The following is a 71,004-nucleotide window of genomic DNA, read 5'->3' as shown; positions in this document are numbered from 1 at the left end:
CCCAAACGTGCCCTCCAAAATGACATCTGCCAAGTGGGCTCTGGAGTTTGTCTTCCTGTGCAGAAGTGCCACCTTACCGACCCAACTTGCCTGTGGCCTGACCAGGGATTACACCTCCCAAATTTCCAGACGGTCAAGGATTTCTCCCAGACCAAAGCTGCACCTTTCTCCAAACCTGGCTGCCATTTGAGTGCCAAACGTGCCCTCCAAAATGACATCTGGCAAGTTGGGAATTGACTTTATCTTCCTGTGCAAAAGTGCCACCTTACAGAGCCAACTTGCCTGTGGCCTGACCAGGGATGTTACACACAAAAATTCCAGATGGTCAAGGATTTCTCCCAGACCAAAGCTGCCCCTTTCTCCAAACCTGGCTGCCATTGGAGTGCCAAACGTGGCCACCAAAATGACATCTGCCAAGTTGGGTCTTCACTTCGGCTTCCTGCGCAAAAGTGCCACCATACAGAGCCAACTTGCCTGTGGCCGGACCAGGGATTTTACACACAAAAATGCCAGATGGTCAAGGATTTCTCCCAGACCAAAGCTGCCCCTTTCTCCAAACCTGGCTGCCATTTGAGTGCCAAACGTGCCCTCCAAAATGACATCTGCCAAGTGGGCGCTGGACTTCTTCTTCCTGTGCAAAAGTGCCACCTTACAGAGCCAACTTGCCTGTGGCCTGACCAGGGATTTCACACACAAAAATTCCAGATGGTCGAGGATTTCTCCCAGACCAAAGATGCCCCTTTCTCCAAACCTGGCTGCCATTTGAGTGCCAAACGTGCCCTCCAAAATGACATCTGTCAAGTCGGCTCTGGACTTTTTCTTCCTGTGTAAAAGTGCCACCATACAGATCAAACTTGCCTGCGATCTGACCGGGGATTTTACACACAAAAATTCCAGATGGTCGAGGATTTCTCCCAGACCAAAGCTGCCCCTTTCTCCAAACCTGGCTGCCATTTGAGTGCCAAACGTGCCCTCCAAAATGACATCTGCCAAGTTGGGAATTGACTTTATCTTCCTGTGCAAAAGTGCCACCTTACAGGGCCAACTTGCCTGTGGCTTGTCCAGGGATGTTACACACAAAAATTCCAGATGGTCGAGGATTTCTGCCAGTCCAAAGCTGCCACTTTCTCCAAACCTGGCTGCCATTTGAGAGCCAAACGTGCCCTCCAAAATGACATCGAGCAATTTGGGTCTTGACTTTGTCTTCCTGTGCAAAAGTGCCACCTTACAGAGCCAACTTGCCTGTGGCCTGACCAGGGATTTTACACACAAAAATTCCAGATGGTCGAGGATTTCTCCCAGACCAAAGCTGCCCCTTTCTCCAAACCTGGCTGCCATTGGAGTGCCAAACGTGCCCTCCAAAATGACATCTGGCATGTGGGGTCTGTGTCTTCCTGTGCAAAAGTGACACCTTACAGAGACAACTTGCCTGTGCCATGACCGGATATTTTACACACAAAAATTCCAGATGGTCGAGGATTTCTGCCAGTCCAAAGCTACCACTTTCTCCAAACCTTGCTGCCATTGGAGTGCCAAACGTGCCCTCCAAAATGACATCGAGCAATTTGGGTCTTGACTTTGTCTTCCTGTGCAAAAGTGCCACCATACAGAGCCAACTTGCCTGTGGCCTGACCAGGGATTTGACACACAAAAATTCCAGATGGTCGAGAATTTCTCCCAGACCAAAGCTCCCCGTTCCTCCAAACCTGGCTGCCATTGGAGTGCCAAACGTGCCCTCCAAAATGACAGCTACCAAGTGGGCTCTGGACTTTTTCTTCCTGTGAAAATTGCCACCTTACAGAGCCAACTTGCCTGTGGCCTGACCGGGAATTTTACACACAAAAATTCCAGATGGTCGAGGATTTCTCCCAGACCAAAGCTGCCCCTTTCTCCACACATGGCTGCCATTTGAGTGCCAAACGTGCCCTCCAAAATGACATCTGCTAAGTGGGCGCTGGACTTTTCCTTCCTGTGCAAAAGTGCCACCTTACAGAGCCAACTTGCCTGTGGCCTGACCGGGGATTTTACACACAAAAATTCCAGATGGTCGGGGATTTCTCCCAGACCAAAGATGCCTCTTTCTCCACACCTGGCTGCCCCTGCCGAGGCAGCCCGTGTGCCCACGGGAGAACATCTCTCCCTGCAGAATCTCAATTCCTTTCAGAGCCTCAGCAGTGGCCTCTGCAAGTTCTTTTCCCTCAGGAAAGGCTGCACATCCCTGCCTTCAGCACACCTCCAGTGGGAGCCACCTGTGAGAAAGCTTTCCATCCCTTCTGCACTTCCAGCTGGCTCCCTGAACAACTCCCACCTTCATCCAAGTAAAAAAAAAAACCAAAAAACCAAAAAACCTTCCTCCCAGCCTAACCTTTGATTTTAAGGCATCTCTGGAGGGTAGTGCTTGGGATCTGATATGTGTGAGGGCAGATTGCCTTGGCTTTAATGCTGCTGCTGCTGCATGGATGATGGCCTCAGGCTGGAAGGGAAGGGATTGGGGGTGGCCGGGACAGACCCGGCAGCTGCGTGGGAGCTCTGGGAGGTGGGAACGGGGAATTGCTGTCCGAGCCCCTCTGCAAGCGGCCCGTGCTGCCATCAGCAGGAAATGCCAGCTGTTCCCGGCGGTGCTTTTGGGCTGTCAGTGGTCTCTGTCCGGGCTGAAGCATCTCCAGGTACCTGTTCAGAGCAGCCCCCGGCCCAGGATCCGCAGGCAGCCCTCGAGCCGCGTCCGTGCCGGCGCTGGCCGGGCGCCCCGGCGCCCTTCCCCAGGGTGTGTGCTCGGCACAGGCAGGACACTGCAGGCACAGCCCAAGGACGAGAGGTGCCGGTTCCCTTTCAGGTCCCTCCTGGCCTCCTCCTGCCCCGAGTTCCCTGACAGCTGGGACACACAGAAACACCAAGGAACGTTGCTGGCAGCGAGCAGGAGACACAGAGGCCTCTGTACAGCTCTGGGCCAGAAAAGCAGCCCCAGCTTCAGCAGCTGCCATCGTTTTGGCCTGGCAATACTCACCTGCAGGAACTGTTCTATTTACTTGAGAGTCAGATTTTAGGATGCCTCTCAACTCCAGTATATCCTCAATATATCCCGTGATCTGGAAGTAAAGGGGAAAATTCTCAGCTGAATTTTAATAAAGGAAGTTTTACCATTACGGACCCTTTTTTTTTTTTTTTTTTTTTTTTTTTTTTTTTTGCGTTGCAAAGCAAGGGGGAGGGGAAGCATCTCACCTGGCAGGTGTTGGAGAAGCAGCCCGAGTGGAACCGGGCCGGGCCCCCGCCGAGCAGCTCCTCCCACCCACGGTGATCCAGCCCCTCTCGTTCCACAGGGGTGCGGCCGGTGGGAGCCCCACGGCTGGGCGGACACGGGGAAGGGGGATCCAGGAGCTGCTCTCCTCCGGGGGCTCCGCACACCTGCGGGATGAGGACACCGGGAGCGGCGGGACTTGGGGTTGCCGGGGTGGCACGGCGTTCCCCGTGCCCCGGCCGGTTCCAGCCGCGCTCCGGCGTCTGCACCGGGAGATTCCGCCGCCGTTCTCCCGGGCACGGTTACCGGCAGAGCCCCGGCTCCCTGCGGCCGCAGCGGGATCACGGCCCGAGTCCCACGGCCGCTGCGGCCGGAGCAGGAGCGGCAGCGCCGGGCTCGGCCCCGGCGCCCGTCCCGGGGCGGCTCCTGCTGCCCGCGGCGATCCCGATGCCGATGCCGGTCCTGCGATCCGCACCCGGCCAGCCCAGGGAGAGGCGGCACCGCTCGGAACCCCCAGCGGACCCCGACAAGACCCAGAGCCGAGCCCTGGCCCCCCCCCAGCCCGAGCACGTCGGGCTCCGCGCAGCGCCGGGAGCGGCCCCTGGGTTGGGATCGGCGCAGCGCTCCGAGCGATGATCCCACCGCATCCCGAGAGGAACATCCGCGTACGGAGCGGGGCGGGAGCGGCTCGGCCGCAATTGAAGGGCGCGGGCGGGGCGGGGCCCCGGGGGGGGGCGGCACCTGCCCAGGTGTGCGGGGCCCCAGAGCGCCTGCGCGGGGCGGGGCTGAGGGGATTTAAACCGCGGGGAGAGGCCGGCGGAGCCATTTGCTCCTCGGCGCTCGGGAGGGGAGGTGCTGCCCGAGCCGGGCTCTACAGCTCTTTTCCTTTGTGTTTCTTTTCTTTATTACTTCTTTTTCTCTGTATTTCTTCTTTCTCCCCTCCCTTCCTCCCCTCCCCTACCCCCCTCCTCCCTCCCCCCCCCCTACCCCCCCCCTCCCTCTCCCCCCTAGCCCTCCCCTCCCTCCCCCCCGGCCCGGCTCCCCCCATCCCGGTACCCCTCATGCCCCTACTCGCCCTACCCTACCCCCAAGTTGTCCCGCTCTTCCTTCCACCCTTGCTTCCCCTCAATCCTGGCTCCCGCTGCCCCCTCTCCGTTTCCCCTCTCCCCCAGTCTACCGCCGCCCCATTCTCTCCCACCTTCCTTCAATCCTCCGCCTCCTTCGTCCACTCTCCCGTTCCTACCACTCCATCTTCCCCTCTCCCTGCTGCCCTGCACACCCCGACACCCTCACCTGCCCTCTCCCCTTGGCTCACCCACCCCGACCAGCCCCTCTGCCCCCCTATTCCTACCCTCCATCCCCCCTTTCCCTCTGTCTTTTCCCCCGCAGCCGCGGGGTTCGGGGTGCCGGATAATAAAGCCCGGAGGGCCGGAGCCGGCGCCCCTCCCTTGAGTCCCCCAAAAGGGCCGGAGCCGCAGAGAGCGGCTCCCCCCAGCAGATTCCAACACTGCCCTACACTGCCGGGGTTCCGGTTTTCCCTACATCACACTGGGGGGGGGGGGTGGGGGTGCGGGCTGGGGGTCGGGGTGGGCCCCCTCCTCAGGAGGGGGTGCTGGGATGGGTTGGGGGGTGTTTGGGATGGACCCCCTCGATAGGAGGGGGTCCTGGGGGGAGGGCGGGTTAGGGTGGGGGGCGGGGGGTGGGAGGGGTCCCCTCCGGAGGAGGGGCCCCTGGGGAGGGGCGGGGGTGGGAGGGGTCCCCTCCGGAGGGGGGGGTCCGGGGTGGGAGGGGCTTGGGGGGGGTTCGCCTCCCCCGACCCCTCCCATCCCGGACCCTCCCCTCGGGACGGGATCTGCTCCCCGGACCCTCCCCAGGGGCCCCTCCTCCGGACGGGACCCCCGGGGGGCGGGGGGAGGGAGGGAGGGTGGGTGGGGGGTCGTGTCTGGTGTGTTATTTTTTTTCTTTTAAATGTGTGTTCACACTGCAGAGTGACGTGACGTCCCCACCTGTTCCCCCCCAACCCACCCCTCCCCCCGGGGGTCCCGTCCGGAGGAGGGGGACCTGGGGAGGGTCCGGGGAGCGGATCCCGTCCAGAGGGGAGGGTCCGGGATGGGAGGGGTCGGGGGAGGCGAACCCCCCCCAGCCCCTCCCACCCCGGACCCCCCCCAGGGGCCCCTCCTCCGGAGGGGACCCCTCCCACCCCCGCCCCCCCCCAGGGGCCCCTCCTCCGGAGGGGACCCCTCCCACCCCCCGCCCCCCACCCTAACCCGCCCTCCCCCCAGGACCCCCTCCTGTCGAGGGGGTCCATCCCAAACACCCCCCAACCCCATCCCAGCACCCCCTCCTGAGGAGGGGGCCCACCCCAACCCCCAGCCCGCACCCCCACCCCACCCCCCCCAGTGTGATGTAGGGAAAACCGGAACCCCGGCAGTGTAGGGCAGTGTTGGAATCTGCTGGGGGGAGCCGCTCTCTGCGGCTCCGGCCCTTTTGGGGGACTCAAGGGAGGGGCGCCGGCTCCGGCCCTCCGGGCTTTATTATCCGGCACCCCGAACCCCGCGGCTGCGGGGGAAAAGACAGAGGGAAAGGGGGGATGGAGGGTAGGAATAGGGGGGCAGAGGGGCTGGTCGGGGTGGGTGAGCCAAGGGGAGAGGGCAGGTGAGGGTGTCGGGGTGTGCAGGGCAGCAGGGAGAGGGGAAGATGGAGTGGTAGGAACGGGAGAGTGGACGAAGGAGGCGGAGGATTGAAGGAAGGTGGGAGAGAATGGGGCGGCGGTAGACTGGGGGAGAGGGGAAACGGAGAGGGGGCAGCGGGAGCCAGGATTGAGGGGAAGCAAGGGTGGAAGGAAGAGCGGGACAACTTGGGGGTAGGGTAGGGCGAGTAGGGGCATGAGGGGTACCGGGATGGGGGGAGCCGGGCCGGGGGGGAGGGAGGGGAGGGCTAGGGGGGAGAGGGAGGGGGGGGGTAGGGGGGGGGAGGGAGGAGGGGGGTAGGGGAGGGGAGGAAGGGAGGGGAGAAAGAAGAAATACAGAGAAAAAGAAGTAATAAAGAAAAGAAACACAAAGGAAAAGAGCTGTAGAGCCCGGCTCGGGCAGCACCTCCCCTCCCGAGCGCCGAGGAGCAAATGGCTCCGCCGGCCTCTCCCCGCGGTTTAAATCCCCTCAGCCCCGCCCCGCGCAGGCGCTCTGGGGCCCCGCACACCTGGGCAGGTGCCGCCCCCCCCCGGGGCCCCGCCCCGCCCGCGCCCTTCAATTGCGGCCGAGCCGCTCCCGCCCCGCTCCGTACGCGGATGTTCCTCTCGGGATGCGGTGGGATCATCGCTCGGAGCGCTGCGCCGATCCCAACCCAGGGGCCGCTCCCGGCGCTGCGCGGAGCCCGACGTGCTCGGGCTGGGGGGGGGCCAGGGCTCGGCTCTGGGTCTTGTCGGGGTCCGCTGGGGGTTCCGAGCGGTGCCGCCTCTCCCTGGGCTGGCCGGGTGCGGATCGCAGGACCGGCATCGGCATCGGGATCGCCGCGGGCAGCAGGAGCCGCCCCGGGACGGGCGCCGGGGCCGAGCCCGGCGCTGCCGCTCCTGCTCCGGCCGCAGCGGCCGTGGGACTCGGGCCGTGATCCCGCTGCGGCCGCAGGGAGCCGGGGCTCTGCCGGTAACCGTGCCCGGGAGAACGGCGGCGGAATCTCCCGGTGCAGACGCCGGAGCGCGGCTGGAACCGGCCGGGGCACGGGGAACGCCGTGCCACCCCGGCAACCCCAAGTCCCGCCGCTCCCGGTGTCCTCATCCCGCAGGTGTGCGGAGCCCCCGGAGGAGAGCAGCTCCTGGATCCCCCTTCCCCGTGTCCGCCCAGCCGTGGGGCTCCCACCGGCCGCACCCCTGTGGAACGAGAGGGGCTGGATCACCGTGGGTGGGAGGAGCTGCTCGGCGGGGGCCCGGCCCGGTTCCACTCGGGCTGCTTCTCCAACACCTGCCAGGTGAGATGCTTCCCCTCCCCCTTGCTTTGCAACGCAAAAAAAAAAAAAAAAAAAAAAAAAAAAGGGCTCTGTAATGGTAAAACTTCCTTTATTAAAATTCAGCTGAGAATTTTCCCCTTTACTTCCAGATCACGGGATATATTGAGGATATACTGGAGTTGAGAGGCATCCTAAAATCTGACTCTCAAGTAAATAGAACAGTTCCTGCAGGTGAGTATTGCCAGGCCAAAACGATGGCAGCTGCTGAAGCTGGGGCTGCTTTTCTGGCCCAGAGCTGTACAGAGGCCTCTGTGTCTCCTGCTCGCTGCCAGCAACGTTCCTTGGTGTTTCTGTGTGTCCCAGCTGTCAGGGAACTCGGGGCAGGAGGAGGCCAGGAGGGACCTGAAAGGGAACCGGCACCTCTCGTCCTTGGGCTGTGCCTGCAGTGTCCTGCCTGTGCCGAGCACACACCCTGGGGAAGGGCGCCGGGGCGCCCGGCCAGCGCCGGCACGGACGCGGCTCGAGGGCTGCCTGCAGATCCTGGGCCGGGGGCTGCTCTGAACAGGTACCTGGAGATGCTTCAGCCCGGACAGAGACCACTGACAGCCCAAAAGCACCGCCGGGAACAGCTGGCATTTCCTGCTGATGGCAGCACGGGCCGCTTGCAGAGGGGCTCGGACAGCAATTCCCCGTTCCCACCTCCCAGAGCTCCCACGCAGCTGCCGGGTCTGTCCCGGCCACCCCCAATCCCTTCCCTTCCAGCCTGAGGCCATCATCCATGCAGCAGCAGCAGCAGCATTAAAGCCAAGGCAATCTGCCCTCACACATATCAGATCCCAAGCACTACCCTCCAGAGATGCCTTAAAATCAAAGGTTTGGCTGGGATGAAGGTTTTTTTTGTTTTTTTTTTGGATGAAGGTGGGAGTTGTTCAGGGAGCCAGCTGGAAGTGCAGAAGGGATGGAAAGCTTTCTCACAGGTGGCTCCCACTGGAGGTGTGCTGAAGGCAGGGATGTGCAGCCTTTCCTGAGGGAAAAGAACTTGCAGAGGCCACTGCTGAGGCTCTGAAAGGAACTGAGATTCTGCAGGGAGAGATGTTCTCCCGTGGGCACACGGGCTGCCTCGGCATGGGCTGCGAATGCTTCTGGCCTCTGCCTTCTCCTGCTTGAAAATCTCACCTGGAGCCTGAGCTCAAGGGGGGGTCAAATCAGCTGAATTCCAGGCAACCCTGTCAAGTGCCCCCAAGGGACATGGGTGGGGTTGGGATGAGGGTTTTAAACGGGAAATTCTTTGGCATACACACCTGTCCCTGTCCCGATGCTGCTGAGCTTCCTTGGAAGCTCTGCTGGTTTCTTGGCACAGCTGGCGTTCAAGGGGCAGCTCTGCCTGGGCATGGCCACACTCCATGAAGCACTGGGAGGTTATGGCAGTGGGAATTGAGCAGGGAATTTGGGGCTATGGGATCACTGTCAGCTTTGCTAGCTCCCATCAGTTAGCCCCAAATCTGGGCACTGCACAAAGAACAATGTTCGTGCTCCCCTGTCGGCTCAAGCCCCTGGGCTGGGAAGTTTTGGGAGTCAAATGTATGGAATTATACAAGTCACAGCAACTGGCATCACCCACGGGGAGAATCCAAGTCCCAAACAATTCCTCCACAATCCACTCTGGGGGATAACAGCCTGTGCCTGCCAGGAGCTCTGACTCTGCTTTTCCTACCAGCTCCTGAGCAGTATCAGGGCCACCATGAGGGCTTCAAAATCCAGATAAACCCCAAATCTCACACAATGACTAATCCGAATAAAGAATTGCATTACTCAAAACTGTTATGAATTCTGTGACAACACTGTAATGGACTGCCAGGAACCTCATTAATGCTCTTGTTCTCATTTTTTTTTAATATTTACAGAAGCTGCAAAATGAAACATTAAAACTTATAAACAAGTCAGAGGACAAGCAGGGCTGCCTTTGGATCGCCCTTCACCTCTGCTCCCACTTTGTGCAAACACAGCTTGGGCCGAGGACTGCGAACTCATTATTGCCTCAGCCTCTCCCTCCAAAAGATCCCCTCCCTCTTTCCCTGCAGGTGAACTCCGATCCACTCCTCACCTGCACTGCTCATCCAAGTGTCCATTCTGTGACCCCAGCGAGGTCCCTTTGCCTTTCTCCTGCCCCTCTCCAGCCCCAGGCCGCTCCCCTGCTCGCTTTCTCCCGTGGGCCTCATCCCACACGGAACCTCTCCTCCCTTCCTCGCCGGCTGCTGCCAGGGAAGGAGGACACGCAGAGTCCCGAGGGCTCAGCCCTGCCTGCTAGCCCTGGAGAGCCCTGGCTGCGCTCCCCAGGGCCCTCGCAGAAATTTCCCAGAGAAATTCTCTGCCGGGCTCCCTTCACCTCCCTCGGCAATCCCCTCAGAAATGCCTCCTCGCTCCCCTGGACATCCCCTCGGCATTTTCCTACACAAACACCTCTCGTGTCCCCTCTCAATGACCCCGGGCTTTGCGGCTCCATCCACGGCACGACCCGTGCCCGCTGCTCGTGCTTCACCCGACCACAATCAAGAGCAAATGTTGGCTGGGCTTTCAGAACTGGAAAGGACTTGCAAGCAAAAGAAATCACCTTTTTTCCTTCTTTCTCCTGCTGGACTTGCCTCTGGGGATGCGTGCTGAGCTCTCGCTGCAGGGGACTGTCAGGCCTGAATGGCTGGGAGTTCGTCCTCTTCTCCCTGGGCAAGCAGAAATTGGCATTCATTACACCACAGAAATGCTTTCTGAAACCTTTCCCCTCCCCTGTCCTTTGCTGCTACATTTCCTCTCTCTGCCTTGGAACTGACAGCTGTATCCCTGATGTCATTTCCCCTGCCTGATTTCTGTGCAGCTCCAAGCTGGGACAAACTGGGATAACTTAAAGGGGACAGAGGTGAGACTGTCAGCTGGATTTTTCTCCAATTTCTAATTACACCAAAACCTCCTCCAATTCCCCAGTGAGAAGAGCACAAACTCACAGCCATTCTGGGCTGGCAGTCACTGAGGGAAATGTGACACAGTATCAATAAATAAGTGACCTTTCCCGGGAGCAGCCATCACCCCAGTCCTCCAGCCTCGGCGAGCTGCTGCAGTCAATGGACCCAACTTCCAAGGCTTAACCTACATTTCTGTCAGCTCTCGTTCGAAAGCTCCCGCACAGTAAATCACACGACAGAATTTTAAAATGGCACCAAGAATAACAGAGCCCAGGCCAAACCCAACCACCCCCATCGCTGCTCCACCCCGCTCTTGGCAGAAACAGTCGTATCCTTTAGAAATCCTCTCCTTCCCCTGCTACTCAGTCCTTCGCTGCCCATCCCCACAGAGGATTTACTCCACCTTTGGCTCCCCACAGCACCTCTCTCCCCAGCACAAATCCCACTTGGCACAGACACAGACGGAGCAGACCTAAGGCAAGGGATCCAGCAGCAGCTGCGATTCCGAGCTCCCCGTTCCCCGCACGGCTCATCCATCCAAGCACTCCTGGCAATCTCACCTCAGCCCGGACTCTCTGTTCCTCAGAGGCAAACACGGCCTGATGGGGCACGGCTCTGGCACCCCATTTCCTCCGGCTGCTGCCGACCTGGAAAGCCACAGGGAAACGCAGTCCCCCGGAACCTCACGTCCCTGGATACCAGCAGAGCCGCAGTTTCACCCAGATCCCAGATTCCATAGACACTTCATCCCAGCGGGGAGGAAAAGGGGAACCCTGCGGGGGCAGGACCGGGAGCCCTCCAGTGCAGAGCCCTGGTGCTGAAGCCTCTTGGCTCTGGCTCCTCAAACAGCACAGCTTTTGGCAAAGATGGGAGGAGTGGAACCATTTCTCCGGTCCTGGAAGAGAAGAAGAGGAAAAGAAAATGAAGTCCCCTGCAGAAGTCAAAGGATCCCAGCTTTCACACTTCTGCTGCGGACTGCTCGCTGTGGGGCTGCATCCGAGACAGGCGACGGCTGCAGTACCGCGCTGTGCCCACAAGGCGGCAGCACTGCCGCCGAGCTCAGCCCGGGGCTGCGGCCCTTTGGGGACGGGCAGACAGACAGACAGACAGACAGACAAGGGATGGGGTGGGGGGGGGATGAAACAACGAGATCCATCCCTTCAGGAAATCCCCCCGAATGAATGCACCAAAATAAACCCCAGCCAAAACTAAAGAAAGCCTTCTTCTAACGAAATGAAAACAAACAAAAATTTTTCATGTATTCTACGGCCACCCCTCCCTAGGAATGTCCTGGCACCCGTGGGTCCCTCTGGGGGAGGGCACCCAGCACGGCCCCCCCCCCCCCCCCCCCCATTCCCCACTCCCCTGCTCCTGCCCCACAGCGTGGCTCCCTCTGCCGGGGACCTCGGGCTGCCCCGAAACACATCGGAGCCCCCCGAGTCTCCACCCCGTCCCCCCCTCAGCCTTCTTTCCTCACCCCCAAAATGAAGGCACAGAACCGCTCCAGCTGCCCTGGACGGCAGCACGGCCCTTGATGGGAACCCTTCCCACGGGTCCATGCCCCCAAAAAGGGACCCTGCTGGCACAAGGAAAGGGGTGGGGGGCAGCCCCCAGGAGGGCTAAAGTTCCTCCCCAGCCCCGCAGACACAGAGGACACGAGGCAGAGAGTGGCAGCAGAGAGGACACAGGAAAGAAAATGAAGATCGGGGTGCAGGATGAAATGGAGGAAAAAAAAATAGAAAACAAAACCACAAAAAAGGGATGCTAGATGGGCAGCACGAGAGAGGGATTAAAAAAGAACAGGGGCAGCGAAGGGGACACAAGGATCCCGGGGGAAACAATGGCACGGGGAGCACCACAGAGCCACAGGGAACAGAACGGGAACACGAGTGAGGCACGGAGAAGGACAGACAAAAAGACGGAGTCCCAAACACACAGCAAGGACGCAGGGACACAGAGACAAAAAGGGAAACCAGGACCGGGAGACAGGAATCGACCACGCCACGTGCTCGGGAGGGTAAAGACGGGCACGGAGCGGCACGGGGACGGGGACAGAAAAGGCACGGCCAGCAGGACAGAGGCTCACCAAGAGAGCGTGCAGTCAGGGAGCAGCACTGGGCAGCAGTCAGACTGGGCAGGGCTCCTCTAGGACAAAAATATTTACAGTTAGAAGCCATTCCCTCCCTGGCATCTCATTTCTATTGAACCTCCCCAGAAGTGACTTCCTATCACGAGCAATGTGCAGTCCTGGCTTCTCCCCGCCCAGGATTTGGACAGGGGACCTGGGCACAGCACCCACTAGTGAGTCAGTGGAACACATCCCAGGTGACACTTCAAGGGATCTCCTTCTGGCACTGCATGTTTGCAGATCTGGGCTGGCACGTTCAACTCCCCTCATGGCTACATTCAAGAACAACTGACCACATTTGGCAGAGAATTCCCAAGAAAACTCACGTGCCATCAGTGAGCAGAAAATCCTTCGGGGTTTAGTTCCATCTCTCACCTGCTCCCAGTGGAGGGAAGATGGGCTTTAGTCACACATCACAGCAGCAGTGATGGAGCGGGGCTTTTTTATTCTAAAATGTAATGAAAGGTAATACAAATAAACCAGGTCTGACAGAAATGCCTTTTAAAGCCATTAAAGCTTTTTAAAGCCAAGGAGACCATCACCATGCCCGAGTTCAGTCTCCTATTCCTACTGGTTTTGGTATCAGCAAATCCATCAGGCTCTTTTCAGAACTAGTGCTTCATATCAACTAAACCTCTGGCTCCTCTTTATTTGCACTTACAGCCCCTTGCAGGAAGCTCTGCAGCCTTTTGTCCCCCATCCTGCATTGGAGAGAGGAGGGATATTAGTGACACACGCATGCACAAACAATCCTTCTGGCTCTTCAAAAAGTTCAAATCGCCTGTAATAAAATTGATACCAAGTAATATTGAGTCTCAGGCTGTTCAAGAAAAGGGAAAGTGGAGCTTTCATGTCCCACTGAGTGCTGCTGAATAAAATCTTCCCCGTGAGTTTGCACACAGTAATAACATTTTTTTGACCAAACCAAAGTAAGAATTTTCTGACCAAACAACTTAGGTCTGTGTGAGCACACTTTTTCCTTTTATGCTGATGGGAACAGAGCTCCTCTCTCTCATCTGAGTGCTGCTGAATAAAACGTACACCTAGGAAGAACGCAGGTGGGGAGAGATGAAAGAGTCAACTTGTTCCAAAGTACATCTAGCAGCACATAGGACAGAAGCACACACTACTGAAACATTGTATCCAGAACCACAGGAACAGCGGGCTCGGAATTCTCAGCAGCTGCTCCCTTTGGCTACTTCAAGGGCTTTCCCAGGCAGGGAACCCAGCCGGGGCTCCCGGCTGGAAGGGGCACCTTTGCCACAAAATGCCATGGAAACTCGCTCCAAACCAGCGCTGCAGCTGCTGCCGCATGCAGAGGACACCGGGCTGCTGCCAGCTGCAAGGAGGGGGAGCTGGAATTGTGCCTGGGAATTCTCCCGTGCCCGCTCTCCCCCCCCGCCCCGTCCTTCCGCCCCTCTCACCTCTCCGGCAGAGAGAGCAGCTGCCTCCTCCTGCGGGCTGCTCCCGGCTGCGGGCAGGGCGATGGCTCCGGGAGCTGGGCGACCGCTCTTCCTTCGTCGATGCTTTCCCCGGGCGGGAGCGGACCCGGGCGGCGCGGAGAGGAGCGGCGGGACGGGAGTCGCTCTCCGCGACGGCGGCCGGGGAAGGACCCCGGCAGAGAGAGGGGCGGAGCCGCCGCTGCCTGTCGGCGCCCGCCGGGCTCCCGCGCGTCCGCGGCGCCGCTGAGCCCACAGACCGTGTGGGCACGATGGGAAACGCCGCGCAAAATCGCGCCGGGGCAGGGTGGGGGGGGGGGGTGATCGGCGTCGGCGTCGCGGGCAGGCAATGCAGTAGACACCCCGTGAGGGGTCCTCTTTTTCCCCGCCCCTTTTTGGCCGCCCTATGTAGAAGGTCGGGCGAGTGACGGTTGAATCGCCATCTTGGGAAGGTCGAGACGCAATTTCCGCCCTTCCCTGCCGCCATCTTTGATACTGGCAGAAGCCATTTCCGGTGCCTCCGCCATCTTTGTTCAGGGAGGCGAATAAGAAGGCCCCCTACATTGGCGATTCTTGAACTCGCCTGCCTGAATCCGGCCTCGAAACCGATCCCGCGTTCTCGGCGCGATTTTCCGTCGCCTTTTACGCGGCGCGGACGGGCGCGGACTGGTCAGCGGTGCTGGAAATGGCTCGTGGAACAGGCGGCGGGAGAGCGCGCGATCGGCGCCGGAGGTCGGATTCAGGCAGGTGACTTCAATAGACACCATTATCTGGGGCTTTACAGTTACCACGACAACGCTGACAACGCCACCGGAAGTGGCTTCTTCCAGGAACAAAGATGGCGCCAGGAAGGGCGGAAATTGCAGCGTGCCACTCCCAAGATGGCGACCCGGCCATCACTCACCCGACCTTCTACACAGGACGGCAAAGAAAGGGCGGGAAAAGAAGGACACACCCCCCCCACCTCCCACCCCCTTCCAGCGTATCTCTGCCGGGGTCCTATTGCGTCCGCCGTCCCGAGCGTCGCATCGGTCCCAGTGGAACGGCATCGTCACATTGGGCCATCCGCCATCTTGAGAAGGTCGCACGCCCCCACCGCCCTCCCTCAGCAGCGCCGAGGAGGAGCCGGTCGCCGCTTCGGGGCACGGCTGCAGTACCGCGCTGTGTCCACAAGGCGGCAGCACTGCCCGGGCTCCGGCTCCGGGCACGGCTGCAGTACCGATCTCTTACCACAAGGCGGCAGCACTGCGGCCGAGCTCAGCCCGGGGCTGCGGCTCTTTGGGGACACGGGGGACACAGAGAGAGAGACAGACACACAGACAGAGAGACACACAGACAGAGAGACAGACACACACACTGAGAGACACACAGAGAGACACACAGACAGAGAGACAGACACACACACTGAGAGACAGACACACAGACAGAGAGACACACAGACAGAGAGACAGACACACACAGACAGAGAGACAGAGAGACACACAGACAGAGAGACAGACACACACAGACAGAGAGACAGAGAGACACACAGACAGAGAGACAGAGAGACACACAGACAGAGAGACAGACACACACAGACAGAGAGACAGAGAGACACACAGACAGAGAGACAGAGAGACACACAGACAGAGAGACAGACACACACAGACAGAGAGACACACAGACAGACTGAGAGACAGACAGAGAGACACACAGAGAGACAGACAGAGACACACAGAGAGACAGACAGAGACACACAGAGAGACAGACAGAGACACACAGAGCGACAGACACAGAGACAGACAGACAGACACACACACACACAGGCAGAGAGAGAAGGGGCCAAGAAACATCGAGGTCCCTCCCAACAAAAAATGCCGCTAAACGAATGCTCCAAAGAAACCCCGACCAAAACTAAAAAAAAAATCCCGGCCATGAACAGATAGAAAACCCCCAAACCCTTTAGATATATATAATAAAATAAATCTGTTTGCTAATATTTCCTTTCTATACATAATCTTGACGTATTTTTACATACTCAATTTAATGTATATTATAACATAGCTACAATATTATTTTTTTATATTTTTTTCATATATATTTATATTCCTAATATTAATTTGTATTTTATATATATATACACACACATTTATATATATTTTCATAGTTTTATCCTATTTATTGTAAAGCCCTGCCTCAAACAAAATAGAAACAAAACCCCCTTTATTTAAAGCTATATTCAAATATATTTTTGTATTTTTATTTTTCATACTTATGTGTAACTTATGTATCTATATTATGTATATGTCATAAAACGCTATTAGAAAATATGCAATGGTAGGTATATTAAATACTACATATATATTTCTATTTATTTCTATTTCATATTTATATCTATACTTGCACATATTTATATTTGCATCTATAAGAATTTGTCTGTATATATATCTATGCATAAATATATAAATTTATTATTATAATATCAATAATATCAACGATATAAATATTATATTATCCATAAAACATATGTTAATATTGTTTAGTATTGTAAATATATTTATGAGTAAATTTGATACATAAATATATTACTGTCTATTTGGATATTTATATTTTTGTTCATATTATGTATAAACAGCCCCACCTCTAACCAAATAAAACCAGTGCAACGTTGATTTTAAACTATTTTTAATTTTTTTATATATTTCTGTTCTCATATTGATAAGTTATATTTATACATTATATTTTCATTATTTATATTCTATACTATATATTTGATATAAATTTGTTACTTACCTTTGTTTGCATTTTCTATTGATACAAATATATTTCTGTTTTTCTATTCTTTATGTTTTGTATTTATTCTTTAGGTATTTGTATTCCTCACCCCCAAAATGAAGGCACAGAACCGCTCCAGCTGCCCTGGACGGCAGCACGGCCCTTGATGGGAACCCTTCCCACGGGTCCATGCCCCCAAAAAGGGACCCTGCTGGCACAAGGAAAGGGGTGGGGGGCAGCCCCCAGGAGGGCTAAAGTTCCTCCCCAGCCCCGCTGACACAGAGGACACGAGGCAGAAAGAGAGAGTGGCAGCAGAGAGGACACCGGAAGAAAATGAAGATCGGGGTGCAGGATGAAATGGAAAAAATTAAAAAAGAAAGCGAAACCCAAAACAACGGCCAGCAGGGCAGAGGCTGCCCAAGAGAGGGTACAGCAAGGGAGCAGCACTGGGCAGCAGGTGCACACAGGTACGGGCACAGGGACAAAAACACAGACACGGTGCAGGACTAAGGGAAAAGGAGAGGAAGAAAGAAGGCAGGATAAAGACACAGGCAGGCAGGGAGACAAAAAGCAGGACAGAACAGGGAGAGGGACTGAGCGACATTTAGTTAATAAATATTAAGGATTTATCTCTTGAAAGAAAAAGGAGAACAAGAGAGAGTGAAGAAATGAAAGGGAATGAGAGGGGGAGCACACAGGGCAAAAAAGGAGCACAAAAGACACACTGGACTGGGAGAAGGGGTGGGAAGTTGGATGCAAGGCTGGAAGAAGAACAGGAACAAACCCCAGGACTAATTATTACAGAGCGTGGCTGGCGAACGTGTCAACAACCAGCAGCTCAAACAGAACAGGTCACGCTCACGGCTCGGCCCGGGACTCATCAATGAACATCTGGCTCTGGGCAGGGCCATAAAGCCCCTGATGGAACACCAGGTGAAAGCTGAAGGGTTGATGTGCTCCAGCTCTGGTCCTGCTCAGCCCCAGTCCCAGCCCGTGCTGCCAGTGAGCACCCTGAACCTCTTCTCAGCTGGTTTCTGCACAGCCAAACTCCTTCAAGTTCCTTCCAGCTCCATCTGCTCCTGGCACTGGGAGAAGTGAGAAGTGCTTAGCACAGCACAATGAATAGAACGCTCTCATTTTCAGAAGACACAGCTGGACAGACAGCAGCACTGCTTCGAGCCAGTTTGGGCACACCTTTCCCTTTTTGCAATCTGAGCTTTATTTTTGTGTCACGCCTGAAATTCTGAGTTCCTTAGTACTCTGCCCCGGTCCTTCCCTCTCCTCTCAACGCTGCTCTAGAATGATGAAAATTATACAATTTGTCACCAAAAAGAATTGCGTTGCACGTATCAGGCAAATGCTTTTATTCCTGGTCTGCTGGGGGAGGGGGGGAAACCCACAAAGGATGTGGTCATCCATTAGTGAATTAAATTTAGACTGAGAATTAAAAATATAACCCCACGTGAAAAGACAGTACTAATTTCTGGGGGAAAAATCCAGAGTCATCCTGCAGCTGTAAAAATCAGAACAACAGCCTCTGTTACACGTTGCTGTTGCTCATCATTCCTCCCAGGTGTGGCACAACTGGCTTCATACTTTTTGTTCCAGGCTTTCAAACGTGCACGCAAACTGTCAGGGTCCAGTGGAGAATTGCTGGCACCAACCTCACTGCCAGCTGGTATGCAGCTCTCTGCTTCCTCATCTCAGGAGTGCTTCTCTGCCTGTGCTGTTCTTAAAAATAGACACACATTAAAATATGAAATAACTTGTGTTCTGTGTTAAAAACACTACTGTCAGCTCTGTTTGTCAGCCTGTTTTTGACCTCAGAGCTCTTGGTTTGCATACAAATATCACAACCCCTGCTCCTTTACCCTAAGGGCCACTTCGTGCTGTCAGCTAACAGTGACATTCAGTATAATCTCTTAGAACTGCTTTCAGAAATGCAGAGTTTAATGAAAACTGTTTTCATTAAAACGTCGGCAGTGCTTATCCTGTAGCCTTTCAGAAAATGAAAATGCATCCGAGTTGCATAACAACTGTGAAATGCAGTATTATCATTTTCTAATACATACCACAGTTTGTTTTGCAAGGTGATTTGTGATTTCCTTTGCATCCAAAATCACACTCGATGGTAGGGAGGACACTTCTGCAGCTTTTAGTCCTGAACATACAAGACACAAATCAGGATTCCCTGAATGTAATTTTTATCCTTACCTTCCATTTTACGCCTTCCAGTATTACCTTTGCCTGTTTTTCTAAGGGGTAAAGATTTGATCTTTATTACAATAATTTTGGTATCTTTTCCTCTTTCTGTGGTATTTTGTTTGTTTGGTTGGTTTTTAGGGGTTTTTTGACTTTTTGATTGTTTGTTTTGGATTTTTTTTTTTTTTGTTAATAAACAGTAAGGTTCAGAGAGTTAAAGACTAAAATGTCTACTTTGGTTTGATGCTGTCTCCTAAATACACCCCGACATCAAGTTACTGCTGGCAATTCTGTAAATGGGTAGAATGAGACATATTAGGGGGCTAAAAGGGGAAAAAAATACGGCACCATGGTGTCAACATCTTTCTCGGTTCAGCTTTTTAATTTGGCAGAAAATACAGAGCCTTTGCTAACTGCACTCTCAATTATATCCAGACGTCCACTGGACATGGATGTCATTTCCCAGCTTCTTTGTCGCCAACAGCCAAACTTCCAGATACTTGGGGTAAGAAAGAGATGTGAATATTTTTTCCTGCCCTAACACGATTTTTTTCAACTTTTCCTTTGACTGGAAAGTACCCCTGGAAAGTCTGCGGTTCATTGGGTGGTTTAATACTGCAGGTTTGAAAATGAAAAGGTCTCATGAAGAGCCCTTGCACCCTTCCCTAGAGTGTGACTTTTCTCAAGTAAGGTGAAGCCAAGACACCAGCACTGAGTTCCTGAAGGTCTCCTGTTCTCAGAGATGACTCTCTAGACACCCAGTTCTTCAGAGGCAGTGGTGGTGTAGCATCTAAAACTGAGCTTGTGCAGCCAAAATTAAACAAACTTATTCTGAAATGCTGACCAAGAAAACCTTAAAGTCCTGTTACCTGAAGCTTAACTGGAATCATTTCTAGTCTTTGGTTACCAGAAGCTTGCAAAAGTCACGTGCAGCTGATTTCCTCCTGATGAAATGCTATCTAAATCAAGGAAACAACATCCAAATCTAGCGTTTGGAAACATGCAGATTTCTTGCAACGTTTGCCATTCACTCTTTCCTTTATTGACCCATACTTCATCAGCTGTACAATCTACACTATTACTTATTCTAAAGTTAAAGGAGAAATTCATCCACTTTACAGAGAGCACTGATGCTTTTGTAGACCCTCTCAAAATTGTCTTAGCCTAATATACTGCAAAATTCCTCTCTTTTTTAAAAAAACCTTGATGCCTTTTGCTGATGAAAAAGGGCCGACCTGCTGTTATCCAGTGATACCACTGCTTATGGCAGACGCATCGTGAGGTCTCTCCAGAACAGACATTCACTTCTGCAAGCACAGATTAAATCAACTCCAGCAGCCTGTGCTCAGAATGACTCCGCTCATTCAAACAGACACGAATCAAGGATACACCGACAGCAGGAAGATTGTTTTTTCACTGCAAAATATCATGTTAAGTCCTTCATACTACCCAAAACTGCTCTCTCTCTACGTAGTTACTTGAAGAAACACACCCTGATTTGGAACAAATTCTACATCCGCAGGTCTCTGCATCTCTCTCTTTGAGAGAGGCACAAACTCAAGAGAAACCTGTCATCAGAAAAAATACTGTTGGATGCCTAAAGACAGAAATAACACCTTGTGTAACTTTTGCCAACCCTAAGTCCCAGGGGAACCCGTTACCACAGTTCTTTTCCTCTGTGCATCCTTTAGAAAATGTGCAAGTGTAAGCAATTTCCTCCTTATTTCCAGCACTGCTTCTCACACGCTGCACTTCAGCACAACTGGGATATAAAGCATCTCTATGACGTAGTTCCAGGAAATGTGTAGCAAACTCTGTAAATGCCTCAGTAAGGAAACAAGAAAGCAAATTTATTTTGGCAGTGACCCAGACATAAAGAGTAATAAATGAGGAAAACTGAATCATCTCACGGATGTCCAGGTTTTCCTCCAAAGCACTGAAAAGCTAAACGAAAGCAAATGAAAATCCCTAAGGGATGAGTTCTACCATTGGCAAGTACATATTCTCCAACTCTCCCTCTCATTTCTCAACGGAAGGAACACATTATCAGAAACAAAAGAAAACCCAGATGCTTACAAAATCTGACCAGTGTCAGGAAAGACTGTCAAATGGTTGCTGAATTCACTCAAGGTATTCTTTATCAAAAGTGCAAGTGACAGAAAGTATCTGAGCTTTTCAAACCAAAACACCCACAGAATAAACTCTGAGGAGAAACAAACACCTGCACACTCCAAAGCTTTGGAACAGCCACCTGAGCTTGATGGCATAACTAGCAATAGAGGTGAAACCTGCAGTCCATCTAAAATGATCTTCCACTTTTCTAAACAAGTTTCTAGCCTCTCTGACCAGTTCCTAAGCTGCGTGGTGGTTACTACCAGGCAGCCACCAGGGAAAGAGGTTCACCTTTAACGTTCAGGCACAAAGCAAAACTCCAACTAAACTAAACAGGCAAAGCTAAACAGACTGGGTTATTTTCTTTCTAGGCAGTTACGAGCTTGCGAGCAAGCTGGAAAGAGAGGGTGAGCAGGGTACGGGTTTTAGATGAGCCAGAGGTTGTTTTCTCCACAGTAGCTCGTGTTGTGCTGGTTTGGGTTTGTGACCAAGCCAGGACTGACAACTCCCCCGTGTTTCAGGCACTGCAGAGCAGCGTTTGCACAGCGCCGAGGGCTGTTCTCACCCTGCTGCTCCTCACCTGCCCCACCAGCGAGCAGCCCGGGGGTGTTCCTGGAGCTGGGAGGGGACCCAGCCAGGATGGCCGGGCCAAACTGACCCGGGCATGTCCCACACCATACTGCACCACCACACCACAAACCGGGAGCAAGGAGGAGGGAGGAGGGTCGCTCGGCCTGCCTGGGAACAGGCACTGTGAGGAAACGCCCGGACATCTGCCTGCCCTGGGAAGCGGGGAATGAAGTCCTCGCTCTGCTCCTGCACACGGCTTTCCTTCACTCACCGAACTCAGCCCACGAGTTCTCCTGCTTTCACCTTGCTCATCTCTGCCCCGTCTCACTGTGGGGAGCAGGTGAGCACCCGGCTGGTGTTTAGCAGCAGCCTGGGGTTAAATCACAGCAGCCAGTGAACAGAACTGCAGCTTATGTCAGCACCTCATTCCTCTAGCACCGTAATTCTTACTGTCCACTGGTTATGAAAAATACCATAGTCACCCAAGAAACCTTTGCAAAAAAAACCAACAAACCTGCTAAATTCTGAGAAAAAACTGCAGTTACTGCTTTCAGGATGACAAAACAACTCTAAGCCTTACATTTCTCTCAAAACGGAATTGCCTTTAAGTTCAACAGATATTCACAGGCAGCACAACAAATGCCAAAACCTTCTTGGGCACTGGTACCTCTGCCAAGCTCTTCCATAATGATAAGTGGCATATCATTAGCATTTTGTATGATGTACGTTAAATATTCAAAATATTTAAATATTTAATATGAAAAATATTCAAAGGGATATAAGTCCTACAAATGTGTATTTTTTAAAAAGGAATTTTTCATGTTATTCAGATGGAACATAATGCTGATTTTTTTTTTTTTTTAAATCTCTCGAGATACAGCAATTTTACCTCTTCAGAGCCTTCAAACACCTGTCAATTCTAAACAAGCCAAGACCCAAACTACAGCACTCTTCCACTGAACATATCACTTACCCTCAGGATGGGATCAGCTCGTGAGAGGAAACTGAGAGAGCTTAGGCCCCCACAAATGATAATGTAAAGTCTAAGCAAACCCAAACATGTTGAAAGTACTGTCCAACAAAGCACTGACTTTTACTCACGCTGGAACATCTTTCTATCTAAGAGACCCCTGGTTTCCTGTGGTTTATCATAAAAGAGATGAAGGCTCAAGTTTGGATTGTTTTTCAAAGTACACTCTTTCGGTGGAAATACACCAGTACAATTTCTATTAGTTTAACAGTAACAATGGGCCTTGGACCTGGATAACTGTATTGCATCCCTCTTTCATTTCCTTCACGAATCTTGATGCATTTGTTTCCATACCATCATCCATACCTATTCTGGTAAAAAGCTGCTCTGCAATTCGAAAAGAACAAGACTCTGCTGGGACATAAGGACCTACAAAGCAAGTAAAATACAAGTTTGTCTCATCACTGTGACATCTGCCCGAATACTGGGAACAAAAATTACTTTTCCTCTTGGCTTTTGTGCACAGCAGAGAATGCATCTTACTTGATAAAGTCTTTATGTACTACCATTAATTTATAGTAGGATAATTAAAGAAGCTTATCCCTGGAACTTGTAAGACATCATATGCCTGAAGCTGTTTATGCATCTGAAGGCACGCAGAAAAAACAATCAGCTCTAGGATTGTTTCACATTTCTGTGGCCACTGATTTACTAATCCCAAAAAACATTAAGTTTCCCAAAATCAAGATTATGTTGCCTTTATCAGACCTCAAAGCATGGTGATTTTACCCAGCAGGAAAGAACAGGAACCTTTTGCCAAAAAGTTCACACCCTGCTTTATTCGCATTAAACTCACGTCTTTGGGAGTCATTCCTCAACAACTTGCAGTTATCGGGGACTGAACCCACAGATGCACGATGGATACATTTTATTCTCCACTGCTAAGGAGCTTCCTTGTACAGAGCTGGGTCTCTGACTTGTGCTACCAGACTTCAAAGAAAAAAGTAATGAGGAATTCCTGAATATAGGAATGGGTCTGTTGGACTTTACAGCTAGTTGGTTTGCTTTTCTAACTTTAGTACTAGAACCCTGCAGTATTTGTTACTACTTTTATTTGAAGCGGTTGATCATTTCTCTATTCATCGCACCTGTCTGGAAGCATGTTTCTCTATGTAATTTAGGGATGCTCAAGGTCACGTGTTCCTTTGGCATGACTCACACACGTGTCCGTCTGACCAGCACGCTTACACGGGTGAGGACACTCACTACCAATGCAGCCTAAGGTGCTACACTGGGTTTTGGTGCTCCAAAGAACTAGGGAACGCAACTCTGCTTCTCTGAAGGTGGGCTGGGAAGGCTTCAGGAGACACAAATGGGGCCCCAGAAGTTTCCAGGGGCAGATCAAAAACCTTACAGTTGCCTCTGTCAGCAACACAAGAGCTGGCAAATTACCTGTTAGCATTTTAGTTAGACATAATGTTACTCTGGAAGCTAAATCGTTCAACTTGATAAATATTTTAACCAGGAAAAAAAAAAACAACAACAAAAACGTGCTGCACAAGAGGATTAATCTCGGCCACTCTAACTCACCAGCCTGTGCCATCATTTGGCAGAGAGCAATCTGTTTCAGGCAGGTCGATTTTCCTCTCACATTCGGTCCTGTAGTAATGACAAAACTGTTGCCCTCTGTCAGGTACGTGTTGTCAGACACAGGTTTTTCCAGAGCTATCTTTTCAAGAATGGGATGCCATCCCTGCTTGAATGCTAAAGCATCACTAAGTTCTGGACCTATTAAATGAGAAAAAAAGATGTAAAACACTGAGGAGTTAGTGTGGGAACCTTTACATTAATAAACGAGTATGTCTTGAAATAAAGTTGATTCTTCTGGAGCAGAACTCTTGGGAAGAATTACCGGCTGCTTTCAGGTACAGATTCTGATTGCCATGCAAGCCTTCATGATTTATACTACAAAATATATGATTTGTGATACGTATGATTTACACTACAAAAAATAAAACCCATACCTAAAACTCTGTTTAGAAATTAATGTTCCGTGACTTTGTTCCCTAGTAAGTAGGGCTGGACTCCAGTAATAAAGAACGCAAAGAGCTGAAGCATTTTTATAAAGGACAAGGGCTGTGGACCTCTGTTACTTCTACATTTGTACCCTGTATTTGCATGGTGAACAAGAAAGTGGCATTCCTTCTATTTTTGCTGTATCTTACCATCTTGATTATTTGGCAATGTACCGTGCCTACAAAGATCCACCGGATGCTGTAACTATCTCTACGGATTTCTGTCAGGATACAGTCCAAACACACAATCCTGGACAAGGGGCAGTAATTCAAACCCAACATTTAGGGCAGGGCTCAGGCTGCAGCACAAAGTCAGTGCAGACAAATGATCCACGGGAACCGTGGGACTTTCTGCTCCTCCTGCGCTGACATTTATGGCTGAGCAGTTCAGAACAAGAGCTGAGCAGACAGAGGACAGGAGAATCAACACCAAGCAAAAAACCCTGTGCTTGGCAGCGGCGCGGCATCTCGGTCCAGGCTGTTGGTTTCTTCTCCCTTTCTTCACTGCAATTCACCTGGCACGGAGACTTCTCAATCCATCCAGTGAGACACATTTCCCTAAACAGACCTTCCGCACAAATGGGAAGTACAGAAAAGCTCCCTGCCACATTCAGAAAGCCTTCAACAAAGCACTTGGAAAAGCAAGGGTGGTGTGGGATTGCCTGGAGTGCCAGGGGACTGAAGCGAAGGTGGGAAAGCCACACATGGCGAGCAGCTGCCACTGCTTCTCTCTCCGGCCACTACAGCAAGCCCAGCTTGCCCGGAATTTCACGCTCAGCGTCTCTTAAAAGCCCAACAGATGAACAAAGGGGTACCCCAACATCTCCTTCCTTCGTACTTTAGGCAGCGCAGACCCACCGGGAGGAACTGGAATCCGAGGGCAGATCAAACATAGGATTCCTGCTTGCCACTCTCTCCATCTTTTCTCCAGCTTAGCCCTAGGCTGGGAAACAAAAGACAACAAACCTTTCAAAAACATCCTTGAGGCGTCTTGAGGATGCCCAGGCCCGGCAGATAGCCCTTCCCACCAGCCTCTTGGCCCTTTCCCAATCTGAGGAACTGTGCAAAAACACACCCAGAGCCAAGGTGGACAGCCTGGGAAGCTTTCTGCACACCAAGCACCATAGCCCTGAGCACCGGGAGCCTCAAGATGCTCTGGATACAATTCCCAGCCTCAGCGAACCCTGGGGAGTGAAACTCAGCAGAGGAAAAGAGGAACCCCGTCTCCCTCTGTGATAACTGATAAAAGATTCGTGTCAATCACAAAAGCATTCGGGTTTGTATAAACCACAATACTCAGGTCTGAAATGAAGCATGGACATTAGACAGAGAAAAATATATATGATCAAATAATTTTGTTTAAATTCCCCTGCTATGAATATTGTGGTTTTTAGTAAATTGTATCTGATACCACTTTGTACAACAGGGGTTTCCCACGGCCTGAAAGATATTGCAAAATCATATTTCCTGCCTTTGTACAATCAATTGCAGCCTGCAAGATTTTGCAATACCAAATTTCCTGCCTTGGTGCAATCAGTCGCAACTTATCTGTTAAGACAAGACCCCCCAGGTCTACTGTTCCTTATTTACCAAGACCAGAGGACAAACTGTCCGGAGACTACAAGGAAAACCATCCCATAAAAAGGAGCTGCAAACCAAGGTTCCATGGAGCGTGGAGTGGGCGGGGACCCCTCACCTTCCCCAGCGCTGTGTGCTCCCTCTAGATCAAATAAAGCAATCTAAATCTTTGCTACATATCGAGACTTTGTTTCTCATTTATAACAGGTGGGCTTTCAGAACTGCAAATGACTGGAAATGAGATCGGTACTGCAGCCGTGCCCCGAACCAGCGGCCGGCTCCTCCTCGCCGCTCCTGGTGGGGGCGGTGGGGGCGGTCCGCGAGTGCCGTGCGGGGGAATGGAGCGAGGGGCGGGAGCGATGGGGGCGAAAGGCGGTGTGTGTAAAGAGAGGGCAGGGGTGGGGGCGAGTTCGGGGTGCCAAGGGACGCGCTGGCTGTGGAGGATGCCAGCGGCCGTGCCCGGTTTCGGCTGGGGGGGGGGCGGCGGAGGCGCAGGCGCGGCGTGGCACGGACCGGGGGCAGCGCGCGGGCGAGTGGGGTCGGAACAGGGCTGTCCCGCCGCCCCTGCCCCTCTCAAGATGGCGGCAGCGCCGGCGCGGCGCGTCCCGGCAGGGTCGGTCTTGCGCCACGCCCAAGATGGCGACGGCAGCGGCATAACACCCCGGGCGAGAGAGGGAGGTGTGCCTGTCGCTGCCCGACGCCCGGCTCGCCCCCACCGCCCGCGTGCTAGCGCCGGAATACCGCGCAGAGAGCGCGGGATCGGTCGGCATCGTGTTCAGGCAGCGGACTTGGAAAGAATCCATTGTGAGGGGCGGGGGCCCTGCAGGGTGCCACAACCAATATGGCAGGCTGCCGGAAGTGGCTTCGGTCACAACAAAGAGGGCGGGGAAGAAGGGCGGAACTCGCGCCATGCCACTCCCATAATGGCAGCTCGGCAACCGCTCGACCGACCTTCTAAAGATGGCGGCAGAAAGGGCGGGAAAGCAGGGACTTTGTTTCGTTTACTTGGCTGCGTGCCCGCGACCCCGAGGCCGATGCCGGTCCCCCGGCGCGGGTTTTCCGCGGAGTTTCCAATCGTGCCGACACGGGCTGTGGGCTCAGCGGCGCCGGGGGCGCGCGGGAGCCCGGCGGGTGCGGACAGGTAGCGGCGGGGAGCGCCTCTCTTTGCGGAATCCCCGCCGCGGCCGCCACCTTCGGTGTGGCAGAGCCGCATCGTCCCGGTCGTGTCGCTGTCGCCGCGCCCCTTCCCTGCTATGAGAGGACCCCCCCGCCCCCGCCGTGCCGTGCCGGGTGCCGCCCCTCCAAAGCCCCCGGTGCGAACACTTGAGGAAGATGAGAGCTCAGAGCAGCCCCAGGGGTAAGCAGTGACCATGAGCAGGGGGCGGGTCCTGCCGGGGCTGTTTTAAGGGCAGGATTTGGGCGCTGCTTTGGGCGTGGAGGTGTTGGAGCAGAGGAGTTTGTGGTGGGCTCCTGGGGGTGCCTCACGGAACGGCGGTGGGAGCGTCTCGCAGGGTCCGGGGGTCCCCTGGATGACCGGGGATGTGGAGCGTTCCTGAGGGCGGTGCCGAGGGACGAGCCTTTGTGTGAGGAAGCAGCTGCTGAGCAGGTGAGCCAGCGGGGCTTTCCCGTGGGGATTGTCCGGACTCGTGTGCTTTCTGTTTTCAGCTTGATTTTGCTCAATATCCTTACATTTGCTTAATATCGTTCCTGGACATTTTATTATTTTTATGTTATTGGCTGTGCGCTGGAAGTAATATATTTCAAGTGTATACGTGCGCCTGCTTATAGTTAAACATAGCTGGTGGCTGTGCTATTTAATATATAGTGGTGTTTGTATTCGGTTTTAATTCAGAGGTTTTTGGCGGAGTATCGTGTGTTGTTTTATTTTTTGGCATTATTGACTCTGTGGGCTTTGTTGGATGTGGAGTTAATTGGAGCAGGTTTTGAAAATAGGCTTTTGATGGGTATGAGGGGGATTTTGGGTAGGACCAGCTCTGCTGGTGGAGTTTTGGTTGTGGAATTATTAGATGGCTTTTGTTAGATGCAGGTTTTATTTTTTCGGAAGTTTTTTTACTGCAGCCCTTTTAAGATGGTTTTCAATAATACAGTGTATAGTTTTATATTGTTTGTAGGTGGCATATGATAAGAGATGTTGTCTAATGCTGTATCTTTTAGTTTAGGTGTTAAGGTTTTTTCTGAGTTGAGTTTTCTTTTTGTGTGTTTTTTTTTTTTTTTGTGGGGTCTTGTTTCTAAAGGATGCGTTGCTAAGGTTTCTGATGGTGTTAGGGGCTGTAGCGTAAAGCATAGGGCTGGTTTTCAGTTATTTTGTGATGGCTTTTATTATTGTGAGTATTCAGTGTTTGTTTTGGTGGTTTGAGGTAATGTCATGTAGCTGATTTATTTGTTTTTTACTCTTATAATTGGGATATTATATGGGTTATGTTATTTATATTGGCTTGTTATTATATCAAAGGGGTTTTATGTGTTTGGTTTGATTAGTAGTGTATGTTTTATTAGTTTTATTATTATATCATTGGGCTTTTGTTTATTAGCAGTATATGTTTTATAGTTGCAGATAATACGGGAGATATTGTTTATGGTTATATTTATCTTTTGGTTTTGTGTTTATCTGTAGGTGGTATTTGTGTATTGATGGTTTGAGACATAATGGGTTGATTGAGCTTGGAGTTAACTTCTTTTGGCGTAGTTAATTTAGGTTTATTTGTGCAATTTTTATTTTTGTGGTTTGGCTTTTTTGTTGTTTTGGTGTTTTTTATTATTTTTATTTTTTGGGAACATGGATATTTATAGAGTGGGTTATTTTAGGTAGGTTTTGTTTTTACTGTAGTGGTTATTTTTTTTTTTAAATATTTTAGCGCTTTTAGGTTCTTGTAATGTTGTCAATTAGTTTGGGTTTTTATCGTTCTTTTTTTTTTTTTTTGGAATGTTTAGGGTCAGTTGCCTTGTTCTGAGTTAAATAAGATGGTTTGATTTATTTTTTGTAGTAGTTCTTGTGATTTGTTATGAGGGTTTCTATACAGTTTTTTATTTCTGTTTCATATTTAGGATGTGATGGGAATTGTTAGTGACAAGAGTGTAGTGTGTTTCTTTTTTTATTGCTGGTAGTGGGTTGTATGGTGTAGGTTTTGTATTTTGCAGAGTATTTTTTGCTTTTATTTAGTGAGATCCAAGTTTTTGGTTTTAGGTTCATTTGTAATTATTTTCACCTCTTTGGGGATTTAGATTTTTGGTGTGAGTGCCCTGCCTGATGACAGTAATTGGTTGATTTCATGTGGTATTGGTGGCATGGTGGGTAGAGGGCATTTTTGTTTTGACTATTAATTTTAATATTGGTAGATGGGATAGTAGGAGGATTTGTGTTTTAGTGTTGATTGGTTTTGAGGTGGTTTGGATTTTTTGATAACTTAAGGTGTTTTGTGAGCTGGTGGATGTTTTATGCTCTTGGTAGGAACACGATGCTGTTTTCTCGAGTGTATCCTTAGGAAGTGGATTTTTTCATTAGGTTTTTTGTTTGTTTTTCACGGTAAAATGTGTTTTTAGGAGAACTTGGGTAACTTTAAATATATTTTTGTTGAAGTTTTTTGTGTACTGTAGATGATGTGGAGTTTTCTTTTAGTGTAATTTGTATATAATCTGTGGTAGCCAGTAGGATTGTGTTTTTAGTTTTGGGGTAGTTGTTTTTAGGTGTATTGTACGTTTGTTTGGTGAAGGTAAATTGAGGTTTGTGTTGGGCTGTTGGAGGAACAGAGAAAAATGCTTTGGCCATGTTAATACGAGTGTGCAATTCAGTTTGGATTTTAGTTTGTATTGGAGTTTTAATACATTTGGTTCTGTGTTGTGTAATGGTGGAGTTCTTTAAGGAATGATAGCTGGTAGTAGTTTATTTTCTGTATGTTGGTGTATAGGTTGAATGGGGTTGTTGAAGGGCGTGTGGGTTTTGTGAGGTTCCGGGGGACTGCGTTTCCCTGTGGCTTTCCAGGTCGGCAGCAGCCGGAGGAAATGGGGTGCCAGAGCCGTGCCCCATCAGGCCGTGTTTGCCTCTGAGGAACAGAGAGTCCGGGCTGAGGTGAGATTGCCAGGAGTGCTTGGATGGATGAGCTGTGCGGGGAACGGGGAGCTCGGAATCGCAGCTGCTGCTGGATCCATGGCCTTAGGTCTGCTCCGTCTGTGTCTGTGCCAAGTGGGATTTGTGCTGGGGAGAGAGGTGCTGTGGGGAGCCAAAGGTGGAGTAAATCCTCTGTGGGGATGGGCAGCGAAGGACTGAGTAGCAGGGGAAGGAGAGGATTTCTAAAGGATACGACTGTTTCTGCCAAGAGCGGGGTGGAGCAGCGATGGGGGTGGTTGGGTTTGGCCTGGGCTCTGTTATTCTTGGTGCCATTTTAAAATTCTGTCGTGTGATTTACTGTGCGGGAGCTTTCGAACGAGAGCTGACGGAAATGTAGGTTAAGCCTTGGAAGTTGGGTCCATTGACTGCAGCAGCTCGCCGAGGCTGGAGGACTGGGGTGATGGCTGCTCCCAGGAAAGGTCACTTATTTATTGATACTGTGTCACATTTCCCTCAGCGACTGCCAGCCCGGAATGGCTGTGAGTTTGTGCTCTTCTCACTGGGGAATTGGAGGAGGTTTTGGTGTAATTAGAAATTGGAGAAAAATCCAGCTGACAGTCTCACCTCTGTCCCCCTTTAAGTTATCCCAGTTTGTCCCAGCTTGGAGCTGCACAGAAATCAGGCAGGGGAAATGATATCAGGGATACAGCTGTCAATTCCAAGGCAGAGAGAGGAAATGTAGCAGCAAAGGACAGGGGAGGGGAAAGGTTTCAGAAAGTATTTCTGTGGTGTAATGAATGCCAATTTCTGCTTGCCCAGGGAGAAGAGGACGAACTCCCAGCCGTTCGGGCCTGACAGTCCCCTGCAGCGAGAGCATACACTGGAAGAGTTCAGGGTCGAAGACAAGGCTGAGGGAAAATCCAGGGTATTTATAAGGGGTGATGAGAGGTGGGTCCAGGGTGAGAATCCAGTGGGTAAAGGGAAAAGTGGCGCCAGGGAGGAGTAATACAGGGCAGGGGCCGATAAGGTAGGATGGGTGGAACAGTGCAGTGAACGTAAACCAGTGGGGGGGGGTACAAGGATACAAGAACTTTCCAGAGCTGGGAGGAGACAGGGGATGACTTAACTGGGAATAGAGGCAAACAATGGGAAATGAGGGTTATCAAGCCTTACCAAAGGTTTTAAAAACCTTTGACAACCTTCTTAGGAGCTATAATGAACTTAAACAAATGCCCTCCAAGGTCTGGGGCCATGGGCCAACTCCTTACCCAAAACACTGGTCTGGCTTGGGATGTCAGCCAGTTCAATTCCTACATCTCCCCCTTTCTGTTGAACTATAAAAATAGAGCCAAGTGATGTTTGTAGAACTTTGTACAAACATTGTAACAGGCAAGGAACTATTAGCAGTACAACAACAACAAGTATGAAGATAAGTAACCCAGTTTTCATTATAGATAACACCCACCCTTTGATTCCCCAGCCTTTGAAGAGTCCATCAAACCAGTCTTTTTCATCATTAAATTTTGGGGTTTTTTTTCTGAGAGTTTGAAAAACTTGAGTTCTTCAATACCTACTGGATAACTTGTAGACAAATTATGACAAGTTACCACAACAGTAACAATTATAAAACTAATAAGTTTAGCTAAACTTGTGACAAGTGATCTTAATGGAAGGACTTATTTTGAAAAGTTCGCTTAATCAGTCCCGTGTTCTTTCTTCTTGGGGTCTTTATTTTCTTCTCCTCTGCTAGGGACTCAGGAAGAATTTGTTAGGGCTTTTAGACCAAGAAATGCAGTTCATTTAAGAAGTGTGGCTCAGTTCTAATTTCACTCGAGTTGTTGTCTTGTCTTTGCTGCTCTTTGCCTGTAATACAGAACTCATATTTCCTGTTAGGTTGTTTTGAAACTTACACAAGATGCTATATGGATAAATGTGAAAGGGATACACACAAGGCATTAGTTTTGACATATGTGAAGAGTAAAGGGTGTAGTTAAGGAAGTTTAACGTAATGATTAATGTAGCACGTTTAAAGCCTTTTCATTTCTTTGCTTTCAGTTTAATACCTTTTAGTTTTAGTAAACCTCTCCTTTTCCTTTTTGCCCATTTTGTCAGTGTCTCCCTTTTTCATTCTTTCTCTTGCTTTTAACAATCTTTTAAATATTCTACACTATCACCTCTCATCTTACCATTAAACAGCTTACACATAACTTCACTTGCTTTTTCATTGCCATTAAAACTTCAGTTACTTTTCTGCTAAAAAAACTTTAGTTTAACACATTAAGTGCGAAAGTAAAACTCATCATTTGTAAAAGGGTTTTTAAACCAGTGAAAAAACCAAACGTCAAAGTAAGACTTATGCCTTCATATTCCCCCCTTTTTAGTTTATTATTTAATTTTTTGTTGGGGAGTGAGGGATGCTGGTGGTGTGGATGACTCCCCGCTGATGGAAAAATTGTTTTATTTTGTGTGAAATGTGAGCTGGACCATTATAGGTTTTTTTTTCTTGGGGGATACCCAGGATTGCAAATGCTTGAAGAAAATGTTTAATAGCATCTGCTGCTGTTTCTTTGGTGTGAGCGGAGACCAAGATAGCACCTGAAAAGGTATCTACAGAAAGATGAATGTATTTGAAACGACCAAATGAAGGGTCGTGTGTTATGTCTGCTTTCCATGATGGTAAACTAGGGAGTCCCCTAGGGTTGACTCCTGCTCCAGTAGCTGGTAGGGGAAGTTTTTGGCAACTAGGGCATGCGTTTACAATGGCCTTGGCTTGGTCCTTGGTAATATCAAACGTTCTGTATGAAGCTGGAGCGCTTTGATGGAAAAATGCACGGCTAAGCTTTGCCTGCTCAAATATGTTAGGTGATGTTACTTGCCTTACGGTGGCAAGTGTGTCAGCTGGATTGTTACCTCGTGTCAAGGGTCCAGGAAGGGGAGCGTGGGAACGGATGTGCATAATGAAGTAAGGGTGCCGTCTTTGGGAAAGAAGGAGAAATCGTATTTTTCAGCAAGGAATGTAACTGTCCATTTGCAATGTCCTTCAACAAGGAATTTTCAGCCCTTTCCACGATCCCTGCAACATACGCCGAGTCAGTAACAATATTAATGGGGCCGGTGAATGTGCAAAATGCCCTTACTGCTGCAGCCAGTTCAACAATCTGTGGTGAGCCTTCAACAATTTCAATATCTGACAGCCACTCACCTGTCATAGGGCTCTGCCATGTGATTACAGATTTACGAGGTTTTCCTGACCCATCTGTAAATAAAGTGAGGGCTTTGAGGGGCTCACCACTCTTTAAGGGTTTAGAAAATGAACTGAAATCAGAACTTAGGAGTCTGTGCTTAGGGCAATGGATAGAAAGCTGTCCGGGGAAATTTATTAGAGCGATTTGAAGGTGTTCAGATTGTTGCAGGAGCCAGTCTAAATAGCAAGAAGTCAAAGGCAGAAATATAATTGAAAAGTCCTTCCCAGATAAAGATAGCAAACTTGTTCTAGCCTTAATAATGAACTGAGCTATTATTTCTGGCTTTGTGTAGTGATGGTCTTTTTGGGTTGGTGGGAAAGGCAAATCCGTTCTAAAATCAATAAAGGATCGGGTAACTCGGGATCCCACAGAAAAATCAAGGCATAAAGCTGAGGACCCCTCCCCAGAACCACTAACAGGAAAGGCACTATAGGGTCCATCCGGTGTGCTTGGCGGGTTTGTGTTGCAAAAGACACGTTATGCAAGGGGTGTCTCGCTTCCTCTGTCAAATATCTCGGGGAGTTTGGGGCCGAATCTCCCTTCAGGAGGTCAAATAACGGCTGCAAACCTTGATTTGTAATCCCCAGCGAGGGTCTGACCCGAGTGATAGCACCAAGTAACCTCTGCATGTCATGTGGTGTTTGTGGGTTCTCTTCCAGTTGGAGCAGTTGTGGCTTTATAGTTTGTGATGAGATTTTATAACCCAGATACCTCCAAGGCTGCATTGGCCGCACATCTTCTTCTGAAAAAGTCAATCCAGCTTTTTGGACTGCTGCATCTTGCTCCTCAGGTTGGGTAAATTGTCCTTCCCCGGCTAAGTGGTGCATTGTTAACGCTGCTCTGGCTGGATCATTCACGCAGTCAGCCAGGAATCCTTGGAGCATGCGTTTCCATCCCCCTTCACACAGGATGTACTCGGTGGGAGACAACAACCTAGTCATTATATATTTTAAGTCATGGGGGGTCAGTACATGTGCTGTGAAGGTGGCCCGAGCAAGATTATTAAAATCTGGAGATCCCCTCGCATGGTCCTTGGCTGCCCGACGCAGTTCTCTGATATCCCCGTGCATCACAGGCTCCCACCTTGGTGCACCTCCCCTCCCCCTGCGGTACCTCACTGGGAATGCATTGAACTTGGCTGCCATCTGCCGGTGTCCTACTCTTACAGCAGCTTTCCGGATCCTCTCCCAAGGGTTTTTAGGGGTTAGAGGGCAAGGTGAAGGCTCCTCAGAGTCACTAGAGCTCGAGTTTTCTCCGGAGGAAGAGGAGCAAAGTGGAGCAATAACATTTAGATTAGCGTTAAGCTGCCGGTAAGATTTGCAAGGTTCGGATATGGGCGCAGCCATTTTGGAGGCAGGCGCTTCCGGAAGTGCCTGAAGGGCAGTTCCGGTCTCCTTCCGGGAGGAGGAGCACTCGGCGCCAGTTGGGGCAGGAGCAGGAGTGGGCGGCCCCTGAGGGTGGTGGGCGGGGTGTGAGGGAGCGAGGGCGGGCTGGTAGGCGGAGCGAGAGGCGGGAATACCCGAGGAAGCCAGACTTGGATGGAAGAAGGTGTGAGTTGTAATTCCAGAATGTCCCCATTTGTGGCAGGGCAGCCGACGGGGCAAGAGCTGCCGTTAGGAGGGTGAGCAGGACGAACACATGAGGGCACCGGAGGGATGGAAGGGGGGAGATGCACGACGGCCTGCGCGCTGCCATCGGGGATCTCAGCTGGAGGGTCAGTCACAGGAGACAGGGAGAGAACAGGCTGCTGTGGAGCAGGGTTAGGTGCAGGGTTAGGAGGAACCGACGAGCCGGGTAATGGACGCTGGGATTGGTGCAGGGTTTCCAGGATGAGGTGGAAAATAGGGAGCATGCACGGTGCCTCGGGGTCCCTTTTTACAGACAACTGATGAAGTTTGGTTCCCACCGAGTCCCAAAAGGCAGTATTCATAATTTCTTCCCTCGGGGTGTTGGGCAAGTTTTTACAAACCCACTTGACAAAATTTTTCAGTTTTGTTTTTGGACAAGTCCTTAGTAGTATTTAAGAGGATTAACTTAAAACATCCATATACGTTTCTCTCTACGGTCGACATTTGCCCAGCCATCTTCCTTCGAATCCCCTAAGGAGGGGATCTAGCTGCCGGGACGCCCCTAGCCGAGACTAGGATCCGTGTTTTAAAACACGGCAGCGGAGTGGGCTGTGTGATGTCGGGTGTCCCCAAACCCACCTGTAGTCTGCAGGTGCTTCGGTCGACGTCCCTCTCTGGCTTCCCGGGTGTCCAGACGAGGTCCCTCTTGGCCGAGAACTCCGCCGGGTCCCTCTGCGGCCAGGCTCCCGGGGACACGGTCCTATCTCTGCAACGATGTGCCCTGAATATCAGGGTCCCTGTTCAGGTGCCACCTGTCGGGGTTTTGTAATACTTAAGATGCGTGACTCTAGGGCAGTCTCCCCGACCAACCTCTAAGGGTCCCCTGATATCAGGGCTAAAGTGGCAAAACGAGGAAGGGCTCCACACCACAACTCTGGAACTAAATACTTTAATAACCATAAAAGATGTGGGACAAGGCCCAGAACACGTGCCTATACTGTAAGAGGTAAGGGTCGAAGACAAGGCTGAGGGAAAATCCAGGGTATTTATAAGGGATGATGAGGTGGGTCCAGGGTGAGAATCCAGTGGATAAAGGGAAAAGTAGTGCCAGGGAGGAGTAATACAGGGCAGGGGCCAGTAAGGTAGGATGGGTGGAACAATGCGGTGAACATAAACCAATGGGGGGTACAAGGATACAAGAACTTTCCAGGACTGGGAGAAGGGATGACATAACTGGGAATAGAGGCAACCAATGGGAAGTGAGGGTTATTAAGCTTTACCTTAAAGCTTTACCATAAAGAATTTTTAAACCTTTGACGACCTTCTTAGGAGCTATAATGAACTTAAACAAATGCCCTCCAAGGTCTGGGGCCATGGGACAACTCCTGACCCAAGACACTTGTCCAGCTTGGGATGTCAGCCAGTTCAATTCCTACACTGGGCCTCTGCATGAGATTCCCCCGGAAGCTGCCTTTCAAGTACTGAAGTGGAACAAAAGGTGTAAAAGAAATGTCATTCCCAGAGGGAAAATAGTTTCATTTCCCTTATGTCTTTTTTTTTTTTTTTTTTTTTTTTTTTTTTTTTTTTTTTTTTTTACAGTGATCTTGAAATTCCTGGATTGAGAAGAGTTACTTTGAGTTTCGGTAGATATTCCAAAGCAGGATACGGTATGTTTGGATGTACACCTTGGAAAATCAATCATTTGTCTGCAGCATGCAGCATGTAGGTGTGATGTCTGTAACTGGTCTTAGTTGATGCAGGAGTACTTTGAAAAAAATGTTTACTGTTTCATCTCTCCCCAGCTTCATTCTTCCTAAGTGTACGTTTTATTCAGCAGGACTCGGATGAGAGAGAGAGGAACTCTCTTCACATCAGCGTCAAAGGAAAAAGTGTTCAGCGACTTACAGTCCTAGTGACTGTTCTGTGTAAAAGCAGGATTGTTTTTCCATCAGACCTTGCGTGCCGTACCAGTCTGTGCGTTAACAGGTGCCTAAGAAAGGTCAAAAGGGAATAACTCCATGTCGTTCACACGTGTGAATCTTGGTGGGGAGCAGAGCCGAGAGTGAACTGCAGTGAGGGGGAGGTTACTGAAGCCCCAGTTTGTTTCCAGCGAGCGTGGTGTTGTGGTGTTCAAAGCTACAGGTGCCTGCTGGCCTGGAGCTGGATACTTCTGCCTCTGCTTTCTTTGGGGGTTGATGATTCCTTATGTTTATGTTGGTGTGCCAGCATCTTAGATACTGACGACTCTTTCTCCTCTCAGTGTCTTCTCCCATGTGCTTATTTAGCTGCTTAGCTAAAGGATTTGTCTAATGGTAGTTAAGGAATTCAGGTGCAGACTCCAACAGGACAGTCGTAGCTGCAGATGAATCTCTTTAATGCCATCATCGAACCCCAGCATGGTTATTGCTCCCGGCTTTCCTTGTGGAAATGTGTAACAGGAATTCATGAGTTCTTTCTGCATGACTGAAGGTGTGTCCAAGGGCTGCCTTGGAGCAACCTGGACTACTGGAAGGTGTCCCTGGCCATGGCAGGGGTGTCATGGGATGGGATGTAAGGTCTCTTCCACAGTTTAGTGATTCTCATGGTCTTACTGAGGTCGTTCAGCCTGAGAAGCTCTTGCGAATTCAGGCAGAAAGACGAGTGCTCATATTTGACACTGTGTAAAGCAAGAATGAATGCTTAAGAAATTCTAATGTGTGATTTTTCTCGAGAAGAGGGATGGGGAGGGGTGCTTCCTTTTATTTGCTTCTGATTACATATTCTTTCTTACTTACAGCATGTGAGGAGAAACCTTATTCTGCTCCAGCTGGCCAAGGAAATTTGGCAGCATCTCCAGGAGAACCTCGAGGCATCTCGATTACGAGAGCGATTTGTTCTGTTTCAGCGTTGACTCTCTTGAAAGGTAAATGCAGAATGTTCATGGCTCAGCCTGCCAGCCCCATATTTTCTATTTGTTAGTGTATAGGTTGAATGGGGTTGTTGAAGGGTGTGTGGGTTTTGTTGCTTAGTTTTGGGTTTTGAGTTAGGGAGAATTTTGTGGATGGGACACGTATCTGAAGTTGGGTGATGTTGGTAGTGTCTTGTTGAGGGGGTAATAGGTATTAGTTCGGGTTTTTTGAAGAAGCATTATTACAGTTTTTTGGTAGTTGAGCTAAGGTGTTTAGCTGGTTTTGCTTGGTTTGGCAATAGATACATAAAATGCAGGAAGCCAAGTCCAGAGCCCACTTAGCAGATGTCATTTTGGAGGGCACGTTTGGCTGTTGGATGGCAGCCAGGGATGGAGGAACGGGCAGCTTTGGTCTGGGAGAAATCCTCAACCATCTGGAATTTTTGTGTGTAAAATCCCCGGTCAGGCCACAGGCAAGTAGGCTCTGTAAGGTGGCACTTTTGCACAGGAAGGAAAAGTCCAGAGCCCACTTGGCAGATGTAATTTTGGAGGGCCTGTTTGGCACTCAAATGGCAGCCAGGTTTGGAGAAAGGGGCAGCATTGGTCTGGGAGAAATCCTCGACCATCTGGAATTTTTGTGTGTAAAATCCCTGCTCAGGCCACAGGCAAGTTGTCTCTGTAAGGTGGCAATTTTCACAGGAAGAAAAAGTCCAGCGCCCACTTGGCAGATGTCATTTTGGAGGGCATGTTTGGCACTCAAATGGCAGCCAGGTTTGGAGAAAGGGGCAGCTTTGGTCTGGGAGAAATCCTCGACCATCTGGAATTTTTGTGTGTAATATCCCTGGTCAGGCCACAGGCAAGTTGGCTCTGTAAGGTGGCACTTTTGCACAGGAAGACAAAGTCAAGACCCAACTTGGCAGATGTCATTTTGGAGGGCACGTTTGGCACTCAAATGGCAGCCAGGTTTGGAGAAAGGGGCAGCTTTTGTCTGGGAGAAATCCTCGACCATCTGGAATTTTTGTGTGTAAAATCCCTGGTCAGGCCACAGGCAAGTTGGCTCTGTAAGGTGGCACTTTTGCACAGGAAGAAAAAGTCAAGACCCAATTTGCCAGTTGTCATTTTGGAGGACACATTTGGCACTCAAATGGCAGCCAGGTTTGGAGAAAGGGGCATCTTTGGTCTGGGAGAAATCCTCGACCATCTGGAATTTTTGTGTGTGAAATCCCCGGTCAGGCCACAGGCAAGTTGGCTCTCTAAGGTGGCACTTTTACACAGGAAGGTAAAGTTCAGGGCCCACTTGGCAGATGTCATTTTGGAGGGCACGTTTGGCACTCAAATGGCAGCCAGGTTTGGAGAAAGGGGCATCTTTGGTGTGGGAGAAATCCTCGACCATCTGGAATTTTTGTGTCTAAAATCCCTGGTCAGGCCACAGGCAAGTTGGCTCTGTAAGGTGGCACTTTTGCACAGGAAGACAAAGTCAAGACCCAACTTGGCAGATGTCATTTTGGAGGGCATGTTTGGCACTCAAATGGCAGCCAGGTTTGGAGAAAGGGGCATCTTTGGAGTGGGAGAAATCCTCGACCATCTGGAATTTTTGTGTGTAAAATCCCCGGTCAGGCCACAGGCAAGTTGGATCTGTAAGGTGGCAATTTTCACAGGAAGGAAAAGTCCAGCACCCACTTGGCAGATGTAATTTTGGAGGGCACGTTTGGCACTCCAATGGCAGCCAGGTTTGGAGAAAGGGGCAGCTTTGGTCTGGGAGAAATCCTCGACCATCTGGAATTTTTGTGTGTGAAATCCCCGGTCAGGCCACAGGCAAGTTGGCTGTGTAAGGTGGCACTTTTGAACAGGAAGGAAAAGTAAAGACCCAACTTGCCAGATGTCATTTTGGAGGGCACGTTTGGCACTCAAATGGCAGCCAGGTTTGGAGAAAGAGACATCATTGGTCTGGGAGAAATCCTCGACCATCTGGAATTTTTGTGTGTGAAATCCCTGGTCAGGCCACAGCCAAGTAGGCTCTGTAAGGTGGCACTTTTGCACAGGAAGACGAAGTCAAACCCAACTTGGCAGATGTCATTTTGGAGGGCACGTTTGGCACTCCAATGGCAGCCAGGTTTGGAGAAAGGGGCAGCTTTGGTCTGGGAGAAATCCTCGACCATCTGGAATTTTTGTGTGTAAAATCCCTGGTCAGGCCACAGGCAAGTTGGCTCTGTAAGGTGGCAATTTTCACAGGAAGAAAAAGTCCAGCGCCCACTTGGCAGATGTCATTTTGGAGGGCATGTTTGGCACTCAAATGGTAGCCAGGTTTGGAGAAAGGGGCAGCTTTGGTCTGGGAGAAATCCTCGACCATCTGGAATTTTTGTGTGTAAAATCCCCGGTCAGGCCACAGGCAAGTTGGCTCTGTAAGGTGGCACTTTTGCACAGGAAGACAAAGTCAAGACCCAACTTGGCAGATGTCATTTTGGAGGGCACGGTTGGCACTCAAATGGCAGCCAGGTTTGGAGAAAGGGGCATCTTTGGTGTGGGAGAAATCCTCGACCATCTGGAATATTTGTGTGTAAAATCCCTGGTCAGGCCACAGGCAAGTTGGCTCTGTAAGGTGGCACTTTTGCACAGGAAGAAAAAGTCAAGACCCAATTTGCCAGTTGTCATTTTGGAGGACACATTTGGCACTCAAATGGCAGCCAGGTTTGGAGAAAGGGGCATCTTTGGTCTGGGAGAAATCCTCGACCATCTGGAATTTTTGTGTGTAATATCCCTGGTCAGGCCACAGGCAAGTTGGCTCTCTAAGGTGGCACTTTTGCACAGGAAGGTAAAGTTCAGGGCCCACTTGGCAGATGTCATTTTGGAGGGCACGTTTGGCACTCAATTGGCAGCCAGGTTTGGAGAAAGGGGCATCTTTGGTCTGGGAGAAATCCTCGACCATCTGGAATTTTTGTGTGTAAAATCCCTTGTCAGGCCACAGGCAAGTTGGCTCTGTAAGGTGGCAATTTTCACAGGAAGGAAAAGTCCAGCGCCTACTTGGCAGATGTCATTTTGGAGGGCACGTTTGGCACTCAAATGGCAGCCAGGTTTGGAGAAAGGGGCATCTTTGGTCTGGGAGAAATCCTCGACCATCTGGAATTTTTGTGTGTACAATCCCTGGTCAGGCCACAGGGAAGTTGGCTCTGTAAGGTGGCACTTTTGCACAGGAAGACAAAGTCAAGACCCAACTTGCCAGATGTCATTTTGGAGGGCACGTTTGGCACTCAAATGGCAGCCAGGTTTGGAGAAAGGGGCAGCTTTGGTCTGGGAGAAATCCTCGACCATCTGGAATTTTTGTGTCTAAAATCCCTGGTCAGGCCACAGGCAAGTTGGCTCTGTAAGGTGGCACTTTTGCACAGGAAGACAAAGTCAAGACCCAACTTGGCAGATGTCATTTTGGAGGGCACGTTTGGCAGTCAAATGGCAGCCAGGTTTGGAGAAAGGGGCATCTTTGGTGTGGGAGAAATCCTTGGACCATCTGGAATTTTTGTGTGTGTAATCCCCGTTCAGGCCACAGGCAAGTTGGCTGTGTAAGGTGGCACTTTTGAACAGGAAGGAAAAGTAAAGAGCCAACTTGCCAGATGTCATTTTGGAGGGCACGTTTGGCACTCAAATGGCAGCCAGGTTTGGAGAAAGAGGCATCTTTGGTCTGGGAGAAATCCTCGACCATCTGGAATTTTTGTGTGTGAAATCCCCGGTCAGGCCACAGGCAAGTTGGCTCTGTAAGGTGGCACTTTTGCACAGGAAGACAAAGTCAAGACCCAACTTGGCAGATGTCATTTTGGAGGGCACATTTGGCACTCAAATGGCAGCCAGGTTTGGAGAAAGGGGCATCTTTGGTGTGGGAGAAATCCTCGACCATCTGGAATTTTTGTGTGTGAAATCCCTGGTCAGGGCACAGGCAAGTTGGCTCTGTAAGGTGGCAATTTTGACAGGAAGGAAAAGTCCAGCACCCACTTGGCAGATGTCATTTTGGAGGGCACGTTTGGCACTCAAATGGCAGCCAGGTTTGGAGAAAGGGGCAGCTTTGGTCTGGGAGAAGTCCTCGACCATCTGGAATTTTTGTGTGTTAAATCCCTGGTTAGGCCACAGGCAAGTTTGCTCTGTAAGGTGGCAATTTTTCACAGGAAGACAAAGTCAAGACCCAACTTGCCAGATGTAATTTTGGAGGGCACGTTTGGCACTCAAATGGCAGCCAGGTTTGGAGAAAGAGGCATCTTTGGTCTGGGAGAAATCCTCGACCATCTGGAATTTTTGTGTGTGAAACCCCTGGTCAGGCCACAGGCAAGTTGGCTCTGTAAGGTGGCAATTTTCACAGGAAGGAAAAGTCCAGCAACCACTTGGCAGATGTCATTTTGGAGGGCACGTTTGGCACTCAAATGGCAGCCAGGTTTGGAGAAAGGGGCAGCTTTGGTCTGGGAGAAATCCTCGACCATCTGGAATTTTTGTGTGTGAAATCCCCGGTCAGGCCACAGGCAAGTTGGATCTGTAAGGTGGCACTTTTGCACAGGAAGACAAAGTCAAGACCCAACTTGGCAGATGTCATTTTGGAGGGCACATTTGGCACTCAAATGGCAGCCAGGTTTGGAGAAAGGGGCATCTTTGGTGTGGGAGAAATCCTTGGACCATCTGGAATTTTTTTGTGTGAAATCCCCGGTCAGGCCACAGGCAAGTTGGCTGTGTAAGGTGGCACTTTTGAACAGGAAGGAAAAGTAAAGACCCAACTTGCCAGATGTCATTTTGGAGGGCACGTTTGGCACTCAAATGGCAGCCAGGTTTGGAGAAAGAGGCATCATTGGTCTGGGAGAAATCCTCGACCATCTGGAATTTTTGTGTGTGAAATCCCTGGTCTGGCCACAGCCAAGTAGGCTCTGTAAGGTGGCACTTTTGCACAGGAAGACAAAGTCAAGACCCAACTTGGCAGATGTCATTTTGGAGGGCACGTTTGGCACTCAAATGGCAGCCAGGTTTGGAGAAAGGGGCATCTTTGGTCTGGGAGAAATCCTCGACCATCTGGAATTTTTGTGTGTAAAATCCCTTGTCAGGCCACAGGCAAGTTGGCTCTGTAAGGTGGCATTTTTCACAGGAAGAAAAAGTCCAGCGCCCACTTGGCAGATGTCATTTTGGAGGGCACGTTTGGCACTCAAATGGCAGCCAGGTTTGGAGAAAGGAGCAGCTTTGGTGTGGGAGAAATCCTCGACCATCTGGAATTTTTGTGTGTAAAATCCCTGCTCAGGCCACAGGCAATTTGGCTCTGTAAGGTGGCACTTTTGCACAGGAAGACAAAGTCCAACCCAACTTGGCAGATGTCATTTTGGAGGGCATGTTTGGCACTCAAATGGTAGCCAGGTTTGGAGAAAGGGGCAGCTTTGGTCTGGGAGAAATCCTCGACCATCTGGAATTTTTGTGTGTAATATCCCTGGTCAGGCCACAGGCAAGTTGGCTCTGTAAGGTGGCACTTTTGCACAGGAAGAAAAAGTCAAGACCCAATTTGCCAGTTGTCATTTTGGAGGACACATTTGGCACTCAAATGGCAGCCAGGTTTGGAGAAAGGGGCATCTTTGGTCTGGGAGAAATCCTCGACCATCTGGAATTTTTGTGTGTAAAATCCCTGGTCAGGCCACAGGCAAGTTGGCTCTCTAAGGTGGCACTTTTGCACAGGAAGGTAAAGTTCAGGGCCCACTTGGCAGATGTCATTTTGGAGGGCACGTTTGGCACTCAAATGGCAGCCAGGTTTGGAGAAAGGGGCATCTTTGGTCTCGGAGAAATCCTCGACCATCTGGAATTTTTGTGTGTAAAATCCCTGGTCAAGCCGCAGGCAAGTTGGCTCTGTAAGGTGGCAATTTTTCACAGGAAGAAAAAGTCCAGAGCCCACTTGGCAGATGTCATTTTGGAGGGCACGTTTGGCACTCAAATGGCAGCCAGGTTTGGAGAAAGGGGCAGCTTTGGTCTGGGAGAAATCCTCGACCATCTGGAATTATTGTGTGTAAAATCCCTGGTCAGGCCACAGGCAAGTTGGCATTGTAAGGTGGCACTTTTGCACAGGAAGGAAAAGTCCAGCGCCGACTTGCCAGATGTCATTTTGGAGGGCACGTTTGGCAGTCAAATGGCAGCCAGGTTTGGAGAAAGAGGCATCTTTGGTCTGGGAGAAATCCTCGACCATCTGGAATTTTTGTGTGTAAAATCCCTTGTCAGGCCACAGGCAAGTTGGCTCTGTAAGGTGGCAATTTTCACAGGAAGGAAAAGTCCAGCGCCTACTTGGCAGATGTCATTTTGGAGGGCACGTTTGGCACTCAAATGGCAGCCAGGTTTGGAGAAAGGGGCATCTTTGGTCTGGGAGAAATCCTCGACCATCTGGAATTTTTGTGTGTACAATCCCCGGTCAGGCCACAGGGAAGTTGGCTCTGTAAGGTGGCACTTTTGCACAGGAAGACAAAGTCAAGACCCAACTTGGCAGATGTCATTTTGGAGGGCACGTTTGGCACTCAAATGGCAGCCAGGTTTGGAGAAAGGGGCAGCTTTGCTCTGGGAGAAATCCTCGACCATCTGGAATTTTTGTGTGTGAAATCCCCGGTCAGGCCACAGGCAAGTTGGCTCTGTAAGGTGGCACTTTTGCACAGGAAGAAAAAGTCCAGACCCAACTTGGCAGATGTCATTTTGGAGGGCACATTTGGCACTCCAATGGCAGCCAGGTTTGGAGAAAGGGGCATCTTTGGAGTGGGAGAAATCCTCGACCATCTGGAATTTTTGTGTGTAAAATCCCCGGTCAGGTGACAGGCAAGTTGGATCTGTAAGGTGGCAATTTTCACAGGAAGGAAAAGTCCAGCGCCCACTTGGCAGATGTCATTTTGGAGGGCACGTTTGGCACTCAAATGGCAGCCAGGTTTGGAGAAAGGGGCGTCTTTGGAGTGGGAGAAATCCTCGACCATCTGGAATTTTTGTGTGTGAAATTCCTGGTCTGGCCACAGCCAAGTAGGCTCTGTAAGGTGGCACTTTTGCACAGGAAGACGAAGTCAAACCCAACTTGGCAGATGTCATTTTGGAGGGCACGTTTGGCACTCCAATGGCAGCCAGGTTTGGAGAAAGGGGCAGCTTTGGTCTGGGAGAAATCCTCGACCATCTGGAATTTTTGTGTGTACAATCCCCGGTCAGGCCACAGGGAAGTTGGCTCTGTAAGGTGGCACTTTTGCACAGGAAGGAAAAGTCAAGACCCAACTTGGCAGATGTCATTTTGGAGGGCACGTTTGGCACTCAAATGGCAGCCAGGTTTGGAGAAAGGAGCATCTTTGGTGTGGGAGAAATCCTCGACCATCTGGAATTTTTGTGTGTAAAATCCCTGGTCAAGCCACAGGCAAGTTGGCTCTGTAAGGTGGCAATTTTTCACAGGAAGAAAAAGTCCAGAGCCCACTTGGCAGATGTAATTTTGGAGGGCACGTTTGGCACTCAAATGGCAGCCAGGTTTGGAGAAAGGGGCAGCTTTGGTCTGGGAGAAATCCTCGACCATCTGGAATTTTTGTGTGTAAAATCCCCGGTCAGGCCACAGGCAAGTTGGCTCTGTAAGGTGGCACTTTTGCACAGGAAGACAAAGTCAAGACCCAACTTGCCAGATGTAATTTTGGAGGGCATGTTTGGCACTCAAATGCCAGCCAGGTTTGGAGAAAGGGGCAGCTTTGGTCTGGGAGAAATCCTCGACCATCTGGAATTTTTGTGTGTAAAATCCCCGGTCAGGTGACAGGCAAGTTGGATCTGTAATTTGGCAATTTTCACAGGAAGGAAAAGTCCAGCGCCCACTTGGCAGATGTCATTTTGGAGGGCACGTTTGGCACTCAAATGGCAGCCAGGTTTGGAGAAAGGGGCAGCTTTGGTCTGGGAGAAATCCTCGACCATCTGGAATTTTTGTGTGTAAAATCCCTGGTCAGGCCACAGTCAAGTTGGCTCTGTAAGGTGGCACTTTTGCACAGGAAGAAAAAGTCAAGACCCAATTTGCCAGTTGTCATTTTGGAGGACACATTTGGCACTCAAATGGCAGCCAGGTTTGGAGAAAGGGGCAGCTTTGGTCTGGGAGAAATCCTCGACCATCTGGAATTTTTGTGTGTAAAATCCCTGGTCAGGCCACAGGCAAGTTGGCTCTGTAAGGTGGCAATTTTTCACAGGAAGAAAAAGTCCAGCGCCCACTTGGCAGATGTAATTTTGGAGGGCACGTTTGGCACTCAAATGGCAGCCAGGTTTGGAGAAAGGGGCAGCTTTGGTCTGGGAGAAATCCTCGACCATCTGGAATTTTTGTGTGTGAAATCCCCGGTCCGGCCACAGGCAAGTTGGCTCTGTTCGGTGGCACTTTTGCACAGGAAGACAAAGTCAAGACCCAACTTGGCAGATGTAATTTTGGAGGGCACGTTTGGCACTCAAATGGCAGCCAGGTTTGGAGAAAGGGGCAGCTTTGGTGTGGGAGAAATCCTCGACCATCTGGAATTTTTGTGTGTAATCCCCGGTCAGGCCACAGGCAAGTTGGCTCTGTAAGGTGGCAATTTTCACAGGAAGAAAAAGTTCAGGGCCCACTTGGCAGATGTCATTTTGGAGGGCACGTTTGGCACTCAATTGGCAGCCAGGTTTGGAGAAAGGGGCATCTTTGGTCTCGGAGAAATCCTCGACCATCTGGAATTTTTGTGTGTAAAATCCCTGGTCAAGCCGCAGGCAAGTTGGCTCTGTAAGGTGGCAATTTTTCACAGGAAGCAGAAGTCCAGCGCCCACTTGGCAGATGTCATTTTGGAGGGCACGTTTGGCACTCAAATGGCAGCCAGGTTTGGAGAAAGGGGCAGCTTTGGTCTGGGAGAAATCCTCGACCATCTGGAATTATTGTGTGTAAAATCCCTGGTCAGGCCACAGGCAAGTTGGCATTGTAAGGTGGCACTTTTGCACAGGAAGGAAAAGTCCAGCGCCGACTTGCCAGATGTCATTTTGGAGGGCACGTTTGGCAGTCAAATGGCAGCCAGGTTTGGAGAAAGAGGCATCTTTGGTCTGGGAGAAATCCTCGACCATCTGGAATTTTTCTGTGTAAAATCCCTTGTCAGGCCACAGGCAAGTTGGCTCTGTAAGGTGGCAATTTTCACAGGAAGGAAAAGTCCAGCGCCTACTTGGCAGATGTCATTTTGGAGGGCACGTTTGGCACTCAAATGGCAGCCAGGTTTGGAGAAAGGGGCAGCTTTGGTCTGGGAGAAATCCTCGACCATCTGGAATTTTTCTGTGTACAATCCCCGGTCAGGCCACAGGGAAGTTGGCTCTGTAAGGTGGCACTTTTGCACAGGAAGGAAAAGTAAAGACCCAACTTGCCAGATGTCATTTTGGAGGGCACGTTTGGCACTCAAATGGCAGCCAGGTTTGGAGAAAGAGGCATCTTTGGTCTGGGAGAAATCCTCGACCATCTGGAATTTTTGTGTGTGAAATCCCCGGTCAGGCCACAGGCAAGTTGGCTCTGTAAGGTGGCACTTTTGCACAGGAAGAAAAAGTCCAGACCCAACTTGGCAGATGTCATTTTGGAGGGCACATTTGGCACTCTAATGGCAGCCAGGTTTGGAGAAAGGGGCATCTTTGGTGTGGGAGAAATCCTTGGACCATCTGGAATTTTTGTGTGTGTAATCCCCGGTCAGGCCACAGGCAAGTTGGCTGTGTAAGGTGGCACTTTTGAACAGGAAGGAAAAGTAAAGACCCAACTTGCCAGATGTCATTTTGGAGGGCACGTTTGGCACTCAAATGGCAGCCAGGTTTGGAGAAAGAGGCATCATTGGTCTGGGAGAAATCCTCGACCATCTGGAAGTTTTGTGTGTGAAATCCCTGGTCTGGCCACAGCCAAGTAGGCTCTGTAAGGTGGCACTTTTGCACAGGAAGACGAAGTCAAACCCAACTTGGCAGATGTCATTTTGGAGGGCGCGTTTGGCACTCCAATGGCAGCCAGGTTTGGAGAAAGGGGCAGCTTTGGTCTGGGAGAAATCCTCGACCATCTGGAATTTTTGTGTGTAAAATCCCTGGTCAGGCCACAGGCAAGTTGGCTCTGTATGGTGGCAATTTTCACAGGAAGGAAAAGTCCAGCTCCCACTTGGCAGATGTCATTTTGGAGGGCACGTTTGGCACTCAAATGGCAGCCAGGTTTGGAGAAAGGGGCAGCTTTGGTCTGGGAGAAATCCTCGACCATCTGGAATTTTTGTGTGTAAAATCCCCGGTCAGGCCACAGGCAAGTTGGCTCTGTAAGGTGGCAATTTTCACAGGAAGAAAAAGTCCAGCGCCCACTTGGCAGATGTCATTTTGGAGGGCACGTTTGGCACTCAAATGGCAGCCAGGTTTGGAGAAAGGGGCAGCTTTGGTCTGGGAGAAATCCTCGACCATCTGGAATTTTTGTGTGTAAAATCCCCGGTCAGGCCACAGGCAAGTTGGCTCTGTAAGGTGGCACTTTTGCACAGGAAGACAAAGTCAAGACCCAACTTGCCAGATGTAATTTTGGAGGGCACGTTTGGCACTCAAATGGCAGCCAGGTTTGGAGAAAGGGGCAGCTTTGGTCTGGGAGAAATCCTCGACCATCTGGAATTTTTGTGTGTAAAATCCCTGGTCAGGCCACAGGCAAGTTGGCTCTGTAAGGTGGCACTTTTGCACAGGAAGAAAAAGTCAAGACCCAATTTGCCAGTTGTCATTTTGGAGGACACATTTGGCACTCAAATGGCAGCCAGGTTTGGAGAAAGGGGCAGCTTTGGTCTGGGAGAAATCCTCGACCATCTGGAATTTTTGTGTGTAAAATCCCTGGTCAGGCCACAGGCAAGTTGGCTCTGTAAGGTGGCACTTTTGCACAGGAAGAAAAAGTCAAGACCCAATTTGCCAGTTGTCATTTTGGAGGACACAATTGGCACTCAAATGGCAGCCAGGTTTGGAGAAAGGGGCAGCTTTGGTCTGGGAGAAATCCTCGACCATCTGGAATTTTTGTGTGTAAAATCCCTGGTCAGGCCACAGGCAAGTTGGCTCTGTAAGGTGGCAATTTTTCACAGGAAGAAAAAGTCCAGCGCCCACTTGGCAGATGCAATTTTGGAGGGCACGTTTGGCACTCAAATGGCAGCCAGGTTTGGAGAAAGGGGCATCTTTGGTCTGGGAGAAATCCTCGACCATCTGGAATTTTTGTGTGTAAAATCCCTGGTCAGGCCACAGGCAAGTTGGCTCTGTAAGGTGGCACTTTTGCACAGGAAGAAAAAGTCAAGACCCAATTTGCCAGTTGTCATTTTGGAGGACACATTTGGCACTCAAATGGCAGCCAGGTTTGGAGAAAGGGGCATCTTTGGTCTGGGAGAAATCCTCGACCATCTGGAATTTTTGTGTGTAAAATCCCTGGTCAGGCCACAGGCAAGTTGGCTCTCTAAGGTGGCACTTTTGCACAGGAAGGTAAAGTTCAGGGCCCACTTGGCAGATGTCATTTTGGAGGGCACGTTTGGCACTCAATTGGCAGCCAGGTTTGGAGAAAGGGGCATCTTTGGTCTCGGAGAAATCCTCGACCATCTGGAATTTTTGTGTGTAAAATCCCTGGTCAAGCCGCAGGCAAGTTGGCTCTGTAAGGTGGCAATTTTTCACAGGAAGAAAAAGTCCAGCGCCCACTTGGCAGATGTCATTTTGGAGGGCACGTTTGGCACTCAAATGGCAGCCAGGTTTGGAGAAAGGGGCAGCTTTGGTCTGGGAGAAATCCTCGACCATCTGGAATTATTGTGTGTAAAATCCCTGGTCAGGCCACAGGCAAGTTGGCATTGTAAGGTGGCACTTTTGCACAGGAAGGAAAAGTCCAGCGCCGACTTGCCAGATGTCATTTTGGAGGGCACGTTTGGCAGTCAAATGGCAGCCAGGTTTGGAGAAAGGGGCATCTTTGGTGTGGGAGAAATCCTTGGACCATCTGGAATTTTTGTGTGTGTAATCCCCGGTCAGGCCACAGGCAAGTTGGCTGTGTAAGGTGGCACTTTTGAACAGGAAGGAAAAGTAAAGACCCAACTTGCCAGATGTCATTTTGGAGGGCACGTTTGGCACTCAAATGGCAGCCAGGTTTGGAGAAAGAGGCATCATTGGTCTGGGAGAAATCCTCGACCATCTGGAAGTTTTGTGTGTGAAATCCCTGGTCTGGCCACAGCCAAGTAGGCTCTGTAAGGTGGCACTTTTGCACAGGAAGACGAAGTCAAACCCAACTTGGCAGATGTCATTTTGGAGGGCGCGTTTGGCACTCCAATGGCAGCCAGGTTTGGAGAAAGGGGCAGCTTTGGTCTGGGAGAAATCCTCGACCATCTGGAATTTTTGTGTGTAAAATCCCTGGTCAGGCCACAGGCAAGTTGGCTCTGTATGGTGGCAATTTTCACAGGAAGGAAAAGTCCAGCTCCCACTTGGCAGATGTCATTTTGGAGGGCACGTTTGGCACTCAAATGGCAGCCAGGTTTGGAGAAAGGGGCAGCTTTGGTCTGGGAGAAATCCTCGACCATCTGGAATTTTTGTGTGTAAAATCCCCGGTCAGGCCACAGGCAAGTTGGCTCTGTAAGGTGGCAATTTTCACAGGAAGAAAAAGTCCAGCGCCCACTTGGCAGATGTCATTTTGGAGGGCACGTTTGGCACTCAAATGGCAGCCAGGTTTGGAGAAAGGGGCAGCTTTGGTCTGGGAGAAATCCTCGACCATCTGGAATTTTTGTGTGTAAAATCCCCGGTCAGGCCACAGGCAAGTTGGCTCTGTAAGGTGGCACTTTTGCACAGGAAGACAAAGTCAAGACCCAACTTGCCAGATGTAATTTTGGAGGGCACGTTTGGCACTCCAATGGCAGCCAGGTTTGGAGAAAGGGGCAGCTTTGGTCTGGGAGAAATCCTCGACCATCTGGAATTTTTGTGTGTAAAATCCCTGGTCAGGCCACAGGCAAGTTGGCTCTGTAAGGTGGCACTTTTGCACAGGAAGAAAAAGTCAAGACCCAATTTGCCAGTTGTCATTTTGGAGGACACATTTGGCACTCAAATGGCAGCCAGGTTTGGAGAAAGGGGCAGCTTTGGTCTGGGAGAAATCCTCGACCATCTGGAATTTTTGTGTGTAAAATCCCTGGTCAGGCCACAGGCAAGTTGGCTCTGTAAGGTGGCACTTTTGCACAGGAAGAAAAAGTCAAGACCCAATTTGCCAGTTGTCATTTTGGAGGACACAATTGGCACTCAAATGGCAGCCAGGTTTGGAGAAAGGGGCAGCTTTGGTCTGGGAGAAATCCTCGACCATCTGGAATTTTTGTGTGTAAAATCCCTGGTCAGGCCACAGGCAAGTTGGCTCTGTAAGGTGGCAATTTTTCACAGGAAGAAAAAGTCCAGCGCCCACTTGGCAGATGCAATTTTGGAGGGCACGTTTGGCACTCAAATGGCAGCCAGGTTTGGAGAAAGGGGCATCTTTGGTCTGGGAGAAATCCTCGACCATCTGGAATTTTTGTGTGTAAAATCCCTGGTCAGGCCACAGGCAAGTTGGCTCTGTAAGGTGGCACTTTTGCACAGGAAGAAAAAGTCAAGACCCAATTTGCCAGTTGTCATTTTGGAGGACACATTTGGCACTCAAATGGCAGCCAGGTTTGGAGAAAGGGGCATCTTTGGTCTGGGAGAAATCCTCGACCATCTGGAATTTTTGTGTGTAAAATCCCTGGTCAGGCCACAGGCAAGTTGGCTCTCTAAGGTGGCACTTTTGCACAGGAAGGTAAAGTTCAGGGCCCACTTGGCAGATGTCATTTTGGAGGGCACGTTTGGCACTCAATTGGCAGCCAGGTTTGGAGAAAGGGGCATCTTTGGTCTCGGAGAAATCCTCGACCATCTGGAATTTTTGTGTGTAAAATCCCTGGTCAAGCCGCAGGCAAGTTGGCTCTGTAAGGTGGCAATTTTTCACAGGAAGAAAAAGTCCAGCGCCCACTTGGCAGATGTCATTTTGGAGGGCACGTTTGGCACTCAAATGGCAGCCAGGTTTGGAGAAAGGGGCAGCTTTGGTCTGGGAGAAATCCTCGACCATCTGGAATTATTGTGTGTAAAATCCCTGGTCAGGCCACAGGCAAGTTGGCATTGTAAGGTGGCACTTTTGAACAGGAAGGAAAAGTAAAGACCCAACTTGCCAGATGTCATTTTGGAGGGCACGTTTGGCACTCAAATGGCAGCCAGGTTTGGAGAAAGAGGCATCTTTGGTCTGGGAGAAATCCTCGACCATCTGGAATTTTTGTGTGTGAAATCCCCGGTCAGGCCACAGGCAAGTTGGCTCTGTAAGGTGGCACTTTTGCACAGGAAGAAAAAGTCAAGACCCAACTTGGCAGATGTCATTTTGGAGGGCACATTTGGCACTCTAATGGCAGCCAGGTTTGGAAAAAGGGGCATCTTTGGTGTGGGAGAAATCCTTGGACCATCTGGAATTTTTGTGTGTGTAATCCCCGGTCAGGCCACAGGCAATTTGGCTCTGTAAGGTGGCACTTTTGCACAGGAAGACAAAGTCAAGACCCAACTTGCCAGATGTCATTTTGGAGGGCACGTTTGGCACTCAAATGGCAGCCAGGTTTGGAGAAAGAGGCATCATTGGTCTGGGAGAAATCCTCGACCATCTGGAAGTTTTGTGTGTGAAATCCCTGGTCCGGCCACAGCCAAGTAGGCTCTGTAAGGTGGCACTTTTGCACAGGAAGACGAAGTCAAACCCAACTTGGCAGATGTCATTTTGGAGGGCACGTTTGGCACTCCAATGGCAGCCAGGTTTGGAGAAAGGGGCAGCTTTGGTCTGGGAGAAATCCTCGACCATCTGGAATTTTTGTGTGTAAAATCCCTGGTCAGGCCACAGGCACGTTGGCTCTCTAAGGTGGCACTTTTGCACAGGAAGGAAAAGTCCAGCGCCCACTTGGCAGATGTCATTTTGGAGGGCACGTTTGGCACTCAAATGGCAGCCAGGTTTGGAGAAAGGAGCATCTTTGGTGTGGGAGAAATCCTCGACCATCTGGAATTTTTGTGTGTAAAATCCCTGGTCAAGCCACAGGCAAGTTGGCTCTGTAAGGTGGCAATTTTTCACAGGAAGAAAAAGTCCAGAGCCCACTTGGCAGATGTAATTTTGGAGGGCACGTTTGGCACTCAAATGGCAGCCAGGTTTGGAGAAAGGGGCAGCTTTGGTCTGGGAGAAATCCTCGACCATCTGGAATTTTTGTGTGTAAAATCCCCGGTCAGGCCACAGGCAAGTTGGCTCTGTAAGGTGGCACTTTTGCACAGGAAGACAAAGTCAAGACCCAACTTGGCAGATGTCATTTTGGAGGGCACGTTTGGCACTCAAATGGCAGCCAGGTTTGGAGAAAGGGGCATCTTTGGTCTGGGAGAAATCCTCGACCATCTGGAATTTTTGTGTGTAAAATCCCCGGTCAGGTGACAGGCAAGTTGGATCTGTAATTTGGCAATTTTCACAGGAAGGAAAAGTCCAGCGCCCACTTGGCAGATGTCATTTTGGAGGGCACGTTTGGCACTCAAATGGCAGCCAGGTTTGGAGAAAGGGGCAGCTTTGGTCTGGGAGAAATCCTCGACCATCTGGAATTTTTGTGTGTAAAATCCCTGGTCAGGCCACAGGCAAGTTGGCTCTGTAAGGTGGCACTTTTGCACAGGAAGAAAAAGTCAAGACCCAATTTGCCAGTTGTCATTTTGGAGGACACATTTGGCACTCAAATGGCAGCCAGGTTTGGAGAAAGGGGCAGCTTTGGTGTGGGAGAAATCCTCGACCATCTGGAATTTTTGTGTGTAAAATCCCTGGTCAGGCCACAGGCAAGTTGGCTCTGTAAGGTGGCAATTTTTCACAGGAAGAAAAAGTCCAGCGCCCACTTGGCAGATGTAATTTTGGAGGGCACGTTTGGCACTCAAATGGCAGCCAGGTTTGGAGAAAGGGGCAGCTTTGGTCTGGGAGAAATCCTCGACCATCTGGAATTTTTGTGTGTGAAATCCCCGTCCGGCCACAGGCAAGTTGGCTCTGTTCGGTGGCACTTTTGCACAGGAAGACAAAGTCAAGACCCAACTTGCCAGATGTAATTTTGGAGGGCACGTTTGGCACTCAAATGGCAGCCAGGTTTGGAGAAAGGGGCAGCTTTGGTCTGGGAGAAATCCTCGACCATCTGGAATTTTTGTCTGTAAAATCCCCGGTCAGGTCACAGGCAAGTTGGATTTGTAATTTGGCAATTTTCACAGGAAGGGAAAGTCCAGCGCCCTCTTGGCAGATGTCATTTTGGAGGGCACGTTTGGCACTCAAATGGCAGCCAGGTTTGGAGAAAGGGGCAGCTTTGGTGTGGGAGAAATCCTCGACCATCTGGAATTTTTGTGTGTGAAATCCCTGGTCAGGCCACAGGCAAGTTGGCTCTGTAAGGTGGCAATTTTCACAGGAAGAAAAAGTCCAGCGCCCACTTGCCAGATGTCATTTTGGAGGGCACGTTTGGCACTCAAATGGCAGCCAGGTTTGGAGAAAGGGGCATCTTTGGTGTGGGAGAAATCCTTGGACCCTCTGGAATTTTTGTGTGTGTAATCCCCGGTCAGGCCACAGGCAAGTTGGCTCTCTAAGGTGGCACTTTTGCAGAGGAAGGAAAAGTCCAGCGCCCACTTGCCAGATGTCATTTTGGAGGGCACGTTTGGCGCTCAATTGGCAGCCAGGTTTGGAGAAAGGGGCATCTTTGGTCTGGGAGAAATCCTCGACCATCTGGAATTTTTGTGTGTAAAATCCCTGGTCAAGCCACAGGCAAGTTGGCTCTGTAAGGTGGCAATTTTTCACAGGAAGAAAAAGTCCAGAGCCCACTTGGCAGATGTAATTTTGGAGGGCACGTTTGGCACTCAAATGGCAGCCAGGTTTGGAGAAAGGGGCATCTTTGGTGTGGGAGAAATCCTCGACCATCTGGAATTTTTGTGTGTAAAATCCCCGGTCAGGCCACAGGCAAGTTGGCTCTGTAAGGTGGCACTTTTGCACAGCAAGACAAAGTCAAACCCAACTTGCCAGATGTAATTTTGGAGGGCATGTTTGGCACTCAAATGCCAGCCAGGTTTGGAGAAAGGGGCATCTTTGGTCTGGGAGAAATCCTCGACCATCTGGAATTTTTGTGTGTAAAATCCCCGGTAAGGTGACAGGCAACTTGGATCTGTAAGGTGGCAATTTTCACAGGAAGGAAAAGTCCAACGCCCACTTGGCAGATGTCATTTTGGAGGGCACGTTTGGCACTCCAATGGCAGCCAGGTTTGGAGAAAGGGGCATCTTTGGTCTGGGAGAAATCCTCGACCATCTGGAATTTTTGTGTGTAAAATCCCTGGTCAAGCCACAGGCAAGTTGGCTCTGTAAGGTGGCAATTTTTCACAGGAAGAAAAAGTCCAGCGCCCACTTGGCAGATGTAATTTTGGAGGGCACGTTTGGCACTCAAATGGCAGCCAGGTTTGGAGAAAGGGGCAGCTTTGGTCTGGGAGAAATCCTCGACCATCTGGAATTTTTGTGTGTGAAATCCCCGGTCAGGCCACAGGCAAGTTGGCTCTGTTCGGTGGCACTTTTGCACAGGAAGACAAAGTCAAGACCCAACTTGCCAGATGTCATTTTGGAGGGCACGTTTGGCACTCAAATGGCAGCCAGGTTTGGAGAAAGGGGCAGCTTTGGTCTGGGAGAAATCCTCGACCATCTGGAATTTTTGCGTGTAAAATCCCCGGTCAGGTCACAGGCAAGTTGGATCTGTAATTTGGCAATTTTCACAGGAAGGAAAAGTCCAGCGCCCTCTTGGCAGATGTCATTTTGGAGGGCACGTTTGGCACTCAAATGGCAGCCAGGTTTGGAGAAAGGGGCAGCTTTGGTGTGGGAGAAATCCTCGACCATCTGGAATTTTTGTGTGTAATCCCTGGTCAGGCCACAGGCAAGTTGGCTCTGTAAGGTGGCAATTTTCACAGGAAGAAAAAGTCCAGCGCCCACTTGCCAGATGTCATTTTGGAGGGCACGTTTGGCACTCAAATGGCAGCCAGGTTTGGAGAAAGGGGCAGCTTTGCTCTGGGAGAAATCCTCGACCATCTGGAATTTTTGTGTGTGAAATCCCCGGTCAGGGCACAGGCAAGTTGGCTCTGTAATGTGGCACTTTTGCACAGGAAGACAAAGTCAAGACCCAATTTGCCAGATGTCATTTTGGAGGGCACGTTTGGCACTCAAATGGCAGCCAGGTTTGGAGAAAGGGGCATCTTTGGTGTGGGTGAAATCCTTGGACGCTCTGGAATTTTTGTGTGTGTAATCCCCGGTCAGGCCACAGGCAAGTTGGCTCTCTAAGGTGGCACTTTTGCAGAGGAAGGAAAAGTCCAGCGACCACTTGGCAGATGTCATTTTGGAGGGCACGTTTGGCACTCAAATGGCAGCCAGGTTTGGAGAAAGGGGCAGCTTTGGTCTGGGAGAAATCCTCGACCATCTGGAATTTTTGTGTGTAAAATCCCTGGTCAGGCCACAGGCAAGTTGGCTCTGTAAGGTGGCACTTTTGCACAGGAAGGAAAAGTCCAGCGCCCACTTGGCAGATGTTATTTTGGAGGGCACGTTTGGCACTCAAATGGCAGCCAGGTTTGGAGAAAGGGGCAGCTTTGGTGTGGGAGAAATCCTTGGACAATCTGGAAATTTTGTGTGTGTAATCCCCGGTCAGGCCACAGGCAAGTTGGTTGTGTAAGGTGGCACTTTTGAAGAGGAAGGAAAAGTCAAGACCCAACTTGCCAGATGTCATTTTGGAGGGCACGTTTGGCGCTCAATTGGCAGCCAGGTTTGGAGAAAGGGGCAGCTTTGGTCTGGGAGAAATCCTCGACCATCTGGAATTTTTGTGTGTAAAATCCCCGTTCAGGCCACATGCAAGTTGGCTCTGTAAGGTGGCACTTTTGCACAGGAAGACAAGGTCAAGACCCAACTTGCCAGATGTAATTTTGGAGGGCATGTTTGGCACTCAAATGCCAGCCAGGTTTGGAGAAAGGGGCAGCTTTGGTCTGGGAGAAATCCTCGACCATCTGGAATTTTTGTGTGTAAAATCCCTGCTCAGGTCACAGGCAAGTTGGCTCTGTAAGGTGGCAATTTTCACAGGAAGAAAAAGTCCAGCGCCCACTTGGCAGATGTCATTTTGGAGGACATATTTGGCACTCAAATGGCAGCCAGGTTTGGAGAAAGGGGCATCTTTGGTCTGGGAGAAATCCTCGACCATCTGGAATTTTTGTGTGTAAAATCCCTGGTCAGGCCACAGGCAAGTTGGCTCTGTAAGGTGGCACTTTTGCACAGGAAGAAAAAGTCCAGGGCCCACTTGGCAGATGTCATTTTGGAGGGCACGTTTGGCACTCCAATGGCAGCCAGGTTTGGAGAAAGGGGCAGCTTTGGTCTGGGAGAAATCCTCGACCATCTGGAATTTTTGTGTGTAAAATCCCTGGTCAGGCCACAGGCAAGTTGGCTCTCTAAGGTGGCACTTTTGCACAGGAAGGAAAAGTCCAGGGCCCACTTGGCAGATGTCATTTTGGAGGGCACGTTTGGCACTCAATTGGCAGCCAGGTTTGGAGAAAGGGGCATCTTTGGTCTGGGAGAAATCCTCGACCATCTGGAATTTTTGTGTGTGAAATCCCTGGTCAAGCCACAGGCAAGTTGGCTCTGTAAGGTGGCAATTTTTCACAGGAAGAAAAAGTCCAGCGCCCACTTGGCAGATGTCATTTTGGAGGGCACGTTTGGCACTCAAATGGCAGCCAGGTTTGGAGAAAGGGGCAGCTTTGGTCTGGGAGAAATCCTCGACCATCTGGAATTTTTGTGTGTGAAATCCCCGGTCAGGCCACAGGCAAGTTGGCTCTGTTCGGTGGCACTTTTGCACAGGAAGACAAAGTCAAGACCCAACTTGCCAGATGTCATTTTGGAGGGCACGTTTGGCACTCAAATGGCAGCCAGGTTTGGAGAAAGGGGCAGCTTTGGTCTGGGAGAAATCCTCGACCATCTGGAATTTTTGTGTGTAAAATCCCCGGTCAGGTCACAGGCAAGTTGGATCTGTAGTTTGGCAATTTTCACAGGAAGGAAAAGTCCAGCGCCCTCTTGGCAGATGTTATTTTGGAGGGCACGTTTGGCACTCCAATGGCAGCCAGGTTTGGAGAAAGGGGCAGCTTTGGTGTGGGAGAAATCCTCGACCATCTGGAATTTTTGTGTGTTAAATCCCTGGTTAGGCCACAGGCAAGTTTGCTCTGTAAGGTGGCAATTTTTCACAGGAAGAAAAAGTCAAGACCCAACTTGCCAGATGTCATTTTGGAGGGCACGTTTGGCACTCAAATGGCAGCCAGGTTTGGAGAAAGAGGCATCTTTGGTGTGGGAGAAATCCTCGACCATCTGGAATTTTTGTGTGTGAAATCCCTGGTCAGGCCACAGGCAAGTTGGCTCTGTAAGGTGGCAATTTTCACAGGAAGGAAAAGTCCAGCGCCCACTTGGCAGATGTCATTTTGGAGGGCACGTTTGGCACTCAAATGGCAGCCAGGTTTGGAGAAAGAGGCATCTTTGGTGTGGGAGAAATCCTCGACCATCTGGAATTTTTGTGTGTAAAATCCCCGGTCAGGCCACAGGGAAGTTGGCACTGTAAGGTGGCACTTTTGCACAGGAAGAAAAAGTCCAGACCCAACTTGGCAGATGTCATTTTGGAGGGCACGTTTGGCACTCAAATGGCAGCCAGGTTTGGAGAAAGGGGCATCTTTGGAGTGGGAGAAATCCTTGTTCCATCTGGAATTTTTGTGTGTGTAATCCCCGGTCAGGCCACAGGCAAGTTGGCTGTGTAAGGTGGCACTTTTGAACAGGAAGGAAAAGTCAAGACCCAACTTGCCAGATGTCATTTTGGAGGGCACGTTTGGCACTCAAATGGCAGCCAGGTTTGGAGAAAGGGGCAGCTTTGGTCTGGGAGAAATCCTCTCCCATCTGGAATTTTTGTGTGTTAAATCCCTGGTTAGGCCACAGGCAAGTTTGCTCTGTAAGGTGGCACTTTTGCACAGGAAGACGAAGTGAAGACCCAACTTGCCAGATGTCATTTTGGAGGGCGCGTTTGGCACTCAATTGGCAGCCAGGTGTGGAGAAAGGGGCAGCTTTGGTCTGGGAGAAATCCTCGACCATCTGGAATTTTTGTGTGTGAAATCCCTGGTCAAGCCACAGGCAAGTTGGCTCTGTAAGGTGGCAATTTTTCACAGGAAGAAAAAGTCCAGAGCCCACTTGGCAGATGTAATTTTGGAGGGCACGTTTGGCACTCAAATGGCAGCCAGGTTTGGAGAAAGGGGCAGCTTTGGTGTGGGAGAAATCCTCGACCATCTGGAATTTTTGTGTGTAAAATCCCTGGTCAGGCCACAGGCAAGTTGGCTCTGTAAGGTAGCACTTTTGCACAGCAAGACAAAGTCAAGACCCAACTTGCCAGATGTCATTTTGGAGGGCACGTTTGGCACTCAAATGGCAGCCAGGTTTGGAGAAAGGAGCAGCTTTGGTTTGGGAGAAATCCTCGACCATCTGGAATTTTTGTGTGTGAAATCCCTGGTCAGGCCACAGGCAAGTTGGCTCTGTAAGGTGGCACTTTTGCACAGGAAGGAAAAGTCCAGAGCCCACTTGGCAGATGTCATTTTGGAGGGCACGTTTGGCACTCAAATGGCAGCCAGGTTTGGAGAAAGGGGCAGCTTTGGTCTGGGAGAAATCCTCGACCATCTGGAATTTTTGTGTGTAAAATCCCTGGTCAAGCCACAGGCAAGTTGGCTCTGTAAGGTGGCAATTTTTCACAGGAAGAAAAAGTCCAGCGCCCACTTGGCAGATGTAATTTTGGAGGGCACGTTTGGCACTCAAATGGCAGCCAGGTTTGGAGAAAGGGGCAGCTTTGGTCTGGGAGAAATCCTCGACCATCTGGAATTTTTGTGTGTACAATCCCCGGTCAGGCCACAGGGAAGTTGGCTCTGTTCGGTGGCATTTTGCACAGGAAGACAAAGTCAAGACCCAACTTGCCAGATGTCATTTTGGAGGGCACGTTTGGCACTCAAATGGCAGCCAGGTTTGGAGAAAGGGGCAGCTTTGGTCTGGGAGAAATCCTCGACCATCTGGAATTTTTGTGTGTAAAATCCCTGGTCAGGCCACAGGCAAGTTGGATCTGTAAGGTGGTACTTTTGCACTGGAAGAAAGTCCAGAGCCCACTTGCCAGATGTCATTTTGGAGGGCACGTTTGGCACTCAAATGGCAGCCAGGTTTGGAGAAAGGGGCATCTTTGGTGTGGGAGAAATCCTTGGACCATCTGGAATTTTTGTGTGTGTAATCCCCGGTCAGGCCACAGGCAAGTTGGCTGTGTAAGGTGGCACTTTTGAACAGGAAGGAAAAGTAAAGACCCAACTTGCCAGATGTCATTTTGGAGGGCACGTTTGGCACTCAAATGGTAGCCAGGTTTGGAGAAAGGGGCAGCTTTGGTCTGGGAGAAATCCTCGACCATCTGGAATTTTTGTGTGTGTAATCCCCGGTCAGGCCACAGGCAAGTTGGCTCTGTAAGGTGGCACTTTTGCACAGGAAGGAAAAGTCCAGGGCCCACTTGGCAGATGTCATTTTGGAGGGCACGTTTGGCACTCAATTGGCAGCCAGGTTTGGAGAAAGGGGCATCTTTGGTCTGGGAGAAATCCTCGACCATCTGGAATTTTTGTGTGTAAAATCCCTTGTCAGGCCACAGGCAAGTTGGCTCTGTAAGGTGGCATTTTTCACAGGAAGAAAAAGTCCAGCGCCCACTTGGCAGATGTCATTTTGGAGGGCACGTTTGGCACTCAAATGGCAGCCAGGTTTGGAGAAAGAGGCATCATTGGTCTGGGAGAAATCCTCGACCATCTGGAATTTTTGTGTGTGAAATCCCCGGTCAGGCCACAGGCAAGTTGGCTCTGTAAGGTGGCACTTTTGCACAGGAAGACAAAGTCAAGACCCAACTTGGCAGATGTCATTTTGGAGGGCACATTTGGCACTCAAATGGCAGCCAGGTTTGGAGAAAGGGGCATCTTTGGTGTGGGAGAAATCCTCGACCATCTGGAATTTTTGTGTGTGAAATCCCTGGTCAGGGCACAGGCAAGTTGGCTCTGTAAGGTGGCAATTTTGACAGGAAGGAAAAGTCCAGCGCCCACTTGGCAGATGTCATTTTGGAGGGCACGTTTGGCACTCCAATGGCAGCCAGGTTTGGAGAAAGGGGCAGCTTTGGTCTGGGAGAAGTCCTCGACCATCTGGAATTTTTGTGTGTAAAATCCCTGCTCAGGCCACAGGCAAGTTTGCTCTGTAAGGTGGCAATTTTTCACAGGAAGAAAAAGTCCAGAGCCCACTTGGCAGATGTAATTTTGGAGGGCACGTTTGGCACTCCAATGGCAGCCAGGTTTGGAGAAAGAGGCATCTTTGGTCTGGGAGAAATCCTCGACCATCTGGAATTTTTGTGTGTGAAACCCCTGGTCAGGCCACAGGCAAGTTGGCTCTGTAAGGTGGCAATTTTCACAGGAAGGAAAAGTCCAGCACCCACTTGGCAGATGTCATTTTGGAGGGCACGTTTGGCACTCAAATGGCAGCCAGGTTTGGAGAAAGGGGCAGCTTTGGTCTGGGAGAAATCCTCGACCATCTGGAATTTTTGTGTGTGAAATCCCTGGTCAGGCCACAGGCAAGTTGGCATTGTAAGGTGGCACTTTTGCACAGGAAGACAAAGTCAAGACCCAATTTGGCAGATGTCATTTTGGAGGGCACATTTGGCACTCAAATGGCAGCCAGGTTTGGAGAAAGAGGCATCTTTGGTCTGGGAGAAATCCTCGACCATCTGGAATTTTTGTGTGTAAAATCCCCGGTCAGGCCACAGGCAAGTTGGCTCTGTAAGGTGGCAATTTTGCACAGGAAGACGAAGTCAAACCCAACTTGGCAGATGTCATTTTGGAGGGCACGTTTGGCACTCCAATGGCAGCCAGGTTTGGAGAAAGGGGCAGCTTTGGTCTGGGAGAAATCCTCGACCATCTGGAATTTTTGTGTGTAAAATCCCTGGTCAGGCCACAGGCAAGTTGGCTCTCTAAGGTGGCACTTTTGCACAGGAAGGAAAAGTCCAGGGCCCACTTGGCAGATGTCATTTTGGAGGGCACGTTTGGCGCTCAATTGGCAGCCAGGTTTGGAGAAAGGGGCATCTTTGGTCTGGGAGAAATCCTCGACCATCTGGAATTTTTGTGTGTAAAATCCCTGGTCAAGCCACTGGCAAGTTGGCTCTGTAAGGTGGCAATTTTTCACAGGAAGAAAAAGTCCAGCGCCCACTTGGCAGATGTCATTTTGGAGGGCACGTTTGGCACTCAAATGGCAGCCAGGTTTGGAGAAAGGGGCATCTTTGGTCTGGGAGAAATCCTCGACCATCTGGAATTTTTGTGTGTGAAATCCCTGGTCAAGCCACAGGCAAGTTGGCTCTGTAAGGTGGCAATTTTTCACAGGAAGAAAAAGTCCAGCGCCCACTTGGCAGATGTCATTTTGGAGGGCACGTTTGGCACTCAAATGGCAGCCAGGTTTGGAGAAAGGGGCAGCTTTGGTCTGGGAGAAATCCTCGACCATCTGGAATTTTTGTGTGTGAAATCCCCGGTCAGGCCACAGGCAAGTTGGCTCTGTTCGGTGGCACTTTTGCACAGGAAGACAAAGTCAAGACCCAACTTGCCAGATGTCATTTTGGAGGGCACGTTTGGCACTCAAATGGCAGCCAGGTTTGGAGAAAGGGGCAGCTTTGGTCTGGGAGAAATCCTCGACCATCTGGAATTTTTGTGTGTAAAATCCCCGGTCAGGTCACAGGCAAGTTGGATCTGTAATTTGGCAATTTTCACAGGAAGGAAAAGTCCAGCGCCCTCTTGGCAGATGTCATTTTGGAGGGCACGTTTGGCACTCCATTGGCAGCCAGGTTTGGAGAAAGGGGCAGCTTTGGTCTGGGAGAAATCCTTGACCATCTGGAATTTTTGTGTGTAATCCCTGGTCAGGCCACAGGCAAGTTGGCTCTGAAAGGTGGCACTTTTGCACAGGAAGGAAATGTCCAGCGCCCACTTGGCAGATGTTATTTTGGAGGGCACGTTTGGCACTCAAATGGCAGCCAGGTTTGGAGAAAGGGGCAGCTTTGGTCTGGGAGAAATCCTTGGACCATCTGGAAATTTTGTGTGTGTAATCCCCGGTCAGGCCACAGGCAAGTTGGCTGTGTAAGGTGGCACTTTTGAACAGGAAGGAAAAGTCAAGACCCAACTTGCCAGATGTCATTTTGGAGGGCACGTTTGGCACTCAAATGGCAGCCAGGTTTGGAGAAAGGGGCAGCTTTGGTCTGGGAGAAATCCTCGACCATCTGGAATTTTTGTGTGTAAAATCCCCGGTCAGGCCACAGGCAAGTTGGCTCTGTAAGGTGGCACTTTTGCACAGGAAGGAAAAGTCCAGGGCCCACTTGGCAGATGTCATTTTGGAGGGCACGTTTGGCACTCAATTGGCAGCCAGGTTTGGAGAAAGGGGCATCTTTGGTCTGGGAGAAATCCTCGACCATCTGGAATTTTTGTGTGTAAAATCCCTTGTCAGGCCACAGGCAAGTTGGCTCTGTAAGGTGGCATTTTTCACAGGAAGAAAAAGTCCAGCGCCCACTTGGCAGATGTCATTTTGGAGGGCACGTTTGGCACTCAAATGGCAGCCAGGTTTGGAGAAAGGAGCAGCTTTGGTGTGGGAGAAATCCTCGACCATCTGGAATTTTTGTGTGTAAAATCCCTGCTCAGGCCACAGGCAATTTGGCTCTGTAAGGTGGCACTTTTGCACAGGAAGACAAAGTCAAGACCCAACTTGGCAGATGTCATTTTGGAGGGCACGTTTGGCACTCCAATGGCAGCCAGGTTTGGAGAAAGGGGCAGCTTTGGTCTGGGAGAAATCCTCGACCATCTGGAATTTTTGTGTGTAAAATCCCTGGTCAGGCCACAGGCAAGTTGGCTCTGTAAGGTGGCACTTTTGCACAGGAAGAAAAAGTCAAGACCCAATTTGCCAGTTGTCATTTTGGAGGACACATTTGGCACTCTAATGGCAGCCAGGTTTGGAGAAAGGGGCATCTTTGGTCTGGGAGAAATCCTCGACCATCTGGAATTTTTGTGTGTGAAATCCCCGGTCAGGCCACAGGCAAGTTGGCTCTGTAAGGTGGCACTTTTGCACAGGAAGGTAAAGTTCAGGGCCCACTTGGCAGATGTCATTTTGGAGGGCACGTTTGGCACTCAAATGGCAGCCAGGTTTGGAGAAAGGGGCATCTTTGGTCTGGGAGAAATCCTCTCCCATCTGGAATTTTTGTGTCTAAAATCCCTGGTAAGGCCACAGGCAAGTTGGCTCTGTTCGGTGGCACTTTTGCACAGGAAGACAAAGTCAAGACCCAACTTGGCAGATGTCATTTTGGAGGGCACGTTTGGCAGTCAAATGGCAGCCAGGTTTGGAGAAAGAGGCATCGTTGGTCTGGGAGAAATCCTCGACCATCTGGAATTTTTGTGTGTAAAATCCCTTGTCAGGCCACAGGCAAGTTGGCTCTGTATGGTGGCAATTTTGACAGGAAGGAAAAGTCCAGCGCCTACTTGGCAGATGTCATTTTGGAGGGCACGTTTGGCACTCCAATGGCAGCCAGGTTTGGAGAAAGAGGCATCATTGGTCTGGGAGAAATCCTCGACCATCTGGAATTTTTGTGTGTGAAATCCCCGGTCAGGCCACAGGCAAGTTGGCTCTGTAAGGTGGCAATTTTGACAGGAAGGAAAAGTCCAGCGCCCACTTGGCAGATGTCATTTTGGAGGGCACGTTTGGCACTCAAATGGCAGCCAGGTTTGGAGAAAGGGGCAGCTTTGGTCTGGGAGAAATCCTCGACCATCTGGAATTTTTGTGTGTGAAATCCCTGGTCAGGCCACAGGCAAGTTGGCATTGTAAGGTGGCACTTTTGCACAGGAAGACAAAGTCAAGACCCAACTTGGCAGATGTCATTTTGGAGGGCACATTTGGCACTCAAATGGCAGCCAGGTTTGGAGAAAGAGGCATCTTTGGTCTGGGAGAAATCCTCGACCATCTGGAATTTTTGTGTGTAAAATCCCCGGTCAGGCCACAGGCAAGTTGGCTCTGTAAGGTGGCAATTTTGCACAGGAAGACGAAGTCAAACCCAACTTGGCAGATGTCATTTTGGAGGGCACGTTTGGCACTCCAATGGCAGCCAGGTTTGGAGAAAGGGGCAGCTTTGGTCTGGGAGAAATCCTCGACCATCTGGAATTTTTGTGTGTAAAATCCCTGGTCAGGCCACAGGCAAGTTGGCTCTCTAAGGTGGCACATTTGCACAGGAAGGAAAAGTCCAGGGCCCACTTGGCAGATGTCATTTTGGAGGGCACGTTTGGCGCTCAATTGGCAGCCAGGTTTGGAGAAAGGGGCATCTTTGGTCTGGGAGAAATCCTCGACCATCTGGAATTTTTGTGTGTAAAATCCCTGGTCAAGCCACTGGCAAGTTGGCTCTGTAAGGTGGCAATTTTTCACAGGAAGAAAAAGTCCAGCGCCCACTTGGCAGATGTCATTTTGGAGGGCACGTTTGGCACTCAAATGGCAGCCAGGTTTGGAGAAAGGGGCATCTTTGGTGTGGGAGAAATCCTCGACCATCTGGAATTTTTGTGTGTAAAATCCTTGGGCCGGCCACAGGCAAGTTGGCTCTGTAAGGTGGCACTTTTGCACAGGAAGACGAAGTCAAACCCAACTTGGCAGATGTCATTTTGGAGGGCACGTTTGGCACTCAAATGCCAGCCAGGTTTGGAGAAAGGGGCATCTTTGGAGTGGGAGAAATCCTCGACCATCTGGAATTTTTGTGTGTAAAATCCCCGGTCAGGTGACAGGCAAGTTGGATCTGTAAGGTGGCAATTTTCACAGGAAGGAAAAGTCCAGCGCCCACTTGGCAGATGTCATTTTGGAGGGCACGTTTGGCACTCAAATGGCAGCCAGGTTTGGAGAAAGGGGCAGCTTTGGTCTGGGAGAAATCCTCGACCATCTGGAATTTTTGTGTGTAAAATCCCCGGTCAGGCCACAGGCAAGTTGGCTCTGTAAGGTGGCACTTTTGCACAGGAAGACAAAGTCAAGACCCAACTTGCCAGATGTAATTTTGGAGGGCATGTTTGGCACTCCAATGGCAGCCAGGTTTGGAGAAAGGGGCAGCTTTGGTCTGGGAGAAATCCTCGACCATCTGGAATTTTTGTGTGTAAAATCCCCGGTCAGGTGACAGGCAAGTTGGATCTGTAATTTGGCAATTTTGCACAGGAAGGAAAAGTCCCGCGCCCACTTGGCTGATGTCATTTTGGAGGGCACGTTTGGCACTCAAATGGCAGCCAGGTTTGGAGAAAGGGGCAGCTTTGGTCTGGGAGAAATCCTCGACCATCTGGAATTTTTGTGTGTAAAATCCCTGCTCAGGCTACAGGCAATTTGGCTCTGTAAGGTGGCACTTTTGCACAGGAAGACAAAGTCAAGACCCAACTTGGCAGATGTCATTTTGGAGGGCACGTTTGGCACTCAAATGGCAGCCAGGTTTGGAGAAAGGGGCATCTTTGGTCTGGGAGAAATCCTCGACCATCTGGAATTTTTGTGTGTAAAATCCCTGGTCAGGCCACAGGCAAGTTGGCATTGTAAGGTGGCACTTTTGCACAGGAAGGAAAAGTCCAGCGCCCACTTGGCAGATGTTATTTTGGAGGGCACGTTTGGCACTCAAATGGCAGCCAGGTTTGGAGAAAGGGGCAGCTTTGGTGTGGGAGAAATCCTTGGACCATCTGGAAATTTTGTGTGTGTAATCCCCGGTCAGGCCACAGGCAAGTTGGCTGTGTAAGGTGGCACTTTTGCACAGGAAGGAAAAGTCCAGCACCCACTTGGCAGATGTCATTTTGGAGGGCACGTTTGGCACTCAAATGGCAGCCAGGTTTGGAGAAAGGGGCATCTTTGGTCTGGGAGAAATCCTCGACCATCTGGAATTTTTGTGTGTGAAATCCCCGGTCAGGGCACAGGCAAGTTGGCTCTGTAAGGTGGCACTTTTGCACAGGAAGACAAAGTCAAGACCCAATTTGCCAGATGTCATTTTGGAGGGCACGTTTGGCACTCAAATGGCAGCCAGGTTTGGAGAAAGGGGCATCTTTGGTGTGGGAGAAATCCTTGGACCCTCTGGAATTTTTGTGTGTGTAATCCCCGGTCAGGCCACAGGCAAGTTGGCTCTCTAAGGTGGCACTTTTGCAGAGGAAGGAAAAGTCCAGCGCCCACTTGCCAGATGTCATTTTGGAGGGCACGTTTGGCACTCAAATGGCAGCCAGGTTTGGAGAAAGGGGCAGCTTTGGTCTGGGAGAAATCCTCGACCATCTGGAATTTTTGTGTGTAAAATCCCTGGTCAGGCCACAGGCAATTTGGCTGTGTAAGGTGGCACTTTTGCACAGGAAGAAAAAGTCAAGACCCAATTTGCCAGTTGTCATTTTGGAGGACACATTTGGCACTCAAATGGCAGCCAGGTTTGGAGAAAGGGGCAGCTTTGGTCTGGGAGAAATCCTCGACCATCTGGAATTTTTGTGTGTAAAATCCCTGGTCAGGCCACAGGCAAGTTGGCTCTCTAAGGTGGCACTTTTGCACAGGAAGGAAAAGTCCAGGGCCCACTTGGCAGATGTCATTTTGGAGGGCACGTTTGGCACTCAATTGGCAGCCAGGTTTGGAGAAAGGGGCATCTTTGGTCTCGGAGAAATCCTCGACCATCTGGAATTTTTGTGTGTAAAATCCCTGGTCAGGCCACAGCCAAGTAGGCTCTGTAAGGTGGTGCTTTTGCACAGGAAGGAAAAGTCCAGGGCCCACTTGGCAGATGTAATTTTGGAGGGCACGTTTGGCACTCCAATGGCAGCCAGGTTTGGAGAAAGGGGCAGCTTTGGTCTGGGAGAAATCCTCGACCATCTGGAATTTTTGTAGTGTAAAATCCCTGGTCAGGCCACAGGCAAGTTGGCTCTGTAAGGTGGCCCTTTTGCACAGGAAGAAAAAGTCAAGACCCAACTTGGCAGATGTCATTTTGGAGGGCACGTTTGGCACTCCAATGGCAGCCACGTTTGGAGAAAGAGGCATCTTTGGTCTGGGAGAAATCCTCGACCATCTGGAATTTTTGTGTGTAAAATCCCTTGTCAGGCCACAGGCAAGTTGGCTCTGTAAGGTGGCAATTTTCACAGGAAGAAAAAGTCCAGCGCCCACTTGGCAGATGTCATTTTGGAGGGCACGTTTGGCACTCCAATGGCAGCCACGTTTGGAGAAAGAGGCATCTTTGGTCTGGGAGAAATCCTCGACCATCTGGAATTTTTGTGTGTAAAATCCCTTGTCAGGCCACAGGCAAGTTGGCTCTGTAAGGTGGCAATTTTCACATTAAGAAAAAGTCCAGCGCCCACTTGGCAGATGTCATTTTGGAGGGCACGTTTGGCACTCAATTGGCAGCCAGGTTTGGAGAAAGGGGCATCTTTGGTCTGGGAGAAATCCTCGACCATCTGGAATTTTTGCGTGTAAAATCCCCGGTCAGGTCACAGGCAAGTTGGATCTGTAAGGTGGCAATTTTTCACAGGAAGAAAAAGTCCAGCGCCCACTTGGCAGATGTCATTTTGGAGGGCACGTTTGGCACTCAAATGGCAGCCAGGTTTGGAGAAAGGGGCAGCTTTGGTCTGGGAGAAATCCTCGACCATCTGGAATTTTTGCGTGTAAAATCCCCGGTCAGGTCACAGGCAAGTTGGATCTGTAATTTGGCAATTTTCACAGGAAGGAAAAGTCCAGCGCCCTCTTGGCAGATGTCATTTTGGAGGGCACGTTTGGCACTCAAATGGCAGCCAGGTTTGGAGAAAGGGGCATCTTTGGTCTGGGAGAAATCCTTGTTCCATCTGGAATTTTTGTGTGTGTAATCCCCGGTCAGGCCACAGGCAAGTTGGCTGTGTAAGGTGGCACTTTTGAACAGGAAGGAAAAGTCAAGACCCAACTTGCCAGATGTCATTTTGGAGGGCACGTTTCGCACTCAAATGGCAGCCAGGTTTGGAGAAAGGGGCAGCTTTGGTCTGGGAGAAATCCTCTCCCATCTGGAATTTTTGTGTGTTAAATCCCTGGTTAGGCCACAGGCAAGTTTGCTCTGTAAGGTGGCACTTTTGCACAGGAAGACGAAGTGAAGACCCAACTTGCCAGATGTCATTTTGGAGGGCGCGTTTGGCACTCAATTGGCAGCCAGGTGTGGAGAAAGGGGCAGCTTTGGTCTGGGAGAAATCCTCGACCATCTGGAATTTTTGTGTGTGAAATCCCTGGTCAGGCCACAGGCAAGTTGGCTCTGTAAGGTGGCAATTTTCACAGGAAGAAAAAGTCCAGCACCCACTTGGCAGATGTCATTTTGGAGGGCACGTTTGGCACTCAAATGGCAGCCAGGTTTGGAGAAAGGGGCAGCTTTGGTCTGGGAGAAATCCTCGACCATCTGGAATTTTTGTGTGTAAAATCCCCGGTCAGTCCACAGGCAAGTTGGCTCTGTAAGGTGGCACTTTTGCACAGGAAGACAAAGTCAAGACCCAACTTGGCAGATGTCATTTTGGAGGGCACATTTGGCACTCAAATGGCAGCCAGGTTTGGAGAAAGGGGCATCTTTGGTGTGGGAGAAATCCTCGACCATCTGGAATTTTTGTGTGTGAAATCCCTGGTCAGCCACAGGCAAGTTGGATCTGTAAGGTGGCAATTTTGACAGGAAGGAAAAGTCCAGTGCCCACTTGGCAGATGTCATTTTGGAGGGCACGTTTGGCACTCCAATGGCAGCCAGGTTTGGAGAAAGGGGCAGCTGTGGTCTGGGAGAAGTCCCCGACCATCTGGAATTTTTGTGTGTTAAATCCCTGGTTAGGCCACAGGCAAGTTTGCTCTGTAAGGTGGCAATTTTTCACAGGAAGAAAAAGTCAAGACCCAACTTGCCAGATGTCATTTTGGAGGGCACGTTTGGCAGTCAAATGGCAGCCAGGTTTGGAGAAAGAGGCATCTTTGGTGTGGGAGAAATCCTCGACCATCTGGAATTTTTGTGTGTCAAATCCCTGGTCAGGCCACAGGCAAGTTGGCTCTGTAAGGTGGCAATTTTCACAGGAAGGAAAAGTCCAGCGCCCACTTGGCAGATGTCATTTTGGAGGGCACGTTTGGCACTCAAATGGCAGCCAGGTTTGGAGAAAGGGGCATCTTTGGTCTGGGAGAAATCCTTGTTCCATCTGGAATTTTTGTGTGTGTAATCCCCGGTCAGGCCACAGGCAAGTTGGCTGTGTAAGGTGGCACTTTTGAACAGGAAGGAAAAGTCAAGACCCAACTTGCCAGATGTCATTTTGGAGGGCACGTTTGGCACTCAAATGGCAGCCAGGTTTGGAGAAAGGGGCAGCTTTGGTCTGGGAGAAATCCTCTCCCATCTGGAATTTTTGTGTGTTAAATCCCTGGTTAGGCCACAGGCAAGTTTGCTCTGTAAGGTGGCACTTTTGCACAGGAAGACGAAGTGAAGACCCAACTTGCCAGATGTCATTTTGGAGGGCGCGTTTGGCACTCAATTGGCAGCCAGGTGTGGAGAAAGGGGCAGCTTTGGTCTGGGAGAAATCCTCGACCATCTGGAATTTTTGTGTGTGAAATCCCTGGTCAGGCCACAGGCAAGTTGGCTCTGTAAGGTGGCAATTTTCACAGGAAGAAAAAGTCCAGCGCCCACTTGGCAGATGTCATTTTGGAGGGCACGTTTGGCACTCAAATGGCAGCCAGGTTTGGAGAAAGGGGCAGCTTTGGTCTGGGAGAAATCCTCGACCATCTGGAATTTTTGTGTGTAAAATCCCCGGTCAGGCCACAGGCAAGTTGGCTCTGTAAGGTGGCAATTTTCACAGGAAGGAAAAGTCCAGCGCCCACTTGGCAGATGTCATTTTGGAGGGCACGTTTGGCACTCAAATGGCAGCCAGGTTTGGAGAAAGGGGCAGCTTTGGTCTGGGAGAAATCCTCGACCATCTGGAATTTTTGTGTGTAAAATCCCTGGTCAGGCCACAGGCAATTTGGCTCTGTAAGGTGGCACTTTTGCACAGGAAGACAAAGTAAAGACCCAACTTGGCAGATGTCATTTTGGAGGGCACATTTGGCACTCAAATGGCAGCCAGGTTTGGAGAAAGAGGCATCTTTGGTGTGGGAGAAATCCTCGACCATCTGGAATTTTTGTGTGTGAAACCCCTGGTCAGGCCACAGGCAAGTTTGCTCTGTAAGGT

This window comes from Cinclus cinclus, unplaced genomic scaffold, assembly GCF_963662255.1.
Source record: "Cinclus cinclus unplaced genomic scaffold, bCinCin1.1 SCAFFOLD_36, whole genome shotgun sequence".
NCBI lineage: Eukaryota > Metazoa > Chordata > Aves > Passeriformes > Cinclidae > Cinclus > Cinclus cinclus.
This window is presented reverse-complemented; position numbering follows the sequence as displayed.